This window comes from Agelaius phoeniceus, chromosome W (genome assembly GCF_051311805.1).
Source record: "Agelaius phoeniceus isolate bAgePho1 chromosome W, bAgePho1.hap1, whole genome shotgun sequence".
In the NCBI taxonomy this organism is placed as follows: domain Eukaryota; kingdom Metazoa; phylum Chordata; class Aves; order Passeriformes; family Icteridae; genus Agelaius; species Agelaius phoeniceus.
In genome coordinates, this window is record NC_135301.1 from 9,820,470 (window position 1) to 9,892,558 (window position 72,089).

The window sequence follows — 72,089 nt, forward strand, 5'->3', positions numbered from 1 at the left end:
TGGTTTGTAAGCTTAAAAACAGCACTTTACCTAACTTGTAAGTGGTGTGTGCTGTTAGTGGAGCGGTGACTCCCCAGCCACCCAGCTCTGCTTGCTTACTTTCTTTAAGATATAGAAATAAAATTCAGTTTAGGTATCGAAATTTTATATCATCACTTTAAAAATTTTAAAAGGTTTATTAAACCTTAACAAAAATACAACAAAGGACTAAATAAGGAAAAACAGGCCTGGGAGCCTCCCTCATGACTGCCTACCACGTGGCTGGCTCCTCTTCAAGATGGATACTTCGCCTTTTATATTTCTAGCCCCTCCTAGAGCCTTGTCTGTCAACTCCTTCCTTGCTGTCCAGTGGTAGAGATCGCTTTCTTGCATTCTGATTGGAGGTCAGGTGCTGCCATAGTAACAACCCACCTTCCCAAATGCCTGGATTACCAAGACCATCCCATGATAACACATACTGGGGGGGAGCACATTGCAGTAACATAATTATACATTTATAAAACTTCTTTTAACATACATAAAATGTTCACCCCTTAATTGTGAGAGCCAACCATTTACTTATCTATAACACCAGTGTTCCTCAGGTATTTCCCATTCAACAGGCACTAATAATTCTCATCCACAAAACAAAGTTATTATTACAGTTGTTCTTAGTTCTATCTGGAGAGGGGATAGATTTGGTACTTGACACTTCTTGCAACAAGAGTGTAGATTTTGTGAACTTCAATACCAATTTTTCCCACAATCTAAACATTTACCTATAACCCAGCTAATGTGTCCAGTATTGTGATGAATCAAACAAAGTATACAGTATGGCACTGATGGAAATTGTAATTCCTCCTCTTCTTTGTATAAGTGACAGGCCAAGGCGAGAATATGAGAATTCTCTGACTGAACCAGTCCTGATCCTCCTGTTTGAAGGGGAAGTATTCTTCCCCAAGGAGGTGTCAGAAGTGTGAAAAATGCCAATCACTTGTTTTTAAAATTTTAAAAGTTTAATAGTAATAAAAGGGTTATAAAAATAGTAATATAATTAGAATAATAAAAATTTGGACAATTAGGATTTAGGACAATACGAGACAATAAGAACAAAGAGTTACGGACAATCCAGGTACCTTTTTCTGGGCAAAATAAGCCCAAAAAAGGACACATGATAACACAGGATTAGCCCTTAAAAACAATAGCCTGTTGCATATTCATACACCTCATACATGATGCATAAATTCCATTCAAACAAAGGATTCTGTCTGGTCAGTGTCAACTTCTTCCTCTTAATCCTGATGGCATCTTCAGGGCTGAGTGAGGCGGGAAGAAGTTAGTTTCTTCTGATAAGAGAGCAATAAATTCTCTTTCTCTGAAAGATTTAGGTGTCCTGTGGCTGCTATCTGGTGCAAGTACCTCATTCCTTTCTTAAAAAAATATCTCACATGTATAGTTTCTATTTTAACATCATAACCTAAAACTATAACACAGTACTTAAAAAACTTAATACAGCATAATTTTCTAACATAACACATATAATATTCATTTTAATATTTGCAAAAAGCTGTTATAAATGATCAAATCATGAGCCAAACCTATACGAAAATTTAGCAAAGATTTATTAATTTGTCTGTGAGACTGAAGTTCAGTTGTCAAAACCACCACAACCAAACCACAACCAAAGAGTCAGGGTTGAGCCCGGGATCGGCGCCAGGTGAACACGGATCTGACCTCCGAGTGTCAGAGTCTCCCCAGTTCACAAATGCTGCCTCGCGCAGCGAGTTTTTATACAGTTTATTCTGCCCGAGGCAGAGATGACCAAATGTTCTTTGTGTCTCTTCACATGCATCGTCGTTGCTTTACATGTGCAGAGGTAGACAAAGGTCCAGTCCAGGTGTCTCGATGTTGTCAGTCGACTATGGAGAAGCCATGTATTCACATGTATCAGGGTGGTGCCGTTGGTTATCTCGACAGATGCAATCAGCAGGACGATAATTGTTTTCAGGTGGGCCCAGCAACCCGGGGAAGACTACGATTATCGACCTGGAAGCTTCTATTCTTACGTTAAAGCGTCGCTGTTTATCTTAAAGCGCGTCCGGGAACTAGATGTATATGAATAAGACAACTGCTCCCAGCCAGAATGGTCAAAAGACATAGTTTGGATTTTACAATATTTTATACATTAATATCATGAATTATCTCTACCATATACTACAATCCCTCCCCATTTTTATCACCAATTTAATTCATGCTCCCAAATTGCTAAATTTCTTTCATTTCTACTTCTACCTGCCACCATTAAGGGTCTTTCACAAACTGAGCAACCTTTTACACTATCCTGTATTCACCCTGATATTCCATATTATTCACATTCGGTTTTGCTCGTTTCTTGAACTTTGTCAATACTTCGGCAGCATTGCTGGCATACTTCCTTTCTCCCAATCTTATGATTTTAGACGTGTTGCCTCTGGAAGCCCCCTCCGGATCCACGGGAACTATTGCTATCTGCATTTCCTCGACCACGGAATGGATCAGTCTAATAAAACACGGAATTAGACAAGGCAGGAATAGGATTCCGGCTACTGAACAGAGCACAAAAAACATCACTTTGTTCCACCAGGCCCCATCAAACAATTTGTCCCACCATGTTGATTGTAAAATCGAGTTCCACTTTTGAGCAGGGACACGGGCCACCTTTTTAATCTCAGCCGCCAAACCTCTTATGGTTTCCCCATAATCATCGATTTCAATACAACATTCTGATTCATTGAACTTTCCACACACTCCCCCTTCTTCAGCCAGCAAATAGTCTAAAGCTATTCGATTCTGGTACACCAATGCCCGTACCTGGGTGTGCTGCCGACTAAGTAAATCCAGGGCCTCAGAGGTGTGATTTGATACAATTTCCACCACTGCCTGCGGCTGAATCAGTCTGTTCAGTAGATAAATGGGAGTCCTATACCCGTAGCTTCCATCCTGGGCCCACGTGGCCGGTCCATAATAATCAATTATTCTTGCTGCTGGCCACTCTTGTTCCCCCCAGGTTTGCTTACCACTTATCACTGGTATAATCTTTTTCAGACTTCTCCTCTCCCTTCTCAGGGTCTCGTACAGTTGAGCCCCTAATAGGTTACTTTTTGTTCGAGGGAGAGTGAAGAACACTGGCCGGATCATGCTTAAAGTGCATGATCCCTTCCACCTTGGGGGTAACTTACTGTATGCCTTCTTTCCACAAATCCAATAAATTCCATCTGGGGCTTTCCATCTGATGTTTATTCTCCTTGGGTCTCCCCAGTATTCTCTCATGCCCTCCAAGGATTGGAAAGGGTTGGCTCCTGGACTTTTTACCCAGCACAGTCCCATTTTTTTGTTCCATTCACAATTTGTCTCATTCTTCCGGCTACAGTAGCCCAAAGGAGGTTCTGGCTGCCAGACCTTGCTTTTTGTGTCTGAGTTCACCGTCAGGGTAGACACACAAGGGGTGTATCCCACCATTTCAGTGTTCTCCTTTCCTTCTCAACTGATGCAGAGGGTTCCAATCACCCTCTGGTCCAAAATCCACCCGTCAGGTCTCTGTGCCAATTTTGAGACCCTCGGATTGTCTCATTTCAAAAGCTGTTCTGGAGCCAAACCTTCCCCTTTCCAAGGCCATTTTTCTGCTGACTTCAGCCCCCCACAAATCCAACAATTAGACAATCCTAATTCAGTTGCAATCTCTTGCATCAAGTCAATGAACAGGTTCCTGTCCGGGGAAGGTAGTTCCCCATCAGCATATTGTTTCTCCAGCATTTCATACTGTTCTCCCAGTGTTTTCAATCTTTCCTGTTCAACTCTTTTCCTCCTCAATTCTGAAACCCTTCGCCTCAGTTCCTGAGTTATCTCTCTCATTCTCCCCTCAGGATCCTCATCATTTTTATTTCTCGTGAAGCAGACAACCCGGTCATATTGCAGGCACACCCTGTCATCATTTGCCTGTGCCAAATCCAATATGAGTGGGTCTCTGTTCAAGGTAAATTTGCTATCAAACTTAACATTTCTCCCCATCCAATACATTTTCCCGTTCATCATGCATAGCCTCAGCCTCGCATTGTCATAACACAATGGATTCACCTCGTGATACGCGACAAAGATCGATTCCATCTTCCCCCCAACCCACATGGTCTGGTTACATTGATTACAAATGGGGATTGACATGGTTTCTACATTTCATTTCCGTATCTGGTGTTTGTGCTCATCTGACTGCCCGTTCCTTAGCCCTGCTTCGGGATTGATACACCAAATCCCTGTTTCCAATTCACACAATTTGACCCTCGTGCCATTCTTCCAACAGTACCTGTCAGGTTCCCTGAAACATTCTTCCGGGGCTTGGTGTGCTGAGGGTCTCCCGTCCCCTTTCACCACTGGGACCACCTGAGTGCAATTTCCGCACCCATCTGCGGAGCTCTCATTTCCACCTCTCCTTGGGACCTCAGTGTGCAGACTCTGCGTCCCGCACACAACTAGGCTCAGGCCAATCAGGATTCCCACCAGGCGTACTCCTCTGCCTTTGCCTCCGCCCCCTGGGGTGCCACCAGCGTCGAGGAAGACCATCTTCGCGGCAGCAGGAGTATTCTTCAGGGAACACATTCTCTGACCTAGCCACATACCTCCTTTTAAAAGCGCCCCACCTTGAAGCCCTGATGGCATCGGAACTGCACGGTACTTTGATGGATTTCCGGCACGCCACATCCGGAATTTCCACTTTTGATCTAAGCTTCCCACACACCCCGTTTTGAAAGATGTGAAACCACTCCTGTGAGTCTAATTCAATGATTCCCAAATTTGTGGCTAAGGTTAGGATCCGGTCAGTCAGCTCAAGCTCCTCCTCCAGACACTGAGTGCACAGCCCCTTCGGCCTCTGTCCCCTTCTACAGTGAATAACAAAAACCCCTTGACAATATTCACACTTATAGTGTACAAACGGATAGCATACACAATCAGACAGTATACAACCTATCCGCTCGCCGTCGGTCATTTACAAGGACGTTGGAGTCTGAGTTTCAAGTCGCCTGGGAAAGAAGTGACCCTCCACTCGGGCACTTCCTCCTGATGTTCGACTTTCTTCACCCTAGACGCGTGTGTCCAGCCTTTCTCCGCCGTCCGAATGGCCGTGTCTGTTGTCAGGAGCACAAGAAAGGGACCTTCCCAGTGAGGAGAGAGAGGTACCCCCTTCCACACTTTCACAAGCACTCTGTCACCCGGTTGGATTTTGTGGATAGCGAATCCCAGAGGAGCACTCTGGGCCACTATCCTTTGTTTTCTGAGTTCCTGCAAATTTTTGTTGATTGCAACCAGATATGGTTGAATCTGACAATCCTCAAACCTGGGGTGTCCCACTGGCATTCCATGTCTATATGGCATTCCATATAACATTTCAAACGGCGAGAGCCCCATCTCCAAATGAGGCATTTTTTCGGATATTAAGCAATGCCAAAGGCAGGCATTTCAACCAAGACATCCGAGTTTCTAAAATCAATTTAGATAACTGCGCCTTTAAGGTCTGATTCATCCTTTCCACTTGTCCTGAACTCTGGGGATGCCACGGAGTGTGGTATTCCCACCGAATGCCTAGCACATCAGCCATCTGCTTAATAAACTTCGATGTGAAATGTGTCCCTTGATCTGAATCAATGCAATTCACCACCCCATATTGGGGTATAATTTCTTCCAGTAATTTTCTGGACACCGTCTGAGCCGATGAATTTGTCCACAATTACAAGCACAAATTTGAACCTCCCTACTTTTGGCAACTCTGTGAAATCAACTTGAATTCTTTCAAATGGTCGGTATGCAACGGGGTGGCTGCCCAGGGCAGCCTGTTTTGCTCTGATTTGTTAACTTTCTGACAAATCAGGCTCCCCTGTACCTCTTGTCTGGCCAATTCGTAAATTCCCTAGTACCTGAAAAATTTCAAAAGTTGTTCTGCTAGGGCCTGTGCCCCCCAATGTGTTCGCTGGTTCAATTTCCACAAAATCCTCCTGGTAAAACCTTTAGAAACTAGTTGTCTTCCGTCAGGTAATCTCCACTTACCTTTCAATTCTCCCCTGATCTTCTCATAACATTCGATCTCCTTTTGGGAGGACTGAGGAGGATCATCAGGGACCTCAGCCCCTTCGATCTCCGGGGTACTCACCGTCATCAACGCCGCAGTTTTGGCTTCCTAGTCCGGAACTGAATTCCTGCCTGGTGTCCCTTCACATGGACCACCGCAATTTCCTCTGGCCCCCATAGAGCTTCTAAGATTTGCCAGATTAATTCTCCGTGCATCAGTCCCTTTCCCCTCGTGTTGATCAGCCCCCTTTCCTCCCAAATTTTCCCAAACGTGTGAACCACCCCGAAGGCGTACCTAGAATCTGTAAAAATTGTTCCCTTTTTCCCTTTCAGTCCCTTCAACGCCCTCAGAACTGCGTACAGTTTGCATGCCTGTGCCGACCAACTCGCACTCAGGGGACCTGCTTCAATCACCTTTCCCGTCTTTCCATCCACAACTGCGTATCCTGATTTCCTTTTTCCCTCAACTACTCTGCTTGATCCGTCCACAAACCACTTTTCTCCCTCATCCAATTCTTCCTCTTCTAAATCCTCCCTCATCTTTGTTTCCAATTCAACCACTTCCACGCAATCATGAACCAGTTCCTCTGAAGCCTCCCTAAACAGAAATTGCACAGGGTTCTGCGTGGTCGTTGTTCTCAGTTCCAAGTCCTGTGAGTGAATCAAAATGGCCTCATACTTTAACAACCTTGCATCAGTGAGCCATTTGTCTGCCTTCTGCTGTAGTATGCCCCGCACATTGTGCGGTGGAAATACTACCAGAGGTGCACCGAAGGTTACCTTCTTGGCTTCCTCCACCAGCAATGCGACAGTGACAATCGCCTGCAAGCAGGTGGGCCAGCCCCTGCTGACCGGGTCCAAAAGCTGGGACAAGTAACCCACAGGTTTCCTGACCCCTGCCCAGTCCTGCGTCAACACCTCATGTGCTGTGTGACTGCTCACATCCACAAACAACTGAAAGGGTTTCCTCACGTCAGGGAGGCTCAGCACTGGTGCTGCTGTGAGAGCTTCCTTGACTCCCCTGAATTCCTCTTCGTCCGCCTTTGTCCATTTAATCTGGTCCATGGTGAGTTTCTCATATAGAAACTTCACCTTTTCACTGTGCCCTTCAATCCACTGCCGGCAATATCCCAACAACCCCAAAAGCTGTCTGACCTCCCTTTTTGTCCGTGGGGGTGGTAAGGCAATAATCCCTGCCACCCTTTCTGGATCCAATTTCTTTTTGCCCTTGGTTAACCAATGTCCCAAGTACCTGACCTCGGGCTCTGTGAATTGCAACTTCGACTTGTACACTTTCAACCCCTTTTCCCCCAGAAAGTTCAAAAGCTCGATTGTGCTCGCCCTTACAATCTCCTCCCTCGGACCTGCAACCAACAAATTGTCTACATATTGTAGCAGTTTTGTTCCCTCCGTTGGTACAAAATGACTTAAAACCTGCTCAACTGCCTGCCCGAATAAATTCGGAGAGTCCACAAAACCCTGAGGCAACGACGTCCACCTACGCTGCTGCTTTCTGTTCATCTCTGGATCTTCCCACTGAAATGCAAAGTAATCTCTGCTGTCCTCAGCTAGAGGACAAGTCCAGAAAGCGTCCTTCAAGTCAATCACACTGTACCACGTGTCCTCGGGAGAAATGTTACTTAACAAAGTGTAAGGATTTGAGACCGTGGGGAACAAAGTCTTAGTTCTCTGATTCACAGCCCTTAAATCTTGCACCAGTCTGAAGCTGCCCTCTGTTTTCCTCACAGCCAGAATTGGGGTGTTGTGCCGAGACATGCACGGCTCCAACGTTCCTTTATTTATCAATTCATCAATCACCAGTTTCAAACCCCTCCTCCCTTCCATGGAGATGGGATATTGTTTGACCCGTATTGGGTCTCCTGGTCTTTCAATTTCGACACAAATCGGCTCTATGTCCAGCCTCCCAGCCTCCCCCTGAACATACCACACTCTCGGGTCTGTCTTTTCTTCGTCTTGGATGGTGAGTTTGTACATCCTCACCTTGAGCCGGGATTTTTCCACTGCCAACCTAATCTCTAGAGCAACCATCATGTCCTGCCCCAGCAAATTGAAATTAGCATCCCTAACCAACAATATATTTCCTTTGCGCTTCTTATTTTCCATTTCTATTTCTACATCTTTTATGATTGGAACCTCGAAAGGTTACTCCTTTGCCCCGATTACCATCATGAAATTGTCGCTCAGAGAGCACCCCTTTGGCAGCTGTTGCACCGCCGTCCGTTCCGCCCCTGAATCTACCATAAACCACATCTCCTCCCTGTGGGGTCCCACTTTTAATTTTATCAAGGGCTCCCTCGGTGTTCTGGGCCCCAAACTGAAAAATCCCTGACACCCCTAATCTTCTTGAAACATCGCCTGGTCCTTGGCTTTGTTGGGACAATTCCTTCGGATGTGTCCCTTCTGTTTGCAGTAATAGCACTCAAAATCCCGCCTTTGATCGTTTGATCCTTTCCCCTGTGAAGAGCCCTGTTTCTTTGCTGGCGCCTTTTTCGCCACATCTTTACCTTGGTCCTGCTTTTGTGCTTCCCTTACTGCAGCCACCAATACCTTGGCTTGAATCTTTTGTTTCTCCTCATCCCGTCTCATGTAGACTTTCTGGGCTTCTCGAAGAAGCTCCTGCAATCCCTGTTCCTGCCACCCATCTATCTTTTCTAACTTCTTCTGAATGTCTTCCCAAGATTTCGCCACAAATTGTGTTTTCAACAAAACCATCCCCACCGGAGAGTCAGGGTCCATCCCCGAATACATTCTCAGACCCCTGCGGAGTCTCTCCAGCCATTCCATGGGGGTGTCATCTTTCCCTTGGCTCTCTTGGAGTACCTTGTTCATGTTCTGTCCCTTGGGTACCGCCTCCTGGATACCCTGAATTATCATATTTCTCAGATTTATCATTTTCTGCCTCCCCTCCTCCGTCTGGGCCTCCCAAGACGGTTTCTGACCTGGCCATCTCTCCTCCCTGGCTCCCCCGTTAGGGTTCCTCTTTTCCCAATCTTTGATTGCAGCTTGCCTGATCATGTCTCTTTCCTTGTTGTTAAACAGCGATCTTAGGATTGCTTGGAGATCCTCATAGGTGTATATGCTGGTCCCCAGAAACTCATCTAATCTTTCTGCCACCCCCAAAGGATCATCCATTAATTTTCCCATCTCTTTCTTGAATGCCCTAACGTCATTCATGTCTATTGGAGCATGTACAAAGCCAATCACTCCCGGAGCTGTCGGCACTTCCGGTAAGGGGAAGATACCAGGCTTCTCTTCCTCATCCCCACTGTCTCCTGTGGTTGCCCTCCTTGTTCGCTGCCTTGTTCGATGGGCCAGGGGAGAGATGTCTCTGGAGATGGTTACCTGTTTCTTTTCGGGTTTGGGAGAGGTCTGCGGCAGCGGTTGCTCACATGGGAGCGGGTTCGCCGCTGCCGCTTGTCCATGTGGAAAGGAGGGCGCCACAGCCTGCTCTGGTGGGAGCGGCGGCGCCGTGCCCTGACCCAACAGGACCACTGCCTCAAGAGGCATCGCAGGCACCGGTTGTGCCTGTACAGGTTTGGGTTGTTGCGGAGGAACAAGGTAAGGGGGTGGAAGATTTTCCAAAGGTTCCTATTCCTTTCCGCTGTTTGCTGCACGTCGGAGGGCTCGTATCGGGTATAGACTCATACAAGCGTACCTCTACATCTCGGCATACTCAATTTCCTCAAAATCCTGCGGGCGGCGATCAAACACGTGAACGTACAAGGACTCGCAAGTCCAAGCTTCAAAAGTGCTGAAAATCGGCCACACCACGTATTTTCCGATCTCCCTCCCTCCCCATTTTTCCATGCAAAAATGGCCCATTTTCTCCTTGGATCTCCCCACTCTCCTCAGACTTTCGTCCCAATTTTCTAACATCCACCCCAACAGACTATATCTTGGGATTTCTGGCAGAACTTTCCTGGGACCCTGGGGAGGTTTTTCCTGGGATTTTCTCTGAAATCTGCTCTTTCCCAACCCCATTTTTCCAAAGATTCCTGCGATTTTTCTTACCTTCTCTCCTCCGGCCAGGATGTTCGTCGCGAGTCCCTTTTCTTTGTCCGATGCCGATTTGCGAAAAGCCGCCAGTCTCACTCAGTCAAGCAGAGAACCATTCTGCTGACTTTTTGACGGACCTGCGGTTTTCTTACCTGTTTCATCCAGGTCAGAAGGCAGACGGGCTCCTAAAATTTTATAGGATCGTCTCTTCCCCCTCCGGACACCAACTGTGACCGATTTTTCCCGCTCGAACTCCCCCCAAGCCTCGGGTCCTGCGTGTGTTAAGCAAAAACGTTCCGCTTCCCCCTTGACCGAGCACGTCCCTCGCAGGATGGTGGAACTGCGATTGTGGGGTCCGCACACACCTTGTGACAGAGTCACGTCTCACACACACATTCGGTCACACCCCACTCAACCACATGATACTCACGGTTCCTTTTTCTGCGTGGATTTCTTCGTGCACGTCAATTTTTCTGAGTGAAACAAACCTCGGGCTCGGAGATCCCTCTGGATCATTCCGAGTTTTCCAAGAATTGGTCCCGTTTTATCCCTCTTTGGCTGTGGCTCCGGTTTCAGTTCTTGTGATTTTGATTGGTCTCGCGGACTCCAATCCTGCTCAGACCGCTGAAATCAGCAGGGCGCCTTCTGGGCAGGAAGGAGGTCCTGAACCCCAATATCAAATCACGACGGGTTGTCACCAGATTGTTATAAATGATCAAATCCTGAGCCAAACCTATACGAAAATTTAGCAAAGATTTATTAATTTGTCTGTGAGACTGAAGTTCAGTCGTCAAAACCACCACAGCCAAAGAGTCAGCGTCGAGCCTGGGATCGGCGCCGGGTGAACACGGATCTGACCTCCGAGTGTCAGAGTCTCCCCAGTTCACAAATGCTGCCTCGCGCAGCGAGTTTTTATACAGTTTATTCTGCCCGAGGCAGAGATGACCAAATGTTCTTTGTGTCTCTTCACATGCATCGTCGTTGCTTTACATGTGCAGAGGTAGACAAAGGTCCAGTCCAGGTGTCTCGATGTTGTCAGTCGACTATGGAGAAGCCATGTATTCACATGTATCAGGGTGGTGCCGTTGGTTATCTCGACAGATGCAATCAGCAGGACGATAATTGTTTTCAGGTGGGCCCGGCAACCCAGGGAAGCCGACGATTATCGACTTAGAAGCTTCTATTCTTACGTTAAAGCGTCGCTGTTTATCTTAATGCGCATCCGGGAACTAGATGTATATGAATAAGACAACTGCTCCCAGCCAGAATGGTCAAAAGACAAAGTTTGTGTTATATATGATAGAGATAATTCATGCTGTAGAAATAGATATATGTACGTATAAAATATTAGGAGAAAATCAAACCTATGTTTGTAACCACTCTGGCCGGGAACAGCATTCTATTCACATTATAACTAATTCCCGGATGGCGTTAAGATAATATCAAACCTGTTACCGTATGAATGGGGAAGCCCTGGGCCATGAGCTACGTTTGCAGTCGCTCTGACCAGGAACGGAATTATGTACATTGTAACTGATTCCCGGACAACGCGGAGACAATACCAGATCTGAATAGGACAGACTGGAGCTATCAGAGGGGGTTTCCTCTGGCACCAGCATTTGGAAGATATCATCTGGACCTTCCTGGAGATGATTAATGGAATGTCTCGAAAAGCTCACAAGACCATGCACCTGGACTGATTAAATCTACGGTACTCAAGGAGCTGGCATCACCTACTCCATGTGAATACATCTTCTGCCTGGGTACTCAGACACTTGTCTGGGTCTTGGACACTGTCTGTTTCTGCACATGTATGGCATGTATGGATTCAACTTTACATGCAAGGAGACACAAAGAAATATGTGGTCATCTCTGCCTCAGGCAGAATAAACTGTATATAAGCTGGCTGAGAAGAGCACTCGGTGTGAACCTTAGGGGGAACGCTGTCACTCTGTCAGCAGGAACCCAAGGTCACCCAGCGGCTGCACCGGGGGCTGACGCTGTTTTGGCTGTGGGGGGATTTCGAAATTCTCTATTTTTTTGGTTATTTGATCTAATAAATCTCTGTTAAATTTTTATAAATTCGGCTACAGATTTGATCATTTATAACAGTTTGGATTTTACAATATTTTATACATTAATAGCATGAATTATCTCTACCATATACTACAAAGCCAATCATAAAATATGCATTTTTCACAGGAGGCGTCTCAGAACTTGTCCACATGGCACTTGAAACCAGTGATGTAAGCTGGACCTTGTAGTAAACCCCATAGATTTAGGAAAAGCACCATGGAGAATATGAACAATAGGAATGCTGAAACAGCAAAAGAAAATTCCTGTCTCCCTGTCCTCCGCCCTTAACCTATCTCTGTAACCCTATAAGGCAATGTCATGTTAACCCCTTACCATTGGTCAAGCTTGGATCCTTTCCAACCCTATAAAAGAAACATACTGTACCCCATTAGGGGACAAAAGAAGAACAGAGACCCTTCACGGACCTCCCCAAATAAAGCCATCTCCGTGGAACAGCCTGCGCCTTCTCCTTCTCCTCTCTCTCCGTCTGCCGCAGCCTCAAGCCCAGGGCACCACTACCTAGCAAGCAAAGCTGAAATCCTAAGAGCTTGCAATCACTATAGAGCTGATAATCACCATGCTTGCTAGATGGTAGCCCCGCAGCGTTGGCATGAGCGAGCTAGCCTCGGGCACCCAGTCCCTACCCAGGGACTGAGCTCCTGAGCCCTATTGCTCAGCTTTATAATAACGCCAAATCAGAGAGGTTATTAAAGTGGCACCCAACGTGAGGCAGTTTTTTAGGCCTTGAGGAAGATAACACCAATGATATCTTTTGACTGGGGCCTCCTTGTTAAGAGAGGCAACGGAAAAAGCAAACCGTGGAGCATCCTCAGGGTGCAGAGGAATGCTGAAGAAACAGTCCTTAATGTCTATGATAGCAAGTGTCCAGTCTCTAGGCAGCATCGATAGGGAGGGTAGGCCAGGCTGGAGAGGGCCCATGTCCTCGATGACCTCGTTGATTCTGCGAAGGTTGTGGAGGAGCCTCCACCTGTTTGTCCCAGGCTTTGGTAGAACAAAGACTGGAGAGTTCCAAGGGCTGTCGGACTCTACTATGTGGCCTTTTGCGAGCTGTTCTTCCACGAGGGTGTTTAGGGCGCCCAGCTTGGCTTTATTGAGGGGCCACTGTTCAATCCAGATTGGTTTGTGACTTTTCCAGGTGAGACGAGGTGTTTCTGGCAGCACGCTTAGCTCAGTGGCCCCGATTAGAAATCCTGAGTGGGATAGAACGTCTCTGCCCCAAAGGGTGATGGGGGCCCTTACCACAAATGGACGAATGGTTGTCAGCTTGCCTTCAGGCCCTTCCACGAGGATGTTGTTCTTGCTTCTCATGGACACTGTAGCTCCACCAATCCCTGAAATCATGCCTGCGATGGGTTGTAGCTCCCAGTGTGTTGGCCATTCTGAGCGGGCAATGATGGTCGCATCAGCACCGGTGTCCAGCATCCCTGGCAGGTGGGTCTTCTCGCCTTTGCAGGTGAGGCCGCACTCGATGGTAGGCTTGGATGGTCCCACGACTTGTGCCCACATAGCTGTAGGGTTGAGAGGAATCTGTTCCCTGTGATCCTTTGGGAGTAAAAAGGCTTGTGCTATTGGAGTTCCCTTTGAAAGAAAAAATGGTAAGTCTATGCAGTATACCTGGACGAGAATGTCTTGTCCTGGCTGCACTGTCAGCACTTCTGGAACAACGAAGATCTCCTTTGGGCTATTAAGAGAGTCACCTATAATTAAAATGTGCAAAGGACCACCTTTTGGCCCATATTTGCCTGTGGGAACACGGTGAACATTCTCATTATTAAAGTCAATGGACAAAGCAGTTACCAGTTGACGGCGGGTTCCCATCTGGGTTGCCCCGTGGGTTGGATCCTCTTCTTGTGGTCCGGAATGTCCGGGGTTGGTGCGGGGTTGTGTCTGGGTGGCCTTGGATTTGTTGTCAGCGCCCGGGGCTCGACCGGGCTGCGCAAGGAGTTTAACGGACGCTGGAGGTAACGCTGCTGATTCTGGGGTCTTTGGTAATTGTTACGGTGGTATCGGGGGGGTGATCTCTCTGGGCAGTCCTTTATGTAATGTCCAAGATCCCCACAGTGATAGCATTTAGCTTAGTCTTTAGAAGCTATTACTGCATATGCCCCAGAAACTCCTTCAGCAATACACTTAGCAACTGCTTGGGCCACTGTATTTTCACTGGATATGTGATGAGTACAGCATTCTAGCATTTGCTCTATGGTGGGGTCTGTATCCATGGGTAGAGACCTCAAAATGACTTTGCATTTTTCATTTGAGTTACACAAGGCAAGTTTACATAAGAGTTCCTTCCTTGCCTCTGTGCTCTCTATCTTTCTCCTGAGCATCTCTAATTCTGTCCACAAACTTGATAAAACTTTCATCTGTCCCTTGTTTAATAGTAGAAAAATGCATTGTTGGCATTGACTCATCATGCACGAGAAGTAAAGAGGTTTTTGCTGTGAGAGCGACGTCCTGCAGTGCCTCTTTATTCAAGGTTTCCAATTGGTCTGCTGGTTTCTGTAAGTCACCTTCACCAGCTAGTTGGACTACTGTAAAATTCGTCTTATTAGCATCCGCAGAATATGAATCTGATAATGTTTTTAAATGTCTTTTCCAATGCCTGTCCGATAACAAATATTCTGCTGGGGACAGGAGGCAGTGTGAAATATTTTTTATATCGTGGGGAAGTAAGACATGTGCTGAGAACATGGCTTCTAAGAAATTTCTAAAAATATGTGAGCTTCGCCCATGTTCTTTGGCTATATTTCTTAATTGCACTAGTTCCTTATTCGCGTTAGCCTTCCATGTCTTTATAGTGGACTCGCCACCATTCCGTCCTTGCTTATATTCTACTGGGAAAGCATTAATTTTCTGTGCCAGCTCCCAGTCCATAGCTTTGGTCGCTTCTATTTTCATAAGAGCCCATGGATCCGTGTGGATCATATCAGATTCAGATTCACTGCAAGAGCTCTGGTCCTCTGAAGAGGACTGGGGGGAGGTTGCTATCCGTGACATACGCTTTTTTCGTTTAGAAGTGTTTTTCAAAGGTTTCAATGGCTGGGGGGGAGACATGGCATGACCTCGCCGGGGGGAGGTGTCACTGGAGCTGGGATGGCAGCACAGTATGCACAGGACCGGGTGGGGGGGGTAGCACCGTGGGGGGTGTCTGGGATTCCGTTCGGGTGGCATTGAGGGTGGGTGGGGGGTTGGGGGGAAACGTGGTTGGGGCAGGGGGGCTGGGCGGGGTGGGGGTGCGGGCATGGGGGGAGTGGGGGTGAGCAGGCAGTGGTACTGGTCTGGGGTGCCGTGGTTATGGGGTGGTGTGGTGGGACTGCACTTGTGCGAGGTCACCCTGCTGTGGCAGGCAGGGAGCAGGAGGAGGGGGCGGGGATGGACACGGGCTCGGGAGTGGCGGGGGTGTGGCTTGGGGATCCATCGGGAGGGGCCGGGCCAGTCGGAGCCGGGGCGGGGGGAGCAGGGGCGGGGGGTGCGGCGACGAGAGGGATGGTGGGGGACACCAGTGCGGGGGTGGGGGGGTACGCAGCGGAGGGGGGCAGGGCCGATGCAGGGGTGGAGGGGGCGGCAGAGGCAGGAAAAGGGACCCCCGGGACCACAAGCAAGGAGGAAGCCGAGCCGGGGGTAGGGGGGATGTATGGACTTACAGATAAGACAGGATCTGCGGAGTTGGGCAGCGCAGGTGCCGCAGGGGTGGAGGATGTGGGAGGGGGAACCGTGGTGGGCAGTGTAACCTCTGCTTTAGGAGTAACGGAGGTGAGAGGGACTTTAGGACCTAAGGGCTGATGTGAGGTATGCAAGTGACATTCCTCTGAGTCCTTATCAATCTCGTTAGTATTTGAAGAGGAAGTGTCTGTTACTGACTGCAAAATCTTTTCTCTGTTAAATTTTTCAACAGTTTTAGTTATTATATGGAATAAAGGCAAATAATTAGTTACAGAGAAATCCTGGTTTGTTTGGGAGATATATATTGTGTTCCCGATCATATCCCAAAACGAATTTTCAATGACTGCTTTCTTATCAGTATCAGGGTATTGCGAAATAATCCAAGTTACAAATTTTTTAAGGTTAGTTTTTGAGAGCTTGCCTTTAGAAAAGGAGAAGTTGTTAGCAGATAAGATTTCTAAAATAGTTAAATATATCTCTCTCTCGGTTTTACTTAGTTTTAATGTACTAAAAATTGAACCCATGTTAATGGTTAGCCCTTCCAGCAGAAAAAACACAAAAAAAAAAGGAAAAAAAACAAAAAAAAAAAGTTTTGGAGCCCCGAAGTTATGCGCGCAATATTAGCTAATACTTACAGTTCCTGGGGTCCAAGATCTGTGGATGGGGTCTGCTGACGTCAGTTCTTCTCGGAACTTTCTCTCGTTCAGATGTAAGTTTTGAGTGTCGAACTGACCCTCCTGGGGATAGGATTTTCTAAAACAAAAAGTCCCTTCACAGAAGGAGTGGCTTCCCAAACAGGCAATCACAGAAAACCCCGGGGGGGCTTCGTTGCTCAACCGACGGATATCGCCTCTGGGGGAGTCCGTAGTCGTTGGGCGCCACTTAAATAACCTCTCTGATTTGGCCTTATCATAAAGCAGAGGAATAGGGCTCAGGAGCTCAGTCCCTGAGTAGGGACTGGGTTCCCGAAGCTAGCTCGCTCATGCCAACGCCGCGGGGCTACCATCTAGCAAGCATGGTGATTATCAGCTCTATAGTGATTGCAAGCTCTTAGGATTTCAGCTTTGCTTGCTAGGTAGTGGTGCCCCGGGCTTTAGGCTGCGGCAGACGGAGAGAGAGGAGAAGGAGAAGGCGCAGGCTGTTCCACGGAGATGGCTTTATTTGGGGAGGTCTGTGAAGGGTCTCTGCTCTTCTTCTTTTGTCCCCTAATGGGGTACAGTATGTTTCTTTTATAGGGTTGGAAAGGATCCAAGCTTGACCAATGGTAAGGGGTTAACATGACATTGCCTTATAGGGTTACAGAGATAGGTTAAGGGCGGAGGACAGGGAGACAGGAATTTTCTTTTGCTGTTTCAGCATTCCTATTGTTCATATTCTCCATGGTGCTTTTCCTAAATCTATGGAGTTTACTACAGGGCCTTGTGGATATGACAGTCTGGTCAGAGAGAGAGAGAAAGCTACATAAGCTTTCCCATTAATTGGTCTGGGAAGCTTTAGGGAGCTGGAGAGAAAGACTGATAAACAATCTGCAGGTGGTGTTTATAACAAGTTGTTTTCCTCATAAGATGTTTACTCCAAGGGGGTGTCTTCTTAATTAGCCAATCATGTGAAATATGTTGCTTAAATGAGCAATCAGGTCAACCTGTAGCAGACCAGGGTATAAAAGAAGAGGTTTCAATAAACACGGGGCTTCTAGCCTCTTAGCTTTCTGATCTGAGTCTGTGTCATTTCTGACTCAATCATGACATCTCCTTATTTCCCAATTAGGTGTGATTCTTTGTACATTCCTTGGATTATTTGGGTCTTCCCCAAGCATTACCACCCAGTCCCCATTGCTTTGTGGAAATAAAGGAAACTCCACAACTTTGTGTAAGTTGTAAAGCCGGTATGTTTTTTACAGCTGGACGCTGGACTGGATGCCGGACTGGACGCCTGTGGAGATTCTTCTCCCTAAAAGACATGCATGCTTCTGGGAACTCTAGATCCTTTTTTTGTCCCTCTCTCATATACATATGCATGCAATTTCACAATAGGTTCATACATATTCATTTTTACAAATTTCACGTGACATTTGCTGCTACTTCTTCTTTATCAGAAAGAATTCCTAAGTCAAGTTGACCTGCTCTCACAGCAGTCTCTCTGTCCCCCCCTCTCTTATCTCTGTCTTTTGGCTGAAGTAGTTTCTCTGAACTTAGGCTTTTTACAAGAACAGGCAGTCAGGCTAAACAGCTATGTTTTCAAACTACAGACTTAATTCAAAGATGTACATTTCACCTAAATCAAAATGGATTTCTACTGTGGAAAATTTCCACTCTATCTCACCATTTGAAAGTCAATTTGGTATCACCTGGTTTAGATGTGATAGTCCATTCTTCAGATTCTTTCACAAGTCCTTTGATTCTGCTGGCATGAATCCACCCTCTTTCCCTGGTTCAGATTGCTCCCTCAGTAGTACCTGAAAAGAGCTTCTTAATAGCCCAGGGACAAGTGACAAAAGGAAGACAATACTACATCAGCATTCCCCAAAACTTTCTGGGTTTAGCAAAAAGTTTTTTTCCACAGCTGCCTCTTCTTCTTGTATCCAGCTGTGCTAACAGCTGCAAAGGCAAATTCTTCTTTCTGTGAGCCACAATTAGTTAAACAAGAAAGGCCAGGCCAATTTTAACACGAGATGAATCACATCTATTGCTTTTTACCCTGTGGGCAGTATTTAACTTTTTTTAGCCTCACAGACCCATTCTTCTAACAGTTTCCCTGAACAAAAGCCCCCCTTCCTAACAGCGAGAAAAAAGGGAAAGAAACAGAAGGAAAAAAAAGGAATCTTTCTTTAAAAATTAACAACTTGGTGAGGTTTGGAGAATTAGCGAGAGATTAAGGCTATCTCTGCCTTGATCTTATCGCTTGCGCTGGCCCCTCTCCCTCTCTTCAGAGCAGCACTTTCAATGCTGTCCCTCGTCCCTCCCCTGCTGCTGCCACTGCACCGCAGCGGCCCTGGCTAAGGCGGGCTTGACTTCCAGATAGCCACCTGCACGGGGACCCTGGGGGTGTGCCTTGCCTCCCTTTCGCCCTCTCTCTCTCTCTCTCTCTCCCTCGATCCACCTACTGGGGCCGAGGCTGCCGCTCCGGACTCGGGACCCCGGCATGCTGAGACCCGCCCCCGGCAGTTCCGTCACCGAGCCAGCCCGCTCCTCCGTGCCCAGCACTGCCGCCGGGCTGGCGAGCACATCGGGAAACCCTCCACCCTCCAGGACCCTGGCACAACCACTTGTACGAGAGTGGCCAAACACCTCCTAAACTTGACAACCCCCAACCTGGCATCTCCAGGTGTTCTCGTAATTTCTTTTTCTTTTGTAAGCATCTGGACAAATCATCAACATATTTTCTTTCCCCTTCTAGGAGGGCTTCTTTTGCTAGATCTTCCCAAAGCCCAGCTCAGCACTGAACAACCTCCAAACAACCATCTGTTAAGGCACCTCCCTGCTCTTCATACAGAAATTGTATTCAAACTCCTGTCCTCCTCCTCCAGCACCAAGTTATCATTATTCCAACTTCCTAGAGTCTGTGAACCACTCTTCTTCTTTTTCAGCTTCTCTTTTTTTTTTTTTTTTTTTTTTTTTTTGATTTAACACACTTTGGACTGCACGAGGTATACACACCATTAGTTTAAAAGTAAGTCCACAGCCCTTTCTTCTTCTGGTACAACCCCCATTTCCAGTTGCATCTGCAAGTCTCTCCCCAACAAGCTGATGCCTGCTCCAGGAACCAAGAAGACATCTCTGTGATAGATGAGTAATGCGATGATTGACTCTCACAATTGAAAAGCAAATATCATGTATATATGTTAAGTTTTATAGACTTATGTTTTACCCCCTTTGTGTTGTTATCAGGGGGTGGCCTGGGTTTGGGACTTTTGGGAGGGTTGGCTTGTTACTGTAATATATGTTATAAAGTAATTCATGCTTAAGGAGAAAATGTATATTATAAAAATATTAAAATCCAACGAGTCTCTGACCTCAAGCAGCCCAAGGACAGATAACTCCTTTGGAATCTCGACATTCCTGAAGGCAGCAGGAGAACAGGGACCATCAAGAGACACCCAAGGGTGATCATTGCTTGATAGATACCATCAATCAAGATAACTGAAGTCACAGGAAAGATACATCTGAATACACGACTTCCCCTGACTTGATCAGCTCTGGCTACTACTCAGGAAACAGCGATTGTCCAGCCCTGCACAGTGAAAGAAACTTTCATACATATGCAGGGTTACAAAAAGAAATCAGGGCACCTCTACCTCAGGCATAAAAAACTGTATAAAATAGCCTCACTGGAAACGGCATTGGTGATTAGAGGGAGATCCGGTGCAATAGAGGTCAGATCTAGGTTCACCCAGCACCGATCCTGGGCTCGATGCTGTCTCTGGCTGTGGGTTTTTGAGGACTGTATTTTGGTCGCAAAAATAAAATCTTTCACATTTAATGTTTTGGATTTCTGGCTGATCATTTATAACAGTACTATGGCAGCTCCTGACCTCCCATTAAGATTTAAGGCAGTAAACTCCACCACTGGACAGCGAAGAAGGAGTCAATGGAAAGAACTTAGGGTGGGGCTAGAGGGTTAAAAGGCGAAACCTCCATTGTGTGGATGAGCATGTGGTGGGAAAGATCATCTACTCCCGGCACCACAATATTTTTTCTACTCAGTCTTTTGATGTATTTTTTATAAGGTTTTAATAAACCTTTTAAATTTTTTTGGAAGTGAATATAATTTCTCACAAATGGGGGGGGAGCTCTCCCCAGGACTTACACCTCACCCTGGTGGCACTAGGAGTTCTCGAAAGGGGCGCCCCCCGCCACAAATTTGGTGGAATCTATCGGACTCTTCCAGGGCCACTGTTGGTTGCAGATTGGAATCCCGGGGGCAACAGGAGGCTGGATAAAGAAAAAGAGAAGGAGGGGGATGAGTAACATCCTCATAACTATCTTTGGCCGGATAGTTACTCTGTAATTCTAGTATAGGAAAGCGAACTTCTCGCTATTACTATACTAGACCCGTCCTGGTCTGTTTAAGTTTCAGGATAATGGGCGGTAGGAGGGAACAGCGGGACGTGTGGTGGACAGGAAAGCGGGGATCCCCTGTGGCCGGTGGGATGTGTGAGATTAAAGGGTTTATGAGAGGTTTGCAGCACCAAGCAAGCCAAGCAGCAGTAGCCGGTGGCAGCATCTGGGGAGGCACTGGGTGTGGCCCGAGCGGAGGGCTTGTGTCAGGATGGGGACCCATGGTGGGGTTCCCAGCCAGCACACACAAAGGGAGTTGGCGAGCCCATGTGGGGAAGCACCTGGCTCTAGTGCGCATCCAGCGCTGTGGTTTTCCGAGCCAGCCGAGCGACAGCAGTGCCAGGGATGGACTGAGCATCAGGGCCAAGCAGCGGTGGCAGCTTGTGGGTGCGCAGACAGCTCTGTGATTTCCGGAGCCAGCTGGGACCAGGCTGGGAGAGGGGCAACTGCCTAGGTTTGTGGTGGGGGTGGGTCACCCAGGAGTAGGTGCAACACTCAGTGTGGTGCAGCAGTTCGTGCACTCCTGAACCACAGCGGGGCAGAGCCAGCTGCAGGATTGAATTGGGGCAGGTGGAACTCCTTGGAGCAGGGGCAGAGTTTCTGAGCCAAGCCCTGTCGGGTCAGGGGCAGAGCTGCCAAGCGGAGCCATGGCGGGCCAGGGGTGGGCCCTAGCAGAGCTGAGCCAGGCAGGGCGGGGAGCAGAGTGCGACTGTCAGACAGAAGCCCCTTGGATCGTAGGTGTTTTTCAGAAGAGGTAAAGTTTTTTTCTCTTTTTTTTTCCTGTTTGTTGTCTCTTCGCTTTCCTTCTCCTTGCTCCTTTCCTGGTTTCTTTCTTCTCCTCCTTTCCCTCTCCCTTCTTAGGGAGGCGGGCCCTGCTGGGAGAGTGTGTGATTGGCTGATTGGGGGAGGCGGACTCTGTTGGGAGGGCCTGTGGTTGGAAAGAGGGGCTCTGTGGGGGGAAGACCTGTGATTGACTGGTCAGGATGGGATTATGGGTGAGTAGTGAATCCCCAAGGGAAGAAGCAGAAATTGAGGAGGTACCAATGGGCATACCCCCAGATAGTTCACTGGGAAGGAAACAAGCCCGGTGGAAATATGACCCCAGTACCAGAGATAAGGACAAGAGCAAAATGATTCAGTACTGCATGGTAGAATGGACCAGAAGGGAAAATTAAGAGTGATCATGTACAATGGTCGAGATATGGATCAGACGAAGGATAGATATGCTGGGCATTAAACATGTATGTAAGAGCTAAGAAACGGTTCAATTAGGAAGAGAGTGACTATGCTGCCTGCTGGGAAGGGGAGACCGCACTCTCGAAGGTGAATGTGTTTAAGGTAATAGAACATAAAGAATGGGACCCGTTAGACTACTTGCCACCCCCACCTCCAGTAGCTCCAACTGCACCTCCCTTGCCCTCTGATGGGCCTAGCCAAAACACCAGAAACAGGGTGGCACAATGAGAGGAAAGCAAATCAGGGGATGGGAGCCAAGCATTGGGATTATACCCCCTGACGGAAGTTCCAGTGGGATTTGTAACTGTACCTCTCAGTTCTTCTGATGTGAGAATGTTCAAGAAAGAATCAAAATAATTACTAGAGGACCCCATTGGATTAGCGGAACAGTTAGAGCAGTTTCTGGGGCCTAATGTTTATGCATGGGAAGAAATGCAATCAATAATGACCATGTTGTTCACACCAGAGGAAAGACAGATGATCTGGGCAGCTAGGATATTGCCCGTAAGGCTTTCGACGAGCAGCAAAAGAGGGAAGAAACCCCAACAGAATGGATAGAAAAACTGAGGAAAAATATGAGGCAATATTCAGGGGTTGACCCTGATACAGTGGCCAGACAGATCTTCCTAAAGATAAATTTTGTCACTCACACCTGGCCAGATATACGGAGAAAGTTAGAAAAATTAGATGGTTGGCAAGAAACGAGGTTAGAGAATCTTTTAAGGGAAGCACAGAAGGTCTATGTAAAGAGGGACGAAGAGAAGGCCAAGGTGAAAGCCAAGGTAATGGTAACTGCCATTAGGGAAGGAAACCAGCACGTGAAGAACTACCCAGGTAAGGGAGGGGGACCCCAAATGCAGGAATATAGATGGAGGGGGAATGTAGCCCCCTGAGACTGGGCACAAAAAGGAGAGTTTGGGAAATGTGGGAACCTAGGACCAGTTTGCTTTTACTGTAAAGAGAATGGGCATATCAGAAAGAATTTCCCCCAGAGGGAAAAGGACCTGAGGGTCTGTGAGACTGAGCAAAAAGGGGAAGTGGAAGACTCAGGGTGTCAGGGGGTCTACCTCCTGGGGACAGAATACCATCAGGAGCCCTTGATAACTTTAAAAATAGGTACCAGTAGGAAGAATTTGAATTCCTAGTAGATGCGGAGACTGAAGGAACTTGTGTTTGTAGAATCCCAAAGGGGTGCAAAAAGGGCCAAGATACCGTGCAAGTAGTAGGTGCAAAAGGAGAGGGGTTCAAGGTCTCAGTTATAAAGGAAGTAAAGTTTGAAGGGTCAAATAAAATAGGTATTTGGGATATTCTATTAGTTCCAGAAGCAGGGTGCAATTTATTAGGACAGGATTTACAGGTGCAGTTAGACAATGGAGTACTCCCAGAGGAAGGGAAAATTGTAGTTAAGCTTCTCCAATTAAGGGAAGAGGGTGAGGAGAAAATTCATGAGATGGTGTGGGCGAAACTGAAAAATCAAGGTAAATTGAACATGAAACCTATAGTAATAAAAATAGTTGATGAGAACCATCCAGTTCAGGTACAACAATACCCAATCTCCCTAGAAGGGAGACGAGGACTGCAACCAGTGATCCAGGACCTACTTGAAGAAGGGACCTTAGAACCATGTATGTCCCCCCATAATACACTCATATTACCAGTAAAGAAGTCAGATGGGACTTACAGGCTTGCCCAGGATTTGAGAGAAGTGAATGAAAGAACAGTGAATCGATACCCAGTAGTGCCTAACCCCTACACACTACTGAGTAATATACCCCCATCACACCAGTGGTTTAGTGTGATAGACCTAAAAGATGCTTTTTGGGCATGCCCACTGGCAGAGGGAAGTAGGGATATATTTGCCTTTGAATGGGAGAACCCCAATTCCAGGAGGAAGCAACAGCTTTGGTGGACTAGATTACCCCAAGGGTTTTCTGAATCCCCAAACCTATTTGGTCAAGCCCTTGGAGAAGTACTACAACTCTTCTCCATCAAACCTGAGATAAAACTCATCCAATATGTAGATTATTTGCTTCTCTCAGGACAGGAAGAAAAAGAAGTTGAGGAATCCACCATAGCATTGTTAAATTTTCTGGGGGATTGTCATGGTTTGACGTTGGCGCAGTGCCTCCATGAAAATATATTCTTCTCAGTGTCTGCTGTGAGATATGACCAGAAATAGAATAAAGCAGACTCTAGCTTAGGAATAAAGGAAAAAACTTTATTAATTTACAATATGTAAAAAGGAACACACATAGAACTCAGAATTAAAACTTTTTAAAACATTTCTCCTCCTCCCTCCAATTTCCCCTACAGTACTATGAGATAAAACCTTAGATTCTCAATCCAGTTACCACTCCTCAGATAATCAACTCCCAGTTCATCAAGGAGAGAGGAGTCCTTCTTGTACCACAGGCTTCCCCAGGAAACACAGTTGAAACCTCTTGTGTTTCCATGTCACACGTGGCATTGCTTAGAGAACATTTGCCATTGTGACATCTTTCTTCCTTTCATGTACAGTGCTCTTACTACTGTTTGTGGACTAAAACTGCTTATTAGGGTTCTCTTTTAAGGATGCTTTGCTAAGTACCAAAAAAGCAACAGTTTCTCACTTTCAGGACAAAGGTCTCCCCCTATTTTCACTCCCCCTGGGGCTGAGGGTCTCGAGAACAGAGATTGTCTTCCTTGAAGACAGAGGGCACCACCACACCCTCCTCATCTTTCTTTGTTCTCTTCACTCTCTTGGCTCAAGCCATTGCCTCCCCCTAAATGCAGTCTCTGTGTTACAGGAAATTGGTTCTGTCTATGGGTATGCAAGAAAAATCCAGTTAAAGGCCACTCCATCATCTCCTCCCACCTAAAATTCTTCCCTATCTTCTTCTAACATCCTTCACTTACTAAAACCTTCACTACACTCACCCATTTCTTTCTATTTCATATCTATCTTCTCATTCAAATAAAAACCCCTTAATATTTCATAACGTTTTCATTGTCTAAAAAAAAATTAAAATCTGAACCTCTGCTTGCCCAAAACTCCTACAACAACTAAGCACCTTCTCGCCGCACCCCCCCTTTCTCCTTCAACCATACTGCCAACACAAAATATCAAATTTCAAAATAACACAAACTCTCTATCTCTCCTTCTCCCGAAAAAGAAAAAAGCTGCCCAATACCTCTCAATATTCCTCCATCCTTCCATCCTACAAAAGCCTTCACTCCTCTTCTCTGTCCAAAACTCCAACCTACCTCAGCCGAAGCCATATAACTTCCCCTCCCCCACCCAGCCCGCAGTTAAACAAAAAAAGTATAACCTCTTTCACTAACCAAAACAACAAAAAATTCCCCTAAAAGTTGTCTGCTTTTTAACCCCTTATGTTCTCAAAAGCATATCCATGTCTTCAATAGCCACACCAAATACCAACATTCAAATCTAAGCACTAATTAATTTAACCACAACTTCCCAAAAAAACTCGCTTCCTTATCAAACCAAAACAGGGACCAAGGACTTTGAGTATCAAAAGGGAAACTTCAATTTGTAGAGAGGGAAGTAAAATACCCAGGAAATGTGATTTGTCAAGGGAGCCAGCGACTGAACCCTGAGAGAATTGCAGAGAGATGAGCAAAAATTTGAAGCATTAAAGCAAAAATTAGTCAGTGCACTAGAATTGAGTCTTCTCTCCTTAGACAAACCCTTCTATCTGTTTGTAGATATAGAAAAAGGTGCAGCTCATGGAGTACTAGTCCAGGACTGGGGAGGATCCAAGAAACCAGTGGCCTATTTATCAAAACTTCTAGACCCCGTCAGCCGGGGGTGGCCAACCTGCATTCAGGCGGTGGCAGCGACCACCAAACTCATAGAGGAAAGCAAACAATTAACCTTTGGGGGAAACTTGAAAATATATACCCCACACTCAGTTAGAAGTATATTCTCAGCCGAAAGGCTGAGAAATGGCTCACTGATTCCTGAGTGCTAAAGTATGAAGCCATCTTAATAGATAATTGAAGCATGGACAGACGACTCTTCAACTAATTAAAGTTGAAAAGAGGGTATATTTATTACAGCACTGGACACATGGGGAGTAACCTCCCAAAGACGTGTAAAAAGGTCACCAACTCTTGATCTCTATTTATCTAAAAAGGTTTTACATATTCAGATGGTTTCCAGGATGGTTTCTATGACACCTATTGTATAAACATTAGTTCTCACCTCATATTGTAATCAGCTGAATGTCCATTATGGCTGAGCAATTGGCCTCTTTAATTGGGTCAGTGGGCTTCTGAAGAGGAAGTAAGACACCTTCCTCATGGTAAACTCTTCGCTCGTGTCAAGTTGGCAGGGCTCCTTGGCTTGCTGGTCACAGTCCAAACCTCCTCTCATTCTTAGCCTGTGGTATTTATGGTTCTTGCACTCTTATAATACTTCATATATCACGTGTCATTCCTGACCTTGTTTCAGTTATCCCCACCTGGTATCAATTAGTTTCCTTGTTTAGCTCTAATCACAGTATATGATCTTTGCAAACTACATTTCTAACTTAACCCCTTAATATATATAGTTTTTGTGGAGGAATGACTACGTGACAGGGGCCACGTTCTGGACCAAGAATCGGGAGGATGCAGCTAATCTGGGTCCCTGCACCTGTAAACACTGTGTCCTTGAGCATAGCTGTGGTACAATAACAAGTAGTGAGAGAGACATGAGAAAAGAAAGATGTAATCCCTAAGGTATGAGGAAGAGCTGATATTGTAGTATAGCCAATAGATTGCTTAGCTTGCAGAATATGTATGAGCTTATTACTTGTTGTGCATAAAAGTCTGATGCTCTCTTCAATAAACGAAGCTTGCTAAACACTCATATTGAGCGTCCAAGTTTCCCTCACCGTGACAAGTTTTCACTATCTTAGTTGCATGCCTAGTTCAACCCCTTGACTCTATTTCCCCCTTTCTCTGCAAAGTTTGTAAATTCTTTTAGTAATATACAGATTCTTTATCTGGCCAAGTCATACGATAAGAATTGCTTAGAACTGCACTGTATGCTCTTGATAATAAAGTCAATGTTGCCAGTCATTGTAGCATCCTCCAATTCCAAACAAACATAAAAACAGACAAAATCAAACTTATGCTAACTAAAATTAAAAAAACAATAATTGGGTGAACTAAAGCATTAAATATGCCCGTTGCTTTTGGTGACCATCCAAAGAGTACATCCCACCAATGGTGAGATGTATCTTCTTCTAACCTTTCAAATACTCTCTGTACAGTCTCTGTGTCATGACGTGTTGTAATTAAGGTATTTTTTCCCATAATTTTAATTTCTTCAAGAATTTATTTTAGATCTCCATGTTTCAGTAATTGCTTGAATAAGGTTAGATTCATCCCTATGAGTACAGGTGATATTTCCTGCACAATAGTCAAATTTGCCTTTAGATATTGATGTGATAAAACAGGGGCCTGGGAGGAAAAATCATACCCTTCAATTTTGACAAAGATACAAATGTACAGATTAGATTGTGTTTCATTTATAGTGAGCTCGTCCACTATTATGGTGGAACATGCTGTCCTGAGGCACATACAGCCTTTGCCTATATACACAAGCAGAGTTTTTTGGTTAACTGAATGAATTTCAAAGGGACAAATGCTCTGTTCTGTATCCAGACAAGTATCTTGGTCATTATTTATATTTCCTTCACATATAAATCCTAATTGTCTTCTCATGGCACATGACTCTATATTAATAGTCTGCCATTTCCCTTTGACTTTCTGTGCCCATGTTCTGTGCTCAGAAGGATACAATACAGTTCCTTCATGATTCAACCCTAAAGCAACTATCGGGTATATCAAGTCCACTGATGCATTATGTATAGTCAAAACAAAAGCAGTCACCACACTTGTGACAGAATCATGGGTGAAATTGACTAAGACCCACCAAGACTGAAATTCTCTTTCTAAGTCAGAAGCATTATCCCAAACAACTTTGTGAATCTCAGCAGGGAATGTGCCTTCCCCACTGTCCTAGACTGCCAAGCAATATGTATTCTATTTACCATCTGTTAGAGGTATGGCAGTTGTCTTCTGTTAAGTGGGCAGTTTTCTTTATCTCTTCCACAAACCAGTCCTCCCTCTGGGGACACATCTGCTGTTAATGGGCTTTTGAATGTCACTGCATGACTGATAAGAATTACAGCATCCATTATGAGATGCTCTGTCCAGAGGGAGGAGCCAAGCATTCCCAACTGGATATAATCTGGGATCTTGGGACACCAGAACAGCATTTCCACTGGATTCCCAGAGGAACAGCTGCCTCTTCCACTGGATCTTCAGAGGAAGACTACACCCTTTTCTACAGGATCACTGCTCCAACAGAACCACACCTGCTACTCCAAGAGGACTGCAGCCACAATTCCAATTGGACTACTACCAACACCCTGACCCAGAGGGTGTCAGGTTGTATTCTGACTCTATCAGTGTTGTTTTGATTTACTGCATTGTTTATTTTATTTATTTTTATTCTCTTCCCTAATAAAAGAACTGTTATTCCTGCTCCCATATCTTTGCCTGAGAGCCCCCCTTGATTTCAAATTTATAACAATTCGGAGGGAGGGGGTTTACAGTTTCCAGTTCAGGGCAGGCTCCTGCCTTCCTCAGCAAACACCTGTCTTTTCAAACCGAGACACATGAGTAACCAACTCAACCCTGCCCAGGTTTTATATGGAGAACCAGGTGAGGAATTAATACATAATTGCCTAGAAGTTATAAACTATCAAACTAAGGTAAGAGAGGACCTAACGGATCAACCACTCCAAGGAGGGAAACGATTGTACATTGATGGATCTTCACGAGTAATCCAGGGGCACTGGGTATCAGGGTGCACTATAGTGGATGAAGGGTTAGTAGCCATAGAAAAGAGAAAGTTACCTTCCAACTGGTCAGCCCAAACATGTGAGTTGTATGCCCTAAAGCGAGCTCTGGAAATATTAGCACAGAAAAGGGGAACAATATATACAGACTCAAAATATGCTTCTGGAGTGGTGCATACCTCTGGAAAGATTTGGGAATAGAGGGTGCTATTAGATTCAAAGGGAAATGGACTGATTGATGAAAAACTTGTTTTAGAAGTCTTAGAAACCTTACAATCACCAGAGGAAGTAGTGGTGGTATATGTTAAAGGGCATCAAAAAGGGGCAACTCAAGAAGCGTGAGGGAACAATTTTGCCAATTTAGAAGCTAAAAATGCATCTGAATCAGGGACAGAAAAACTAATGATGGTGGTAACCCCCAGGAGAGAAATGCAAGAAGTCCCGGTTTTTAGTGGGACAGAAGAGGAAGAACTCCTTAAAACAGAAGCCAAGAAAGATAAGAAGGGAAGGGAGATTAGCAGATGGGAGACAAATGTTGAATAAACCCCTTGCCAGGAAAGTGCTGGAAGGCATACATGGGACAACACATTGAGGTACACAAGCACGAAGGGATCAATTTCTAAGGGACTGGGGCTGCATAGGAATTTTTGGGACAGTTAAGCAGGTGGCTGAAGGGTGTGTGATGTCAACAAGTAAATAAGAAGGTCATGAGGAAAACACCCAGGGGAGGGCTAGAACTAGCCTTACGGCCCTTTCGAAACATCCAGGTAGACTTTACCGAGCTTCCCCAGGTACAATGGTGGAAGTTTTTGCTAGTGATAGTAGATCACTTGAATCACTGTGTAGCGGCAGTACCCACTGTTTAAGCCAATGCCAATGTTGTGAGTAAAACACACCTAGAATCAATCATTCCCCGATATGGGATGGTGAACAAGGTTGATTCAGACCAGGGAACTCATTTCACATTGAAAATATTGCTGAAAGTTGTTCAAGCCCTGGGAGTAAAATGGGAATTACACACTCCATGGCATCCACAGAGTTCCGGTCAGATTGAGAGAAAAAATCAAACTCTTAGAAGAGCTCTAGTTAAGCTAATGATTGAAACCCGAATGTCATGGATAAAATGTCTCCCTTTAGCCTCATTAAGAATTAGAACCCAAGCCCGGTCAGATCTGGGGGTGTCACCCTATGAAATGATGTTTCAGTTACCCTTCTTGACCTCACCCCAGAAGGTTGCCACCTATGAGGAAGGGGAAGCCAATGCCAAGAAATATGCTATGTCTATAGCACAAACCTTAGAAGGGCTAAGACATAAAGGGGAAATTCCTCAAACTACCACCCTGGATTTCAGAATCCATAATATTAACCCCAGGGATTGGGTGATGATCAAGTCATGGAGAGATCAGCCTCTAACTCCTCAGTGGGAAGGTCCCTTTCAGGTACTGCTCACCACTGAATCGGCTGTGTGAACTGCAGAGCGGGGATGGACTCATGCCAACAGAGTCAAAGGCCCAGTAGAAGAACCCAAAGAATGGACTGTAACATCCAGGCCAGGGGAAACGAGATTGACTCTCAAGCAGAGACTGAGAAACAACCACAGAAACAACAAGGCAACCAAAAAGTAGAGTCAAGTTTCCACCAGCCAGCTCAAGAACTGTTTTCCTGTTTTAATGGGCAAGAATTACAAGCATCTGTTGAGGGGAAGTACACAAGGGACTGTAAAATGTAATGGGATGGCTTCCTTAAGAAAATAAGACAAAGGAAGGAGGGCAAGACAGGGTTGGTCCCTTTGTTCACTACCAAGAAGACTCCATATCCCTCCCGCAGGCAGCAGTTCCGTAGGCATGGTAAGGTAGGGGCAAAAAGGCCATGCCATGTTGAGAGTTTTTGCAGGACAATGGACATGTGCAACATATGCACAATCCAGCCTTCATAGAAACTGAGTAAGGTCACCATGCCCTTGAAGGACATGAAAGGAAAAGTACACGCTCAAAAGCAGACAGTTCAGGATACAAAGGCAGACAAGAAAACCACAGCGAGACGCATGAAGAAAGAAGTCTAACTAAAATTAACTAAAATATTAAAATGCGTGCATAAAAAGGATTTAACCAATCATGTATTAGCTTGAGGCGTGAACAATAGAGAATAGTATAAATATGGCTTGCTTTTTGTAATAAATCGGCTTCACTTGATCATATCGATCATGGCTTGATGTCCCATTAATGATCCTCCGTATATTTTGGTGCCTGAGCAAGGGACCCGAAGATGGCTATTTCACTGCTGTGAGAGGTACAGCGACAGCCTTCGGGAGGCAGAGAAGCCAGTCGAAAGTATCCTCGCTGCCCCGGCGAGAAGAAAAGGTGAATAAAGGAGCTCCAATTTGAAGAAGTGATCTCACCCTGATCAGGTGAGCGGCCGGGCAGGAATGGGGTCGGACCATGAAAGAGATGGGGTCCAGAAACTTCTCCAACATATCCTCTCTAAGAGAGGGCAGAAATATGATGCTTCCACTCTGAAGGAACTTATTTACTGGGCATGGGAATGAAACCTCATACCAGGAGCACAGGTTGCTTTTGAGGTATCGACATGGGAAGCCGTGGGCGGCATGTTGTGGGACTGTATTTCTTTGGGAGGACGTGAGGCTAAAGAGGCATCTAAATATGCTACCCTGTGGAAAAACATCGTAAAGGTATTACGGGCGATGAAGGCAGAAAAGAAAGCCGCTGCAGCAGCTTGCGTTGCTTTTTCCCCAAGCCCTGACCCTGAGCCACAGGCATTTCCTGCTAGCAAGTTATTTTCAACTACGTTAGACGTTCCTTCACACTGCTCAGGACCCTCTAGCCCAGTTCCACTAACTAAAGAGGAACTCAAAACCTCAGGACCCTCAGATGAGAAACAGAGTCAGGAAGCATCCTCCCTCAGAGGTTCCAGCTGCCAGCCCGAGAATAAAAGTACTCAGGAAAAGGGGGCAGCTGATGGTGAAGTTTTAGAAATAATGCACTCATCATGTGAAGACAAGACTGAAGAAGAAAAGACAGATTGAGGATCTGCCTCAGTAGAAGAGGAATTAAAAGCTTTGGTAGAAAATTAGCAGAAGTTAGTAATTCAACAAAGCGATCGAGTTACTCCCCAAAAGGACTGTTCTTTTGAAAGGAGGGAGCCGCCAGCTACTTTGAGCTCTGAAAAGGGCTCTCAAGGAGTGGAGGGGGTGGCGAATACCCCCCTCGACCATGGAAGATAGGGAGTTAGAGCTTGATCCTGAAATAGAAACAGCACAAAAAAGAAAGTGGAGGGGTGTCACAGACATCTTTCATGAAAAATCCTTTCTTAGGATTTTTCCTTGTGAGAAGCTGCAGTTTTCAGCAACCAAAGTAAACAATGGTTATCTGCTGCTGTGGAATGCAACAGGTGATTGGTCTCCTGTGGGTGTTTGGATTTCTTGACCACTCATGGCAGAGCTGGCTCTTGCTCTGTCTGAGACACAGATCTTTGTTATTCATTCCTTTTCTATTCTTAGCTTAGCTAGCTGCTGAAGAAACCTTTCCTTTCTATTGCTTTTTAGTATAGTCTAATGTAACATATATCATAAAATAATAAATCAAGCCTTCTGATCATGGAGTCAACGTTCTCGTCTCTTCTTCACCCTGAAAACCCTTGTGACACCAGTCACAGAGGGGAGTTATAACTAAAGCAATAATAGAGGGGTCCTTCTCCCCTAGTACTATAGAAGCCTTCCCTTTGGTAACCCAAGCCACAGGGCGAGGATGGGAGCCATTTGATTGGAAGATATTAGAAAAATTGAAAAGTGCCGTTACACAATACGTCTTGAAATCTCAATTAGCACAATTGCTATTGCAATTAATTTTTACAGCAGATACCTTTGTTCCAGCTAATGTTCAAACTCTGGTTAGATTAATTATGCTCCCTCATCAGCAGATTCAGTTTTATAAGAATTGGGAAGGTGCATGCAAAAAAGAGGAAGCAAGACCTTGGGCTCAGGAGGACCCATTGTTTGGAATTACAGCACAACAGCTATTAGGAGAAGGTCCCTGGTCCACAGCAACTGCCCAAGCCCAAAGTATTAATGAAGATCTGTATTTAAGCCAACAACTTGCATACAACTCAATCCTCGCATTGCCTGATGGGCTGCATACTCAGGCTTTTATGCAGAAACGTCAAGGGGGAAATGAGGACTTTGATAAATTTGTAGACCGCTTTCATAGAGCTATTTATGATCACCCCAATTTGGATCTGGATACAAAGCAGAAGCTGTTTAAGATGCTTGCCTTTGACAATGCTAATGATAAGACTTGACAGATTTTAGACACGTTGCAAAAAGAGCTGCATGGGTGGCTCAACCCCCTCTGGAGGACTTTACTCACTCCAATCTGCAACTCCTGGAAGCACTGGAATAAACGTGGAAACCACAGTAGACCTTACCATCACTGACTCTGCAGTACGTCTTGTAGAGACTAATGTAAAGGGACCTCTGGGGAGTGGGCTTAGCGCTTTCCTGTTCGGAAGATCATCTGCTAGCAAAAGGGGATTGGATGTAACTCCCGGGGTTATTGATGCAGACTATCAAGGGGTTATCAAAATTATAGTTAGGACATTTTTCCCTCCTGTATCTATCCCTAAAGGATCACAAATTGCTCAACTTGTTCCTTTTAAGTCTTGTCTTCCCTGTACAGGATTGAAGGAGTGGGGAACAGACGGTTTTGGTTCCACTGGTAAAGCAGAAGTTTATTGGGCAATGGACATTACGAGAGGTAAACCGGATAAGCAGGTAACCCTGACACATCCCAATGGTAATTCTATTACCAAGAGACTCACAATTGATACCAGAGCAGATGTAACAATCATTTCAAGCACTAAGCACTATATGGCCCAAAAATTGTCCAGTAGTCAATCCTGTTTTGGGAATTGCAGAGATTGGTGAAACCCAAGCAACTCGATTAAGCAGGGAGGTAATTACCTTTACTTTCCCAGATGGAGTGAACATAACAACAAGACCCATGCAGACTCCCAGAAATTTGCTAGGTTTAATTGGCAGGGATTTGTTAAGTCAACCAAAGGCCACAATTGTCACACAGCCTTTTTAATAGTGGCTACTGGGGGGCAGCCAATCCTCAAAATTAGCTGGACTACCAATACCCCTATATGGATTGATCAGTTGCCGCTGCCAAAGGAAAAGCTGCTCAAGGTTCAAGAGTTGGTTCAAGAACAACTAGAGGCTGGTCATATAAGACCATCAACTAGCCCATGGAACACGCCTATTTTTACAATTCCAAAAAAGAGTGGGGAATGTAGATTGTTGCACGATCTTAGAGCAGTCAGCGCAGTAATGCAGAGTATGGGACCATTACAACCTGGACTCCCATCCCCTGTTGTTACCCGAGTCCTGGGATTTATTGACTATTGACCTCAAAGACTGTTTTTTCACTATTCCCCTACACCCTGAGGTTACCAGTCATTTTGCTTTCTCAGTCCCCTCCATCAACAAAGCAGAACCCTACAAGAGATATGAGTGGGTATTTTTGCCTCAAGGGATGCGTAACTTGCCCACTATGTGCCAGGTTTATGTAGCCTGGGCATTAGAGCCAGTCCGGCAGCAATTTCCTAACTGTATCATATATCATTACATGGATGATATCTTAGTGGCAGGACAGCAATTGGACTTTGAAAATGTTTTAGCAAGCATGACAACTATTCTAGAACAGAGAGGGTTGAAAATTGCCCCTAAAAAGGTACAGCGTTCAGCTCCATGGAAGTATCTTGGGTGGCACATTGATCAAGCTGTAGTGAAACCTCAGAAGATTACCATACCTACCAAGATAAAAACTGTACATGATGTTCAAAAATTAGTAGGAGATATACAATGGATTAGAACTATTTGTGAAATAACTAATGAAGAACTTGAACCATTAATACAGCTACTAGGTACCTCATCCCGGGCAGACGAGCGCCGATCACTGGATAGGATGCAACAACAGGCCTTGGAACACATAGCCTCAAAGGTTGCCACAGTGCATGGGCATCACATGATCGAAGGTGTCCCAGTTCAACTGATGATCATCAACCATAGCAAGGAGGGTGACCAATACGCTAAGCATCCTTTTGCATTAATTTGTCAACGGACAGAGACTTGGGCTAATCCTTTAACCATTCTGGAGTGGGTATTTTTACCTGTGTGACAGCCTAGAACCATTACCACTCGCCTAGAACTATTTGCTCAATTAATCATGAAAGGCAGAGGGAGGATACTAGAAATTTGGGGACAGGAACCGCACACGATTGCAGTACCTTTAGCCAATTGGTATCTAGAATGGGGAATTAGGCATTCTGTACCTTTACAAATAGCCCTTACTGATTATGACAGAAGAGTTCACAACACCTATCCGTGACATCATGTGTTGTCCTTGTTAGAGCAGCAGCGGCTGGAGTGATCTGAGTGTCCAGTACTAGGACTGACAATTTTTACTGATGCAGGCAAAGGGTCTAAAAGGGCTGCTTGTATGTGGCAGCAAAAGGGTTCATGGAACCAGCATACAATTCCTGGGGAGGTGGGAGATATATTGCAAACCTTGGAGTTGAAGGCAGTTATTTAGGCCTTTGAGAATTGGAACCATCAGGCTATTAACATTGTTTTTGATTCACTTTACATGGTTGGCTGTGCACAATGCCTCAAAAGGGCGGTAGTTAAGGAAATTAATAACAAACATTTTTATTCACTTTTAAGCCAACTACTGAGAAATTTGAAACAATGTCAACAGGAGTATTTCATTACTCATGTTCGCAGTCATCAAAATCTCCCTGGTTTGTCTGAAGGTAACGCTCAAGCTGATCGGTTGGTAGCTGCTGTCTGGCCAATGCCAACCCCCAATAAATTTCAACAAGCAAAAAACTCTCAACAATGCCGGACCTCAATAATTCCTCAACTGTCTTTTAATACAAAAGAGACTGAAGGGCAAGACCGAGTTGGCCTCTGTACTCACCACTAAGATACACCTACTATGGGTAGCAACCTCATAGACATGGTAGATGGTGGTAAAAAGTCATACCAGACCTCTGTAATGTCCTTTTGTTCATTCTGGATAAGGGTGTCTAAGGAAAACGGAGGATTTTTTTCCGTCCGGTTCCCTCTGTCCTTGCCCACATAAACAGATGCTAGTATGACTCATTGAGTTAAATTGTTCCAGCCAAATAGCTTGTGGAAAAGGAGGGATTGTAATAGATGAGTAATGCCATGGTTGACACAATTAAAAGGCAAATATCATGTATATATGTGAAGAGAAGTTTTATAGACTTGTTGTAACATTTTACTCCCCTTGCGTTGTTGTCAGGCGGTGACCTGGGTTCGGGACATTTGGGAGGGTCAGCTTGTTACTATGGCAGCACCTGACCTCCAATCAAGAATTAAGGAAGTAAACTCCACCACTGGACAGCGAAGAAGGAGTTGATGGACAGAACTTTGGAGGGGCTAAAGGGTCAAAAGGCAAAACCTCTGTTGTGTGGATGAGCATATGGTGGGAAAGATGGTCTGCTCCCAGCACTGCAATATTTTCTCTACTCCGTCTTCTGTTGTATTTTTCATAACATTTTAAGAAACTTTTAAAAATTTTTTGGAAGTGAGTATCATTTCTCACAGCTCCTATCCCTATGCCGGTCTCTCCCCTAATTACTACATCTTCAATGACAGGGATTTTAAACCTTTCTCCTTCTGCCCCTGCCACTTCCACCGTGTCACCACCCATATCACATCTCCCTGGAATCCCCACCACACAAGTTGTCTCTGCCCCAGAATCAACCACAAATTCCAATACTTCCTCTTGGGGGCCTGCTTCCCAAGTTATCAAAGGCTCCAGATGGCATTCTTCCCCCAGAAAACAGAGCCCATGATCTTCCCACTCCTTCACCGTGCACATCCCCTGAAGCACCTCCAGGCTTCCCTCTAAGTGTGGTTGCCCTCCCTCGCTACAGCAAAAACAGGCATCCCTAGTCCTTTCCCAGGACCCTGAGCACAATGAGGCTCTGCCTCCCTCCTGAACCCCTCTCATAGATATAGCGGGAGCTGGAATCGCCGAGGGAACAGAGGCAAGGGTGGGCAGTGAGGCTGGAACCAATAAAGGGACAGAGTTAGGAGCGGAAGTCCGCAGGAAAGCCGGAACCAACAAAGAAGCAGAGGTAGGAGTAGGAGGCTCCAGAGCCACGGTGGGGACAGGACTGATCAGGGTCAGTACAGGTGGGGAGGGCTGAAGCTCCTGCCACAGGCAGAGAAGCTGATACAGATAGGGAGACTGGAGCTCCTGGCATGAGCAGAGAAACTGGAGACAGGGAGAGGCAACATTTCCAGGAGGTCCCAGCCCCTTTCTCTGGTTCCCCATCTCATTTCCCCAGGGCCCTGCCTGCACGTCCCTTGCGTCTGTCTCCCTGCTCCAATCCATTCCCCTGACAGCTCGAACACCTCCCACTCTTCACAGCACAGAAAAATCCTTCCATTCCAATAGTATTATACAATCCATCTTCCTCCAGAAAATAAAGTTAGATTTTAAATCAACAATCTATATGACATATGCTTTCATTCATTCACACTCACTTTTATTTCTTTAATATGTCACTCATTCTTACTCACAAGACAACAAGGTACATTTTACTTTCAAGTCACTTGTTAATATCCGCCCAGGGGTATTGTAAAATCTCAAATGTTGTTGGCCAAACCCAGGTGCTCTTGGATCCCACACTTCCGAGCCTCTAGTGTTTTCTACTCTCAACCTGGCAGCTTTCAGGCCCAGGTACTCTCGAGTCCTACACTTCCCATCTTGTGTGTTTTTGACCCTCAACCTGGCAAAATTTTAGGGGCCCCCCACTTTTTATCCCGTTTTCCCAGTGGATTGTGACAGGAAAACCCTCGGCTCCCTTCCTCCAAGGGGTCCAACCCCTGGGACCCCGTCCCAGTTACCCCAGATGGTCTCTCTCACTCCTTTTATCTTTTGCTTCTTCTCCTTGCTGGCTGTCTTTCTCACGAAAGAACAGAAACACAGCCTGGGAGACTCCTCACTCACACACTTCGCAGGTCTGGTATAACCATCTCGCATCTCATTCATACACACTCATCCCTCATATTTGCCCCCCAAAAGAAAACTTTAACAATCCTCTTTTTTTCTACGGGTCTTAGTGCACAAGAATTTATGGGGCTACTGCGGTTTTAGGGAGCCTTTTCCCTCTTCCTTTGCTTTATTAGTGTCCTTCTTGTCCACAGGATGTTCTACCTGCAACCTCTGATCCATGCCAGAAGATGCAGAGCGAGGCCACCGAACTTGGGTGGGGCGTGGCCCCCGCTGTGCGTCCCCGGGCATCTCAGAGGCTAGGTGTTAAACCCAAACAAGCTCCCCAGTTGTAAAAAATGAGGTTCACTTTCCTGGTAAAATTTAAAAAGTTTAATAAAAAGACAGTAAGAGACAGAACTAAAGCAAAGGGTTAAAAAAAGCCGGGGTGCTTGGCATTCAGCCAAGAGCACACTGTTGTCTTACCTTTTCCTTTACATCAGCCTGTTGCATATTCATAGACCCTTATGCATAGTAAACTTTTCCCCCAAACTAGTTTGCATGTTCCAAGAACTGTTTAGCATATCATCTTCTTGGGTCCACCTTTTTAGAGCATGCATATTCCTTGGTTGTGGTTTTAGTCCATTCTCATCACCTCCAGTTTTTGGGCCTTGGTCCACACTGTCTTCAGACGGTGAGTGCTGATAGTTGGCATATCTGTAGCAGGTGTCCTCATCCTATGTTCATTGGATGTTATCCCATCCAAGCAGGTATTTTAACACAAGTATACTTATATCAGCTATTTCACTAAGCTTAATTAACAACAGAAATAAAAACTTTATAACAAAGTTACTTTAACATCACACATATAAATCCAATATTATAATATGTATCTATAACATGGTTAAATTCTTTCTGGAGTACCATGTCATCAAAGACTTGCTTTTCCAGGCCCAGGATAGTGTTTCAGGCAGTTCCATGGGGCACAGGATGTTTCTAGCCATCTGGTGGTTGCTTCCACCATCGTAAACACACAGGGTTTGGGGGAGCATGATATAGTCAATCTGTCAGGCCTCCCCATTCTTATATTTCAGCTGATAGGAAAGATGGGTGCTAATGTCTTTACAAACAACTCTATTAGGTGAGAGTCTTTAGGAGAAATGAATGTTAATGTCTTTGAAATGGATCTTAATGTCTCTACCAACCTCAAGCTGCACGAGTCTGTTACAGAAGCCAGACAGTTTGACTCCTGAAATTTGGGGTAATAGACAGATGGGTCCACACAGTCTATTGCAGAGCCCAGAGAGTCTGAACTTCTGGTGGACCCAAAGAACCCAGACAGCCTGAACTTTTGAACTTTGGGGGGAAATGATGATACATGTTTAAGGGGGAATATGTGGTAGGTGGTTCAGGAAGGCTGTACCTTCCTAGAACCTCAGCCAATAGGGACAGAAGAGGGCAACATGGGGCCAGAAGTTTAGGATAAAAGAAGGCTGCACCCTCCAAAACCTTGAGAGTGGAAACCCTGTGGGCATGTGCCCCAATGGACTCTCCCTTTATTTGAATAAAGTTGCAGGACTCCTCTGTCTCCTTTATGGACAATGGCTTTTCATAGCATGATTTTCTGCACACAGCCATTGTCCTCCATACCAGCAAGGCTTTAACTGCTTGGCCTGCTTTATTGCAGCGCATGTTTCACATTCATGGATGTCTCGGTTGAAGACAATTCAAAGGAGAACACTCTGGAATGAGTTGCTTCCCTATTGATGCCCAAAACTAGGCAAAAAACCCCCACAACTCTATAGTCAGATGGCTATAAAGCAGGTATTTGTTTATTCAGCACTGGCAGTGATGGGGATCCCTCCATCACAATCTCACTCTTCTCTAGCCTATGGTTACATTTTAAAAGTTCTTCTGTGCAACATCACGATTACAACATATCATTATCATACTCACATTTGCAGAAAGCTGTGTCATGGTTATATAACAGTTTGTTGCTTCTGCCCATGCACAAATTCCTTCTGTGGTGGTCTTCAGTCTTCTGGTGGTCTTTTGATAAAGACTTTTGTAGTCTTCCTCACATTAGAACTTTTTACTTCTGTCTTCAAAGCATGCCCTGTATTCTTGTTTTCCAGTCTATTTTTAGCTAACTTGGCAGTTTGCAAGTTCTGTTAAAACTTGCTTTTTTTTGCTTGCCCATTATCTTGCTTGGTCTGCTATCTTGCTTGCTTTGCCTGCATATTTACACTATCTTGTTACAATATTAGTTCTGGTTAACCTTTTGTTACATATCACCTAGGTTTCACTTTATAGGTTCAGCCAATCCCTTTCCATGAATAAGGAATGAATACAAATAGATTCAAGTGAAAAAGCAACAGTTTACTAACAAGTGGAACAGCAGCAGGCAAAAATAACAGTAAATAACTGCTAGATACAAAATTGCTAAATCTCATGAACCCCACTGAAAGGAATGAGAAGGAGGAGCCTCTACAAACAAACTGTGGGCCTGCTGGTAGATAAAGCCAGATACTGAGAGGTGAAAGAAACAATGGGTGTGTGAGAAACGACCGCTCATTTTAAAATTTCAAAGGTTTATTAAACTTCAACGAGCACAACAAAGGACTGAATAAGGAAAAAAAGGACAGCACTGGGAACGTGGCCGAGTGCCAGAGGCTCATCCACAAAATGGCGGCTTCACCTTTTATACCCTGGATGTTGCATCAGCCAACCCTGGCCCCTCCCAAAGTCTGCCAGTCAACTCTTCTTTGCTGTACATTTGTGGAGACCTTCTTGCAACTTGATTGGAGGTGAGTTGTTGTCATGCCAAGCCTCCGTAGCAACAAGCTTTCCCCGTTACCAACTGCCCCATGCAAGGGGCACATGTACACGCCCTCCCTCCACATGTCCCTGACAACCCTGACAACCAAGGCTGTCCTGTGGCAAATATACAGAGGGGGAAAAGGGGACTATGGGGAGAACAGAGGGTGTCCAAACAACAAACTGCAATAACATAACCATACATCAACAAAACTTCTCTAAACATACACACAATATTCATCCCTTAATTGCGAGAGCCAATCATCATATTACCCATCTATAACATGTGGAACCATAAATTCCATAGGAAATCCAGAATACAGACTGTTACCCACTGAAGGTTGTGCTAAATCCCTGGACTTAGGGAAAAAGAACAGAGACACAAGGAAAAAGAAGGGGGGCAGAGGGGATAAGCATTGTGAGAAATGACTGCTCACTTTTAAAATTTCAAAGGTTTGTTAAAGCTTAACAAAAATACAACAAAAGGACTAAATAAGGAAAAAATACAGTGCTGGGAGCCCCTGTGACTATCAGCCACGTGCTTGTCTTCAAAATGGATGCTCTGCCTTTTATATCTCTAGCCCCTCCTAAAGTCTTGTCAGTCAACTCCTTCCTTGCCCTCTAGTGATGGAGATCACTTTCTTACACCTTGTTTGGAGGTCAGGGGTGGTAGTGTTCACAGGGGTTCTTGGATGAGGCAAGAGATGAGAATGTTGACTCCATGTTCAGAAGGCTTGATTTATTATTTTATGATATATATATATTACATTATAACTATACTAAAAAGAAAAATAGAAGGAAAGGTTTCCTCAGCAGGCTAGCTAAGAATAGAATAGAAAAGAATGATAACAAAAGGCAGCTCTCTCAGACTCTGTCCGAGATAGCTCGGCCTTGATTGGCCATTAATTATAAACATCCAAGATGGGTCAATCACAGATGGACCTGTTGCATTCCACAGCAGCAGATAACCATTGTTTACATTTTATTTCTGAGGCCTCAGCTTCTCAGAAGGGAAAAAATCCCAAAGAAAAGGATTTTCACAAAAGATGTCTGCGACATGTCACCTTTTTTTATTTAGTTAAATTAAAAAGTGTTTGCAATTTTCTCTGCTGGGCTCATGCAGAGGAAAGAACAAACACTTGACAGGTTATCTGTTGCCAATCAAAACTTCAGTCAAGTGCTGATGTGGAATGTAGAACATAAAATTCTATCATATCACTAAAACAATTTTATAATATAAGAAAATGCAAAAACAATGCAAAGAAATTCAAGTCCAAACAGCTGAGTTTCAGGAAAAGTCCATGGACTGAAGATGTTCTTCTTTGCCATCTCTGAAAGTTCCTTTTGGTTCTGAAACAGGCTTGCTACAGAAAAATCCATTAATAGTTAACAAAAATCCATTGACAGTCCTCAAACAATTTCAAACAATTTTGAGAAAATTTCTGGAATGTCTTGGCCACAGCCCTTTATTGAACAACTTGGGCTGAAGCTAATTTTTGGCCCTTCAATGCTTTTGAGCTGCTGCCAGCTCTTTCAACTCTTTTTATTTAATTTTTTTTTTTTTTTCCGGAAAGAGCAGCAGCAGCAGACAGCCTGAGAGGCCCTGGGGGCCCCTGGCCCTCTTGGAAGGATCAGGAACCCCAGACCTGGCCCACAAAACTGTGGCCCAGGACCTGAAGGGGGAAGCGAAGCCCACAAACCCAACAGGAGGCCGGACGGCAGCCCTGGCCCAAGCAACGAAGCCAAATGGCCCAGGCCCAGCCCACCAGGTGGGCCCTGCATTGTCACAGACCGGCACCACACTGCCAATGTGTGGAGAGCTTTGTGGATAATTGGCTAGCTGAGAAAGGCCACTTCGATGTGATACCGTTGGATAAGGATAGGGGAAACAAGCTGGGGATTAAGCAACCAGTGTCCAATCACTGACAAAGGTCATGGTGACCTTCGCTGAAACAGGAAGATGGGGGAGAAAATCGCTTGCCAGAAAATGAAGATAGCCTAGGTAGAGTAGCTATAAGAATGTAAACATAGAAACAAAATAATCATTAGAGCATAGAAGTAGGTGTGGTTGATCTAAGTGTGCTTTAACCAATAATGAGCCCAGCTTTTGCAATATGTATAAGCTTCATTAACACCAATATAAATATGTGTGAGCTATCAATAAACTTTGGGATTTGCTGTTCACGCATATTGTGTGAGGCAATTCTTCCGCCGATCACGACAAATGGTGACCCGAGACGTTTTTCGCCGGTAGCCATGGTCGATCGGTGTAAGGAGTTCGGGTCCTACCGCAGCCAAGGACGGCGAAAGCACCGCTGAAAAAGGGAAAGTGCCGCGCCCCGGGTGAACTCATCGGAGATCCCAGCTGATACGTGCTGCTGACGCCTTGAAGGGCTGCAAGAAGCACGCTGTTATCTTTAACATGGATAAAGAAAGGCAAGCAGCATAGCAGCATATGATTTATTTACTGGCTTTTTACAAAAGCGTTAGGTTAAGGGTATAGATTTGCAGAAAGAGCTTCCTGGGTTGTTAGCTTATGGGTGTGCACAGGGACTTTTTTGAAATCCTCACACAGTGCATGAGTTGTCAGAGTGGCGTATATTTGGGGATAAGTTGTGGCAGGCAGTCATAGATGATGATAAAACTGCAAGAAAGTTGGGAAAGTTATGGCGAGTCATGCATGATGAATTGTTGAAATATCAGGCAGAGGAGAGAGCTGCTCAGCAGGCTAGTGCAGCCCATGAAAAAAACAGGAATTATGGGGACTGGTTTGGTTCCCCGTTACCCCCTGTTACGTCCACAGTCAATCTGCCGCTGGCATCGCCTTCTGCTTTAAACAGCAGTTCCCCACTGACATTGGCGCCTGCTTTAAGCAACACAGCCCCACTGACATCGGCACCTGCTTTAAGTAGCGCTTCCCCGCCGACTTCGGTTCCTGCGTTATACAGCAGTCCCCTGCCGGTACCAGCACCTACTTTAAGCGGCGGCTCCCTGCCGACATTAGCTCCTGCTCTAAACAGCAGCTCCCCACCGGTATCAGCTCCTGCTTCAGGCAGCAGCTTCCCCCCCGCGTGTACTCCAGCAATGCCGTCCGCACCGCCTGCCCCGGTGTCGAGCCCTACACCTCCTCCGCCTAGTAATGCGCCCATCCCTGGGTCAGTGAGTGACCTAGCAGGGGCCATTGCACAGCAGCGAAGGGAGGCATGGGCGGCGGTAGCAAAAGAATTCATGGACACGGGGGATGACGAAGCGATATCAGCTGCTATGGAAATTGCCTGTCCAGTGGTTTATTCTCCCCTGGCGGGGGGAGGGTTTCAAGCTACAATAACTGCTTTGGATTGGAAATTGTTATCACAGTTACGATCCACGTTTAGTCAATTTGGAGTAACTAGTGAACCCACAAAACAAATGCTGGATTACATCTGGGGCACTCAGGTTTTGCTGCCGGCAGATTGCAGGGCGTTAGTACGGCTCATTTTTACTCAGCATCAACAGCTTCTGTTCAATGCCCATTGGCATGCGATCTGTCAGCAATGTGTCGCAATAGTACGGCAACCAGGCGACCCGTTATATGGGGTAACCCTGGAGGAATTAATGGGGTTCGGGCCTTTTCTTCGAACAGAAGCACAGGCATTAATTGGTCCTGAAAAGTGCAGGGAAGCTATGCGGTTGGCACGTTTAGCTATCGACAGAATTAAGGATCCGGGAGGAATTCCTTCTTACATGGGAATAAAGCAAGATAGAGATGAGTCATTTGGAGCTTTTATAGATAGGGTAGCCAACGCTATTGAACGGGCAGGAGTCCCTGAATTCATGAAAGGGACCTTGCTAAAGCAGTGCGCCCTCCAAAACAGCAATCTGCCTACCAAGAATGTGTTAAATACCCTGGGAGCTAATTGGTCTATAGAGGAAGCTTTAGAACGGTTAGCAAATGTTCCAGTAGGATCACAAGCAATGCTAGTAAATGCTATTAAAGAGCTAGGAGTCGGGTTACAGAAACAGGCAGAGTCTTCGCAGAATCAGATGCTTGCAGCCCTCGCCCCGCTCCAGGCAGCAGCAATAAATGCTCCACGAGCTCCATCTACTGGCCGATTCAAATGCTACCGGTGTGGAGGTATGGGGCACACGAGACGGGCTTGTCCCGCAGTCAGTGTTTGGTGTAATAATTGCCGCCTGGATACCCACAACACCGGAGCCTGCAGACGCCGCTCGGGAAATGGCAGAGCCAGCGCGTCCACCAGCCGCCGTGCCCAGACACAAGTAGCAGCTGTCACCGCTTCAGCTCAACCTGCCTCCAGCCCGCCACCGCCGGGAGCCTCGGATTGGACCTGGCAGCCGCAGTCACAGTAACCCTGATGACCACCCACCCAGAAAAGGTTCCAACTGGAGTAAAGGGGCCACTCATTATTGATGGATTACCTATGGGAGCTTTGCTTTTAGGTCGTTCCTCAGCTACCATGATGGGATTATTTGTTTTATCTGGAATAATAGACGCTGACTATACAGGGGAGATTTCTATTATGGTGCATACTCTTTTTCCACTTATGCGAATTGAAAAAGGACAAAGGATAGCTCAATTGATTCCTTTGCAACAGTTGGCTAGAACTGTACCCCCTCGTCAAGCACAGTCGAGAGGAGAGCATGGATTTGGATCCACTGGGGGCCTTACTCTTTTAACAATGAACTTGAATGAACGACCAAAGCGCGCTGTAATTTTGGATTATCGGGGTGAAAAGCAAACCTTGGTAGGATTATTAGATACTGGCACGGACTCCAGCATTGTGAGTCCAGATTTTTGGCCCCACAACTGGCCATTGCAGTCAACCACAATTCCAGTAACCGGAGTTGGAGGCCTGACACTTGCAAGAAGCACACCCATGCTATCTGTGACTATTGAGGACAAAACTGTGCGGAGTGTTTTGTCAGTTGTACCTTTGCCTCCTACTGTGCAGTGCCTTATTGGTCGGGACATTTTGGCTCAGATGGGTGTAGTACTGACAAATGAACACCCTTTGGGCTAAGGGCCATTGCATGGACTTTCCCAATCCCATTAACCTGGACCACGGACGTTCCGGTATGGGTTAAGCAGTGGCCATTAAAAAGGGAGAGTCTTGAACAGGTTCACATACTGGTATATGAACAATATGAACAAGGACATTTACAGTTGTCAACAAGCCCATGGAATCCCCCCATCTTTGTTATTAAAAAGAAGTCGGGAAAGTATCGCTTAATACATGATTTGCGGGCTGTAAATGAACAAATGGAGCCTATAGGAGCCTTACAACCAGGATTACCTAATCCGGCTATGTTGCCAAGGGACTGGCCGCTTTTGATTATTGATCTGAAGGACTGCTTCTTTACTATTGCTCTTCATCCTCGAGACACTCGGAGGTTTGCATTCACTCTGCCAGCTCTAAACAGGAGAGAGCCGGACAAGAGATTTGAATGGGTTTCTCTTCCCCAGGGGATGCGGAACAGCACCACCTTGTGTCAACTCTATGTCAACGCCGCTTTACAACCCTTACGGCATGCATGGCCTGAAACAATCATTTACCATTACATGGATGATATTTTATTTGCGCAACCAGAACCTTTTACAGGTCAACAAATTCAGGCAATATATGATGCTTTGAAGCTTTATGGACTGACTGTAGCTTCTGAGAAAATTCAATTATCTGCACCTTGGAAATATCTGGGGTGGACACTTACTGATCAAATTGTTACCCCTCAGAAATTGCAATTAAACATTAAATTACATACATTGCATGATGTTCAGAAATTACTGGGTGACCTACAGTGGCTACGCCCCATTGTTGGTATCCCTAATGAACTGTTAGATGAACTTCGACCTTTGTTAAAGGGAACTGATCCGGCACGGCCTGTTCGTATAACCCCTGAACAGGTTGAGACACTGCGGCAGATATTGGACTGTGTCACACAAGACAGTGTTCGGAGACGTGATTTTAATCTTCCTATACAGCTGACAGTTTGGTGTGGACCAAAATTTTTACTGGGTGCACTTAGCATAACAGAAAAACGGGGGAGATATGGGCCTTGGAATGGATATCTCCTCCACTTCAACAACATAAAACTCTTCTTCAAAAAATTGAAATTTTAGCTGATTTGCTCAAAAAGTGTCGTGAACGGGCGGTACAGATTACGGGAAAGGAACCTGATCAGATACAGATTCCAATGAAGAAAGATACATTAACCTGGTACCTGACAAACAGTATGGAATTACAAGAGGCCCTATTGGGAGCCGGTAGTGTGACTGCCACTGATGATATTCCCAATATACCGTTGAATTGGATAGGACAGTGGGGTTGGATTCAATGCCCAAAAATATCACTAAAGCCCTTATCGGATGCTATAAATGCTTACACAGATGCAGGAAGAAAATCCAAAACTGATGCAGTGACCTGGCAAGAAGAGGGACAATGGCATCATCATATACTCCAAGCTACTGAGTTGGACACTTTGCAAACGATGGAGCTATTGGCTGTTGTATGGGCCATGATGCATTTCTCTGGACCTCTCAACATTGTAACAGATTCTTTGTATGTTGCAGGAGTGTGTGAGCAAATAGAGGATGCCTCTATAAAAGAGGTTCAAAACAGGAGGTTACATGAGCTGTTTATGCAGCTGCAGAGAGCAATTAAGCTAAGAAAGCATTCTTTTTGTGTTATCCATATCAGAAGTCACAAATGGGATATTGGTCTGGGAGAGGGTAACATGCGAGCAGATAAATTAGTCTCAATCACACAAGCAACTCCAATTCCCAAACAAACTATAGCCAGAGAGGCACACTCTATGTTCCACCAGAATGCAAAAGGCCTTCATGGAGAATTTCAAATACCTATGGAGGAGGCACGGGCAATAGTCAAAGCCTGTCCTATATGTAGTCATCATAATGGGGGCTGTGGCTTAGGTCTGGGAGTTAACCCAAGAGGGCTGAGCACAAATGAGACCTGGAAAATGGATGTCACACATGTTGCAGAGTTTGGGAGGTTGAAGTACGTACATGTTACCATAGACACAGTCATTTTATATGGGCCACAGCACAGACTGGTGAGAAAGCAGGGCAGGTAGAGAGACATCTCAGTAGTTGTTTTGCAGTAATGGGAGTGCCACAGCGCATCAAAACAGATAATGGGCCTGCTTACTGTAGCAAAAGAATAAAGCAATTCATGCAGATGTGGGGGATAGAACACATAACAGGCATCCCTAATTCTCCTACAGGGCAAGCAATTGTAGAGAGAGCAAATGGTACCTTGAAAAGATATTTGAGTAAATACATGGATACCAGAGAGCCACAAGAAAGATTGTTAAAGTGTTTGTTTGTTTTGAACCACTTGTGTGTTTTTGGGGAAAATAAGGTTCCTGCGGTGATTCGTCACTACGTACAAGAAACAGATGGTGTAAAGAAAGATGTATGGGTGAGATACAGAGATCCTAAAACAGGACAATGGCAAGGTCCTGCTAAGGTGTTATATTGGGGCCGCGGATATCTTTGTGTTTCTACCCCTACAGGATCTCTGTGGGTACCTGCTAAATGGACCCGAGCAGCTGTGTTTGATGGAACACCTCGATCAGCTGAGCGAAGAGGATCGTCAGCGAGTGGAGACGAAGCTGTTGATCATCCTTCGACCGATACTTCTTAAACTGAAAGGACAGTGTGATGCTGCCATCGATCGAGCAGTTGATCAGTGCAAATCTCTTGATAGCATATTAAGCTTGCATTCAATGTTTTCTGATTTTGAATCTGAAGGGCCTAGGGATTTAGCTTGTATTAAGTGTCAAGATAGACGTTGTGCTGCATGGATACTGCTTTTTTGTGGAGGTTGTCAGGAAACTAAGTGGGTACATCAATCTCGATTAGCTGAATTGTGGTGTGGAAAGTGTAGTTTCTATTGGCAGTTTAACTCTTGGCAGAGAGATCTTAAATTGTTTACAGGACTACCTGGTTTCCAAGGGTTACAGTTGTATGAGTCCCCAGAACAGAAAATCCTTGCATGGTTTAGGTGGGAAATACAACATTTAGTCAAACGTGTTTTGGGGCTATCTCAGTCGTGTATCTTGCAGACTAAGTGTGGTAGAAATATTCCTCTGTCACAGTCGAGTGTGATAGGTCCTATTTCGGAAGGTCAGGATCCCAACCAAGTGTGGGAGGATTGTTTGAAGAACCTAAAGAAGCTAAATCTGAGAAAGAAGAGATATTCTTAAAAGTTTGTGACAGACATGATGGCCGGGTGGTTCAAAAAGGTGCCTGGAAGGATCAGGGTGAGATGGAAACTTTATGCTATTGCTTTATTAATTTTTGCTTCTTTTGTGGACAGTGTAGACCATCAGGCATGGGCCCCACCTCAGCCCAAGACTAACATATGGGTCACCCTGGCAAACTTAACTAAACAGGAGGCTATTTGCCTGTCATTATCTTCTCCTGGCAATCCATTCACAACCTGTTTGGTTGGATTACCAGCAGATCCCTGGCCGTGCCCTTCACATGTACCAACTTGTAAGGTCAGCAATGCTAGGACGAGTGTGGATAATTGGGACCAGTGGATTTCCCACTTTCCTATAGCACCACAGGAACCCCAAGAGTTGGAGTTGTTAGGGTCAGTGATGGCAGATGCATGTATTCATTTTAACCATAGAAGCCTGCTGTCAGTCAAGAACCATTCTAATGTTGTAACTTCCAGCATGGCTGTCTACCGTAATGCATCGGCCTGGTGCAATTATACAACAAAAAGAGTGTCAGTCTCATCCAATGACCCTATTCAATTGCCAGCAGGATATTTCCTGATATGTGGAGACCGTGCTTGGGCCGGTATCCCATCAATGCTGCACGGGGGACCATGTACACTTGGACAGCTGTCTCTACTTACACCTAACATGTCCATGATACTAAACATGAGCCGCCGCCATCGTAGAGGCAAACGAATGGCTCATGCATTTGCAGCAGACTGCCGGGATGATGTGAAGTTTTGGTCCCCAGTGGCCATAGTTGCAGCATCTTTCTTAGCTCCAGGGGTATCAGCAGCACATGCTCATGCTATTTTAAATAGGTTAGGGTGTTGGCTTGCTAAACAAACAAATGCAACTTCTTTAGCGATTTCTAGTCTTTTGCTTGATGTTGATTCTATTCGCCATGCGACACTTCAAAATAGAGCGGCAATTGATTTTCTCTTACTTGCACAAGGCCATGGTTGTGAAGAATTTGAAGGCATGTGTTGCATGAATCTTTCTGATCATGCACAGTCTGTCCACTCACAGCTCTGAGTTGCGGAGGTTAACTGGGAACTTACAGGTAGAATCAGGCCTTGGTATTGATGGATGGCTCAAATCTTTAGGCTTAGGATCATGGTTACGCTCTATTGTTAAGGTTAGCATTGTAGTAGCTATTGTAGCTTTGTTGTTAGTATTAATTTTGCCATGTTTTTGTATATGCTTACAGAATATGGTGCGAAAGACGATAGCTACCGCATTTAATCAAACCATGCTTGTTCAACAGAAAAACGGGGGAAATGTGGAGAGCTTTGTGGATAATTGGCTAGCTGAGAAAGGCCACTTCGATGTGATACCGTTGGATAAGGATAGGGGAAACAAGCTGGGGATTAAGCAACCAGTGTCCAATCACTGACAAAGGTCATGGTGACCTTCGCTGAAACAGGAAGATGGGGGAGAAAATCGCTTGCCAGAAAATGAAGATAGCCTAGGTAGAGTAGCTATAAGAATGTAAACATAGAAACAAAATAATCATTAGAGCATAGAAGTAGGTGTGGTTGATATAAGTGTGCTTCAACCAATAATGAGCCCAGCTTTTGCAATATGTATAAGCTTCATTAACACCAATATAAATATGTGTGAGCTATCAATAAACTTTGGGATTTGCTGTTCACGCATATTGCGTGAGGCAATTCTTCCGCCGTTCACGACACCAATGGAATGGCAGAACAAGTGACCAAACGCTTCCTCCCCCCAAAACCACCGAGGCATGCCGGCAGTGGGGGAATAGAAGCTGTCCCAAGAATCTTCATCTCGGGTCTGGGGATGTTTTTTTTCCCATAGCAAACAAGCGATGATCGCTTCCCGCTGTGCCCTCTGCCTCTGCAATGCAAATGCAAAAGGTGTTCCTCCCATCTGCCTCCCGGTACCACCCCCACCCCCTCTGGGCTGAAGACCAAAGGCAGAACTTTCGGGACCCACCTCCCCCTCGCCGCTGGGGTGTGCGAGGGGCGGCAGGGATGGCAACCTCCAAGGGGGAACCTCCGACCAAACACCCCCCAACCCGCCAAGAATGCTGAGCTTCAAAGCAGGCTGCCGGGCTGCACCCGCACTCAGCTGCCGAGCCATGCCTCCTCCATGGAAGGAGAGGCCGGCCACTGGAGCCGCCACCTGTCCCAGTCCCTCTGCAAGCCTCTCAAGTCCCTGGGCCTTACCCGGGTCGGCAGAGAGTGGGGGGGGTAGCCCCACCACGGCCGACTGCAGGGAGACACTGTCTGTGCCCCGAGGGTGCTGAGGGCACTCAGGCTGGTTGCCTTCGTTGCAGCAGAGACAACCGAGACGTCGGTGGAAGAGGAAAGGGGCCGACTCCCAGCAGGGGGTATTCCAAGGTTTTATTAAGGAGTCCCGAGGGAGCTCCTATACCTCAGGGGGTTCCTGCCGAGAGCACTGGGGGATGTTCGAAGCTTACATTTAAAGGGGGGAGGAAACTAACATAGATAAAATCCTACTGACCAATAGGTATCTCTGGGGGATGGGTGCTGGGGGGACAGACATACAAAACAGCGTATGGGGCAGGACTTGGGGGGTTGACCCTTGGCCCCTGGCTAATCACTCGACAACTTGGACCGAAACTTCTAGGTAGGGGGATGGGATGTCGAGGTGACTGACAGAGAGCCAGGGTGGGGGTTTTGGAGATCTTATCCCAGGAAAGGGATAACACAAGTAGAGGGAAAAGGAGGGGGGGGGTACAGTCTGGGATAAACCATTTGGGAAAAACATGGGGATACAAAACCAACTACTTCAAAGTATTACAAAATATAAGAACGCACTACAACATCTCCCTCTTTTCGTTTAAATAAAAAAGGAAGAGGCACCTAAACATTAAATTTCAGCTCGGAGTGCTATCAATCATCAGCAAACCAAGGCTGTTTTGTAAATTCTGCAGAGGTTTCTGTCTCTTCCTCAGAAGAGGTGGGAACAGTCACCTGATTGACCTCTAAAGGGGAAATAGCTTTCGAGATCAGTTTGGTCACAATGCTCTTGATGATCCCAAAACTGATCAAAATAACAAAAAGAACAAGCAAAACTAAAAATACAGATTTCAAAATGGATTTGACCCAGCCCGAGAGTCCCCATCCCTGAAAGAGTCCATCCATCCAGTCTGCTGTTTCTTGCTTGATGTCTTGGACCATTTGTTGCATCTTCCCGATGATTTTGTGGACATTTTCAGCTTTGGATGACAGATTCAGGCAACAGAGACCTTCAAACTCCTCACAACGATGGTTATGTAGCAAGAGGAGAAAATCAATTGCAGCCCGATTTTGTAGGGTGGCTTTCCTTGTTGTTTCATCGTCTGCCAGGAGGTCTGAAAGTGCAGCTGATGTAATATTGGCCTGTTTAGCAACCCAACACTCTAGATGTGATAATTCCCCTAGAGCTTTAGCTGCAGACACCCATGGCAAAAACACGGTGATCGCAACTCCTTTTGGTTTGGACCAATGTACAATTTCAGAATCGCAATTTGGGTCCAGATTCCTTAAATCTCTCTTTTTGCGGGCCGAATTGCGGGTGCTGGTTTTGGTTTGCCAATCCATGATTTGGGTTTTGTTGGGTGTAAACAGGCTCAGCTTTCCAATGGTGCATGGACCTCCGATTAGACGAGAGGGGATGCCTGCCCATGCCCTGTCCCCGCAAATGAGGAAAAACCCCTTAGGAAGGGCACGGGGCTTATTATCAGGGGTAGAAGGTATTCCTACTTGGGAAATTTTCTTACACCAAATTTTTGCTGTATAATTCACTTTAAACTGTTTGACTTCATGGTACAAATCTACTTGATCTTTTGGTGAAAACGCAAACTGAACACAATAGAATGCCTTGGCAGAACCAAGGAGTTCAAATTCTTGGGGTTCTTTTTCTGCTACTGCTTGTCTATCAATTAATTTTGACCAAGGGGATAACGGATTATATACTGGGGGAAGGGGAGCAGCTAATGTTGGCGGAAACTCATCATATTTAGATGGGATCCCCACAAGGCAAGTGGACATCGGGTCAGACACAGAAGAGGCTGACAGGCAAATGTGGTCTTGGTTGAGGACTCTGGCAAGGGTGGTCCACACATTTGCTTGGGGTTGTGGAACAATCCACATCTGACCTGGATGGACGGCTGTCAACAGAAGCAACGGAAGGATGGGGCTCATTCTGATGACACCAGGGCTGAGTTCAGATCAAAGGAAAACACTAAAACTGAAAATAAAAAATGTTAGGGATGAGGTCCAGGTAACAACGATTTAACTTTAAAGAGTCTGACGGCGCTTCCTCCTCCAGCAGGCACTGGCTACCTGTGTTGCAGCTTTGTCCTTTGACACCTTAGGAATGTACGGTCTCACCCACCTGGAGGGGATCCATCTCAAGCCTGAGGGAGTGGATACGCACGCATACCCCCTACCCCAGACTACGAGCTCATGGGGCCCCTCTATTTTCCAAGTTTCAGGGTCCTTTATGAGGACTGGCGGACGCACTTTTAATTTGTGCTGACTGTTCTCGTTAAAATGTCTTACAATAGGTGGGTTAAGGTTTTCAAAGGTACAGTTCAAAAAGTTCAGTGTGAACAGCGCTTTGGACAGCTGGATTTGAGGGGTCTCTGTTTTCATCACTTCACGTTGTCGGTGGAGAACCTTTTTTAGGTTCTGATGGGCTCTCTCCACCACAGCTTGGCCTGTCGGGGAATAGGGGATGCCTGTTTTGTGTTCTATTCCCCATTGCTGCAGGAAGCTCTGAAGGTCTTTGGACTTGTACGCTGGGCCATTGTCTGTTTTGATGACCTTAGGGATTCCTAATGTGGAAAAGGCTTGCATGAAATGCTTCTTTACCTCACTGGCTTTCTCCCCAGTGTGGGCAGAAGCATAGATGGCACCAGAAAAGGTATCCACGGAGACGTGGACATATTTAAATCTGCCAAATGATGGGATGTGGGTTACATCTGTCTGCCACACTTCGCAGCTCTGCAAGCCCCTAGGGTTTGCACCTGCACTTAAGGTAGGTAGTGACTGATTTTGACAAGAAGGGCACGTGGCTACGATGGCCTGGGCTTGTTTGTGCTTTAGATGGAATTGTCGAACCAAGGCAGGTGCATTCTGATGAAAAAATTGATGACTGATCTTTGCTTGTTGGAATACCTCTGGGAGCGGGGCCATCTTGGCTGTAGCCGCAAGGGCATCAGCTTTCCGGTTACCTTCTGCAATGAACCCCGGCAGGTCTGTGTGTGACCTAACATGCATTACATAAAATGGGTGTTCTCGGCCAGAAATAATTCTTACTAACTTAGAAAGTAATTCATATAAAGGAATGTTGGAAACTTCTTGCAACACAGCATTCTCTGCCCTAGACACTACACCTGCAACATAAGCTGAATCAGTAACTACATTTAAAGGCTCAGGAAACTTCTCAAAAGCTCTGACTACAGCGGCCAACTCAGCAATTTGGGGTGATCCTTCCACCTTGGCAATATCTGCCTCCCACTGTTGAGTTTGGGGATCTTTCCAAGTTACCACTGACTTGTGAGACGCACCAGACGCATCAGTAAAAACTGTCAGTGCTTTTAGAGGTGTCCTGCTCTGAATGCTTGTCAGTGATAATGAAAACTGAACATCTGAATTGAAAATTTTGTGGGCCGGTCTGTGAATCGAGATTTGGCCTGTGTAGCTATCTAGGGCTAATTGCAAGGCTTCATTCTCTTGATAAAATTGCTCTAGCATTGCTTGAGACAAATGGCCTGATTTCAGGTTTAAGGAAATGTAAATGCAGTCAAAGTCACACCCTGCCAATTCTCTGATCCGTATCCTTGCTTTCCGGATCAATTCTGCCATCAGCTCTTGTGGCATTGTCATCCTTTTTGACCTGTTGTGACTGAGAAAGACCCACTCTATAATTAAGAGGGGATCTTTCTTGACCTGGTCCTTTTTCTTTGCCTGGACAGTTTCCCACTGAAAAATCATACCATGGAGATGTGGCAGTTTGCCTAAGATGATAAATTTGAAGGGGAGACCCTGCTGGCACCTGTGGGCCTGCCTAGTAGACATGATTTCCTGAACTTTCTCCAGTGCGGTTTTCGCTTCCTGGGTGAGGGTCCTAGGAGCACTAAGGTCATCTCCCCCTTTTAACAAATTGAAAAGGGGGGCTAGGTCTTCGGTGGAAATGCCTAGCCAAGGTCTCACCCAATTTAAGGATCCACAGAGTTGATGGAGATCTGCTAAGGTTTTGATATCATGTTTGATAGTCAATTTTTGCGGCACAATGGTCCGCTTTCCAATCTCAAGGCCCAGGTACTTCCAAGGTGGCATCTTTTGAATCTTTTCTTCTTGGAGCTCGAACCCTGCAGCAACCAATGCATTGATTGTCAGGTCAAGTGTGTGAGTAAGCATGTCATCACTTGGGGCACACACCAGGATGTCATCCATGTAGTGCAGGATGATGGAATCTCCTGCAGCTTCACGGACTGGAGACAACAAGGAAGAAACATACCTCTGGCAAATCACAGGACTGACTTTTAGTCCCTGAGGGAGGGTCGTCCAATGGTATCTCTTCATTGGGGCCTCCAGGTTAATGGTGGGAACCGAGAAGGCAAAACGCGGAGCATCGTCAGGATGTAGGGGAATGTGAAAAAAACAATCTTTGATGTCAATTACAGCTAAAGACCAATTTTGTGGAAGCATGCTTGGTGAGGGCATCCCTGGTTGTAGGGAGCCCATGTCCTCAATAACGTTGTTGATTTGACGGAGGTCATGGAGTAGTCTCCACTTGTCTTTGTTTGGTTTTTTAATGACAAAGACAGGCGAATTCCACGGCGACGTGGTCTCCACAATGTGACCTTTTTCTAACTGCTCTTGTACAAGCTCTTCAAGCGCCTTTAATTTGGTTTTATTGAGCGGCCACTGAACTACCCGTATTGGAGTATCAGTTTTCCAAATCAATTTTTGGGCATGGCGCACCTCAGCGACCGCTCCCCGAAAAACCTGCGGGTTTTCTGGGATGTCAATTGTGGTTCCCCATTGAACCATTAAATCTCTGCCCCAGAGGGGCTCTGTGTAGTCTAAAACAAACGGGCGAATGGAAGCTATTTTGCCATTGGGTCCCTCAATTTGAACAACGTTTTTTGACTGTCTTGCCAATTGAATTCCCCCTACACCTTGCACGTGTCCTGCTACGTTTTGCAATTCCCAGTGTGATGGCCACTCTTTAGATGGGATAATCGTGACATCTGCTCCAGTATCTAAAAGTCCTTGTATGGACTTGTACTCGCCACCACGGTGTAAGCCACATGATAGCTTGGGTTTTTCTTTTCCCAATACCTGAGTCCAGCAGACATTGGGATGGAGTTTACCTCTGAGGGTGTCTGCTTGCTCCTGGTCCCATGGAGGCTCAGGCACTGGGATGGCTTGGGCTATGATTTGGCCTTTGGGCAAGTACACGGGTGGATGAGTACAGTGAAGCCATATGACAAATTGTTTCGGGTCTGATGATATGAGACCCGGAGGAATAATAATTTCTTGGGGTGTGTGTTTTGTGTCCCCAAGGACGACATACTTACTGTGACGCTTCTGGCAAAGCTGTGTCCAAGTACCTGGTTGTTCAGGGTTAACAGACATGAAATGCCAGTTAGTGTCTCTGAGATGGAGAGGTTCGGTCAACGCCAGCCTGTAAGGGTTATGGGAAGAGTCAGTGGTTAAAATTGGTCTGGGATTATTCCAATGAAATGAATGTTCTGTTTTGTTCAAATCCAGTGCCTCGCTTGGCACCGATACATCTTTTACACTAGATTTCTTTTCCCTCCCCCGTACTTGAATTGAGCCCACCCTATTTTTGTCATAGCGCTGGGGAAAGGAGCGCTCTTTACTCAGTTTTTTGAGAGGTGGTCCTTTGGGGAATTCTGGTTTTTAAGCATATTGTATTTAAAATCTAAAAACTGCTTTTTCAGAGGGCAGTCCGGCATCCAATGCCCCAACTTCCCACAAAGATGGCAAGGTCTATTAGAGCTGGAGATTCTCTCTTGTGGCATCGTGACATGCTGGAGCTGGCTGGTAAATGGTGGCTCAGGGCCTTCCACTGCAGCAATCCTCCTCTGTGGTTTTGGTCTCTCGTCGTGGTCAGCGAGGGTGATGGTAACTTTCTTCTCACACACTTCAAGCATGGCCTGCAGCGTAGGCGTTGGGTCAAGAGGCAGGCTGAGGATAGCAGCTTTGCACTTCTCATTGGCATTTTCTTTAGCAATTTCGGTGAGGATTTCCATCCTGGCTCCTTCATTCTGAACTTGCAATTCAACAGCTTTTCTCAACCTTTCCACAAAACTCAAAAAGGACTCAGATGGAGATTGTGTTATTTTCAAATAATTTTCAATTGGAATACTAGGACGGAGCCCAAAGAAAGCTTTCTCAGCTGCTCTAGCACATTCTCTGAAAGCCCTTGTGGGAATGCCCTCTGCCTGGATCACGGCGTCTTCCCAACCCCCCTGTCCACAGAGGTGATCGAGGGATAACATATTACCATAAACATCACGAGCAGTAGCTTCATCAGCCCACAGAGCTGGTAAAATTGTTCTCAATCCTTTTTGCCATGCAACTTCCCACAAGAGATATTCAGAAGAGGATAACAGGCAGGAAAAAAGGTGTTTTATATCAGCAGGGGTTAGAATGTGAGCGAATAATGTAGCTTTAAGGAGCCCTCTAAAATATTCACTTGATCTCCCAAAATCTTTTTGGGCTTTGGCTAGTTCTTTAACAGAATCAACAGAAAGGGGGCTATAATTTGGCTGAAATGCCCCGTTTAAATCAGGGATATATGAGACAGGGGCAGCAGAAAAGGACTGTCCTGTTTCCGGGTTCGGTCTCCCAGCAACAGCGTCTCTTGTTACACTGTCCTGAGCGCCGGAGGGCGGGCCGTGGGGGGGGCGGAGGGAGCCCGCGGCGGGCGGGCAGAGCTCTGAGGGGGCGGGGGCGGCCGGAGCCAGAGCGGGAGGGGCGGCCGGGGCCGGGGGAGGGGCCGGAGGAGGAGACGGGGGAAGGGCGGGAGGGCGGGTTTCGGGGGCGGGGTGCTCCGAGCAGAATGGGTTGTTGGGAGAGCGAAAGGCATTCTGGGAAAGAGAGGAAACCACCATTGCCACGTGGTGTCCGCCATTATGGTCCGGGGAAGTTACCGGACGCGGCTGGGGGGTACCAAGGCGGGCACTAAGGTTGTGAGACACGGTATTATAACTTGTGGAAGCAGGGGGGAGGGTGGGATTTCGGGAATTCAGGGCAGAAGTGTCCGGGTTGGAGACAGGGAGCCTCGGGGGGGGAGCAGGGGTTTGTGCAGCGGCTGGGGGTGGGGGGAGGTGAGTGGGGGAGGGAGAACCGAACTCGGAGGGGGGTAGATCGGGTTTTTGGGAAACAGAGATATTGAAACTGTTGCCGGATGGCTGTTCTTGCATCTTTAAATTAAATTTTACAACATTTCTTATCTGCAGGGCTAAGAAAGCAAATTTTGACGGAGATATATCTCCTGCTTTCCCTGCCTTCAATAATTCACTACCAATTTTGTCCCAAAAAGCCAAATCACTGAGATTTTCAGTGGACACGTCGGGGAAGTGAAGGAAAAGCCATCTGACGAACTGTTTAACATCTGTTTTTGAAAATCGGATTTTTTCACTCTTAAGAATGTTTAAGAGATGATAATAGACACCCTTGTGAGATACAGAAAGCCTAGCACCCATTTTGGCTCTGATTTTAAATTTGTATCTCAAATTTCAGCAACCCAGGTGGGGGGGGGGAGGAGAAAAGCCTACAGCTGGCAGTCTGCCCACAATAGAGAGAAAAAAAAACTTCAGCCCTCCGCGGCGGGCCTGAGAACAAAGGGCAGGGAAACACCCCCTCCCAAAGAGGGGAAAAACAAGAGAAGGGTAAAACTTACCAATCCAACTGCAGGAGAGGGGAACGAAAAAGCCTGGGATGTTGATTTCCACCTAAAGCTGACTTCTTAGGGTACATAAGAAGCTCCCAGCTTCGTCCACAGGAGAGCAACTCACTAAAACGGAGTTTTTTCTTTCCTGAGGTAGCTTGCCGGCCAAAGGCTTATCGAACAGACTGAAAGTATGTCCGAGCCCCTTTCCGTGGGCTCCTGGAATGGTCCCAGAGCCCCACGGCTGGGCGCCAAGCTGTCCCAGTCCCTCTGCAAGCCTCTCAAGTCCCTGGGCCTTACCCGGGTCGGCAGAGAGTGGGGGGGGTAGCCCCACCACGGCCGACTGCAGGGAGACACTGTCTGTGCCCCGAGGGTGCTGAGGGCACTCAGGCTGGTTGCCTTCGTTGCAGCAGAGACAACCGAGACGTCGGTGGAAGAGGAAAGGGGCCGACTCCCAGCAGGGGGTATTCCAAGGTTTTATTAAGGAGTCCCGAGGGAGCTCCTATACCTCAGGGGGTTCCTGCCGAGAGCACTGGGGGATGTTCGAAGCTTACATTTAAAGGGGGGAGGAAACTAACATAGATAAAATCCTACTGACCAATAGGTATCTCTGGGGGATGGGTGCTGGGGGGACAGACATACAAAACAGCGTATGGGGCAGGACTTGGGGGGTTGACCCTTGGCCCCTGGCTAATCACTCGACAACTTGGACCGAAACTTCTAGGTAGGGGGATGGGATGTCGAGGTGACTGACAGAGAGCCAGGGTGGGGGTTTTGGAGATCTTATCCCAGGAAAGGGATAACACAAGTAGAGGGAAAAGGGGGGGGGGGTACAGTCTGGGATAAACCATTTGGGAAAAACATGGGGATACAAAACCAACTACTTCAAAGTATTACAAAATATAAGAACGCACTACAACAGCCACCGCAGGGGCAAACAGCTCGGGACGGTCCGAGCTCGAACATGCCGCCGGTTCCAGGGCAGCCTCTGACTCAGACACGGAGGACAGAGTCCCTGAAGGCGGCAGAACTGCTGGGGCGGCCGGTGGGGGAGGCGAGGTCAGAGGGAGTGCAGTCGCAGAAGGCGGTGGTGCCCGCACGGAAGGCGGCGGGGGGGAGGAGGCGGGGGGGGTGGCGCTGGGTCACTGTTCTGAGCTGCAACCTCCGGCATTGGCGCTGCGGGCTAAGGCGGGGCCGTCACAGCCGAAGTCCCCACCGGCTCTGCTGGAGCGGGGGCTGCGGGGACCTGCACGGGGTTGGCCCTTGGCGCATCCACAGGCAGTGCAGCCTCAGACACACGATGGCGGCGACCGCCATTGTCGCTGAGTCTGTTGCCTAGCAACACAGGTGCAGCCACGGGAAGCGGCGGGAGCGGAGCCGGATCACTGTTGTCACCAAGCGTGTTGCCTAGCAACACTGGCGCAGCCGCAGGAAGTGGTGTTTCTGAGAATGCAGGCGCAGAAGCCGGTGGAGCCGCGGGCGGGGCTGCCCAGAGAGGCGGCAACGGGAAGAGTTGGGGCAGCCCCACAAGCTAGGGAGGTGGCCCCGCGGGCCCAGGAGGCGGGACCTCGGGCACCGATGCTACCCCCACCTCTGAGCAGGGCAGGGTCCAAGAGGCTGGCTGGGGCGGGGCCTGCAGGGCTGCCAGGGGCAGCGCAGCCCACTCAGAATGCCCCGGAGAGTGACGAGGGCGGGGGAAAGACGGCTCCGTCTGAGCATGGTCCGAAAAAGCAGGAAAAAAACCTTCTTCGGCTGCGGGCAAAATCTCCTCCCCTGCTGCGATTCAGGGGGGCCGGGAAGCATCCGATCGTCTCCCCCCAAAGGATCTTCTCCCGTGGGAATTGGGGGGAATGGGGCTTGCCCCCTGCAATCAGCAATCCACTGAAAGGAAGCTGCTCTCCGTTTCAAGACCGGGAAGAGCATCCTAAATGCTGGATAAATTCGGGGGTACCCCAATCCACGGTCCAAAACGACTTGGAAAATGGATTCCATGCATTCCCATACGAACATATCAAGGGCATAGAGCACATTCGTAAAAAACCCAAAGAACTTTGCCGGTTGAAAAAAACTCATAGAAATGTCTCTTTGCCAGAGGAATTCTGTCCTCTTCACCCCATTTTTTCCAGAGGGCAATAAGTTTCTCCTCTGAAGGGGAGAACGGAACCTCTGCCTCAGTGGCCAGCCCCCACCACTTTTGCAACCATAATCTGCGAATGCCAGCATCGTTAGGAAGGGAAAAGCTAACAGTACCTTGTGACAGTGTCCAGCACGCTCTGGCCAGCTGCTTGGTGCTGCTAGGCTTTCCGAACATCTTCCCTGGAGGCTTTTCAAGAGGTTCTCTTTGTGGTCAGCCTTGGCTGTGAACTCTGTCCAAATCAGGATCTTCAGTTCTTCAGCTCCTGGCTAGAATCCACTTCTGTGGTCACTTGTGAGGTGACCATCAATGCCACACACTCGGGGTTTACCCAGTGCAGCAGCTCCTCTGGGGTCTCACCAAGTGACATCTTCCACAGTCGAGGGTCACCAACTGTGACAGTGTTCACAGGGGTTCTTGGATGAGGCAAGAGATGAGAATGTTGACTCCATGTTTCAGAAGGCTTGATTTATTATTTTATGATATATATATATTACATTATAACTATACTAAAAAGAAAAATAGAAGGAAAGGTTTCCTCAGCAGGCTAGCTAAGAATAGAATAGAAAAGAATGATAACAAAAGGCAGCTCTCTCAGACTCTGTCCGAGATAGCTCGGCCTTGATTGGCCATTAATTATAAACATCCAAGATGGGTCAATCACAGATGGACCTGTTGCATTCCACAGCAGCAGATAACCATTGTTTACATTTTATTTCTGAGGCCTCAGCTTCTCAGAAGGGAAAAAATCCCAAAGAAAAGGATTTTCACAAAAGATGTCTGCGACAGTCAGGTATTACTATAGTAACAAGCCAACCCTCCCCAAATGCCCCGACTACCAAGGCCATTCCATGATAACAATGGAAGGGAGACGACATATTACAGTAACATAACTATACATCTACAAAACTTCTCTTAACATACATATAATGCTCACCCCTTAATTGTGAGAGCCAGCTATCTCATTGCTCATCTATAACAAACCCCCCTTTTTCTTTTTTATAAGTCATTTGGCTGGAACAATTAACTAATTTTTGATTCTGAGAGTTTATTCTTCTCAAAATAAAAATTTTTGAATGAGTCATACTAGCATCTGTTGATGTGGGTAAGGACAGTGGGAACAGAAAAAGATCTCAGGTTTTCCTTAGGCACACTTATTGATGAATTTGTTGGACAGACAAAAAGGAATCATAGAGGTTCAGTATGGCTTTTTACCCCCATCTACCATGCCTATGGGGTTGCTATCCATAGCAGGTGTATCTTGGTGGCGAATAGAGAGGCCAACTCGGTCTTGTCCTCTAGTCCTTGTTGTCAACTGCACCTGTATTGGGTGTTGAAGGGAAAAGACAGCTGAGGAATGACAGAGGTCTGGTATGGTCTTTTTGCCCACACCTTACCATGCCTACGGGATTGTTGCCCGCAGCAGGGCTATGGAATCTTCTCGGTGGCAAACACAGGGGCCAACCCGGTCTTGCCCTCTATTTCTTGTCTTAAGCAAACTGTCCCAGCACTTCTTAAGGTTCTCTGTGTGCCTTCCCTCAACAGATGTTTGCAATCTCCATCTATTAAAACAAAACAGGACAATGCATCAATAACAGGTACGGTTCAAACTCTCCACCCAAAGTATTACTTAAAACAGTCTTCGAGCTGGCTGGTGGGAGCTTGACTCTATTTCTTTTTCTTCAGACTTCTTAGAGCTTCTTTGGTTATCTGTCTGTCTCTGCTTGAGAGTTGCACAGCTGATTCAGTGGCTAGCAGTACCTGAAAGGGATCTCCCCACTGAGAGGTTGGAAGCTGGTCTTTCTACGATTTGATCAATACTTAATCTCTAGGGTTAACATGATGAATTCATGCTTTAAACCCTTCTCCTTTTGCACCCACTACTTGCACAGTATTTTGACCCTTCCCATATCTCCTTTCAATTCTATAAACACAAGTTGTTTGTTTCTCAATTCCCATGCTCACCAAAAATTTTAATTCTTCTTGGGGACCTATTTTATTATGGGCTGCTGATGATATTCTGTCCCCAGGAGATAGAGCCCTTGACATCTTTAGTCTTCTACCTCCCCTCTTTGCTCGTTCTTAAAAACCTTCAGATCCCCTTCCCTCTGGGGGCAATTTTTCTTTAAATGTCCATTTTTCTTACAATAAAAACAAATTTGGCCTTCTCTAATGGCAGTTAACATTACTCTGGCCCTTTCTTTTGCTTTCTCATCATCCCTCTTGACCTATACTTTCTGTACTTCTTTTAAGAGATTCTGCAATCCTCTTTCTTGCCAGTTGTCTAATTTCTCTAGTTTTCTATGTATATCTAGCCACACATAGCTGACAAAATATATTTTTAGCAAGATCTGTCCAGCTGCTGTTTCAGGGTTGATACCTGAATATTGCCTCATATTTTTCCTCAGCCTTTCTAGCCACTCTGTTGGGGTTTCTTCCCTTTTTTTGTTATTCATTGAATGCTTTAGGAGTATTTTGGCTTTGTGGGGCCACTTCTTTAATACCCCTTATAATTAATGTTCTATACTCCATGTTTTGCCTTCCCCCGGGGTCATTGGGATCCCAATTAGCGTGTACTGTGGGCATTTTCAGATCCCCAGGAGGTCCTTGCATGTGCTCCCTTTCCCATATTCATATTCCAACCATCCGGATCATCTGTCTTTCCTCTGGTGTAAATGACATGGCCATTATTGATTGCATTTCTTCCCATGTATAAATATTGGGGCCTTGAAATTGGTCTAATTGTTCTGCTAACCTGATGGGGGCCTCTAGTAATCCTTTTAACTCTTTCTTGAACATCCACACATCAGAGGAATTGAGTAGTACAGTTACAAATCCAATGCCCTTTTGTGTCCCACCCAGTGATACTTCCCTCAGAGGATACAATCCTATTGCTTGGTTCCTATCCCCTGATTTGCTTTCCTATTGCTGTGCCATTTTATTACTAATATTTTGACTAGACCCATCAGAGGGCAAGGGAGCTGCAGTCGGTGCCAGTGGAGGATGTGGCAAATAGTCTAATGGGTCCCATTTTTTCCTCTTTGTTACTTTAAACTCGCCCACCCCTGAAGGTGGACTTTCTGTTTCCCAACAGGCAGCGTAGTCACTTTCTTCTTGATTAAATGGTTTTTAGCCTTTACATACATGTTTAAAGCCTTACATATCCACGTTTTGTCCGACCCATACCTTGGCCAAAGTACATTATCAGGCCTAATTTCTTCTTTAGTCCACTCTATCATACAGTACTTTATCATCTTGAACTTATTTTAATCTCTGGTGTTAGAGTCATATCTCCACTGGGATAATTTTCTTTCCAGTGAGCTATCTGGGGGTATACCTGCTGACATCTCCTCAATTTCTCCTTCTCCCCTTGGGGATTCCCTACTTGCCCATAGTTCTGTCCTGACTGGCCAATCACAGGCCCTCCTGACAGACCCTGCATCTCCAAATGATTAGAAAAAAAAAGAAAGTAGAAAAAGAGAGAGAAAGGAAAAGAAAAAGAGGGAAAAAAAACCCCTTACTTTCTCCCTGGAAGGCTGGAACAAATAAAAACCCCGCCTGCAGCCCAGGAACTCCCGTGTGATTGGGTTGGCCCTTCTACTCTTTCACTGCCAGGGTCTCGCACCCCAGTGCCTTTTGACGTGCTAGGGCAACTGCTGAAAGCTCCCCCCACGTGGGTTCCCACGGCCCCAGAGCTTTTATGCTAGCGGATACTGCAGAAAAGTCTCCACAGTCTGACACTCCTGGGTCAGCCCTGCTGGGCATCACTGGCCCTGGCATCCCTGAGTCACTATAGGCAGCCTGGCACTGGGGCTTTTGCCAAGAGGCACTGATCACTGTGCCCGTGCTTCCAAGCTGCCGCCCCCCTCCCAGCCGAATTCACAGTGCCAGAGATTAGAGTGCTGGGCTTTAGAGTCCTGGTCTGGAAAGCCTGCTACTGGGTCAGCCCCCCAATCCTTAGCAGAGCCGCTTCTGCTGCCACCACTCCTGCTGGGCCAGCAGGCGCTGAGACCTGCTGTGTCAGGTCCCTGCTAGCCATCACCCAAGCAGGTTCCTGCCAGGGGGCCTCCGAGACCTCACATGTAAAAAATTCATATTATATGATTGGGTCTTTGCAAATATTAAATTGAATACTCTATGTGTTATGTTGGAAAGTTATTTTGTTGTACTGTATTAATCCTTTTTAAGTAGTGTGTTAAATATAGTTTTACGCTATAACATAATATTAAAATAGAAACTATGCAATGTAAGATACTTTTTCTAACTACCTCAAGAAATAGATAAGATAATCAAGAAATTCTTCGCAGAGATAACAGCAACAAGATACAGTAGCAGTGGGCCACGCCAGGGAATTACGAGCATTGACTCCATGATTGCAGAAGGCTGACCAATCGCTTTATTGTTACTATACTATACTATTAAGAAAAACCCATCGCCCTTGCCAGACAGTCTGATACAGCTTTGACCTAATTTGTCAATCAATCAAAACACCATCACCAGAGTCCAATTAAGAAACCACCCTTTGGTAAACAATCTCCGTAACACATTCTACATGTGCACAACAACAGGTGCAGCAAGTAGAGATAAGAATTTTTTTTCTCTGCGCTTTCTCACAGCTTCCCAGGAAAATCCTGGGAGAGAATTATGTATCTCTGTTCAGAGGATATATGATTACCACAACAAGACGCCAAAATCACCAAGACAAGAATTATTGTCACCTTATCTGTAAAAACCAGACTCCTTCAACCTCCTTCCAGACTCTGAGGAGCCAGCAAGATGAAGGGGGGGGAAGTTGACAATAAACAGAAAAATCCCTAGTTTGAAAGGAATGTTTGCATCATGTATGAGATATATGAATATGCAACAGGCTATTGCTTTTAAGGGTTAATCCTTTGTTAGCGGGTGTTGTTGTCGAGGCGGTTGCAACACAAAGCAGAGACCACAAGCAGGCTCAGATGGCAACTCTTTATCGAACATGGCTGACTTTTTATACACTTGCTAATTGTTTATACTTCTACCCTAACTATTGGCCACAATAAAATAACATAACACTATTGGTGAAAAGTTACAGTGACTTCAACTAACTTTCTAAAAATGCTTCATCCAGCTGCAAAGTTCTTTTCTTATCTTTCTTCAGTTCCTCAGTTCTCTTGGTCTCCTTGGTTACAGCCTTGGACAGAGCTCCTTATCATCTTCTTCTTGCTTCGCAGCTTCTTCTTGCCCATTTAGCTAACAGAAAAATGGCCAGTAAAGAGATGATGCGAGAGATAAAATGAGTGAGAGAATACCCTCCCCTGGGGAAACTGGGACTGTGTCCCAGGGAGGGGTTGGACCCCTTGGAGGAAGGGAGCAGGGGAGTTTCCTAGCACAATCCACTAGGAAATGGGAAAAAAGGGAAGGGCCCCTAAAAATTCTGCTGGACTGAGGGATAAGAATGCCCAAGAGCACCCAGGATTGAACCTGCTGGGTTGAGGGATTAATATGGAATTAATTTTTATTACTATTAAACTTTTAAAATTTTAAAACAAGTGATTGGCGTTTTTCACGCCACACAACCAAGCCCGCCCCTGACCCTCGGCACCCCCACACATGAGCTGCCCCCAGCACCGCTGCTGCCGCTCTCGCCAGGCCGGGGAGCACTGGGAGCCACCACACTGGGTCCCCACCAGCCACCACCCACGTGGCCTCTTGCCACAGCCTACGAGACCCTGCCGCTTGCACAAGCATGGCCAAACACCCCCCAGATCCAATGACTCTCAACCAGGCACCCCCAGATGTTCTCGAGCCCTCCCAAATCATGTGGCTCTCAACCAGGCACCCCCAGATGTTCTCGAGCCCTCCCAAATCATGTGGCTCTCAACCTAGCACCCCCAGGTGTTCTTGAGGCCCCCTCCAAATCTGGTGACCCTCAATTTGGCACCCCCAGGTGTTCTCGAGCCCCCTCAAATCCAGTAACTCTCTCAAGTCTCCCACACACTCCAAGCACACTCTTGGACTCTCACTCGCATGCAAATACTTTCAATTTTTGTCTGCTTTTTTCTTCCCCCTCTTCTTTTTTGTTATTTAGTCTTCTGCTGTCCCTGGGGTGTCAACCTGCAATTACCTATGGTCATAGGAGAATGCGATTGAGCTACGGAACTTCTGGCAGGGTGCGCTTCCCTTTTGAAATCTCCTAGGGCCACGGAGATGAGGTTTTTCTCCAGGTTTATGAGTCCCCGTTGTGAGAAACTGTGGCAGGTTTCAGTGCTGATTAATCACCAATGCACTCATTTCCTGCTTTGAGATGGGATTAGGAGAAAGGCAAAGCAGGCTCAAAACTTTAAAAGGGTATGTAATATATGGTAGGGATAATTCATGCTATTGATGTATGGTATATGTGGTAGACTAGGGACAGGTGTTCGGAAGATTTCGGGCTGTAACGGAAAATTACAGGAATCCTTCTACCCCCCTCCCCATAGATAAGGATCACCCTTGGAATGTAGCCAGACGTGTAGCCCCCCCTAACCTATGCATGTCAGTAACTTTCCACTCCATACTAACCTTAGAAAGTATAGCCAAACCCGTCTGACGTAGAGAGACCCCTTAGTCCATAAATACCCTTGAGACCCCTCAATAAAGGCCTTTAACCGTCCACCACATTGGTGTCAGCGTCCGTTATTGGCCACAAGGGATCCCACGGAGGAGATCGCAGTGCTGGACCCCGATACCAGGTCGCCGTGGCCTTCACAAGAAGGCAACATAGTGGTGCCGAAACCCGGGAGCGATGAGTCCGGGCGACAGGGGTACTCCTGGCCAGGGGACAGCACTCAACGCCGGAACGGCTATAGCGAAGAAGGGGGATGCCCCAGGACCCGCGATTCGTATGGAAGCGATAGCGAAGGTCGTAAGTTTGATACATATGCAATGGGGAATCAAATGTGAGCTCAGGAATTTTAATCTCGCATTGACGAGACTCTTAGAGCTTGGGGTCATTTCTCGACCCATAGATATATTGCACTCTGAAGTGTGGCAGAAATGTACTGTCGCGCTAGCAGAGGACGCAAAAGCCACAGGCAGCAGCAAAAGCCTGAAAGCGTGGGGGAAGGCAGAAGCTGCCCTACGCAAAGCATTAGAAGAACGGGAGACGTGGAACGCTGCGCGTTCCTGTCTGTTAATCACGCCACAGCTGGGGGAGGGGGCGATAACGCGAACCCCCCCCAGTGGCGACCCGATTGAAAACGGGGAAATGCGGGGGCCGGGCGCATCCCATCCCTACTCGAGCCCAAAGCCCCCGGAGCCCCCGGAGCCCCCGGGGGACCCCCTGACCCCTTCGGGGGACTCGCCGGGGCCCTCACCACCTCGGGAGCCCCCCGGGGTGCCCGCGGACCCCTCGCCCAACCCTTCCCCGCCGATAGCCGACTTAGCGCAAGAAGCGAAGGGACTCGCACGGTCCTTTTGGGAGGGGTTGGCAGCAGAAGCCTGAAATATCAAGAGGGCTGGCGCGCGGGCGAGTGGCGGAGGGGATCCGCCTCCCTACCCGTTTGAATATGGCGCAGGTGGCCGGGAAGAGGGGTGGAGCCCGCCGGCTCGCGGCGGGAAGAACCCAGAACCGCGGCCAACCGCGAACACGCATGCGCGGGAAACCAGCGCTGAGCCCATGCCCGGCCGAGAGCCGCGGATCCCAGCAGACGCGCATGCGTGGGGGTGCGACAGAGGGCGGGCACTCACTCGGGAGCCGCGCCCACTGATGCCACCATATATGGGAGAGATCCCTCCCTGCGGGAGGCAGGGAGAGCCCAGGGGGCAGCACCGGCAGCGGCATCAGCACCGCCCCCGAGGGGAGGAGCGGGGCCGTAGCCGGACAAAACGGCAGCAGAGACAGGAAGTATATTGGCAGTCGACTTCCAACTCTGAAGGGAGCCACAGCTCCCCAGATCGCTCTGCGGAGCCCACCGAGTCCAGCAGCGACTCGGAAGCAGAGGAAACAGAATCAATGCGGTTTCGGACGAAACCAAATAAAACTTTTAACACAACCGGGAACCAGCCCCAATACGAACTCACCGACTGGGGTAAAATCAAAATCGAATGCGCGGAATGGGCACCCGCAGCATCGGTGCATGCCTTCCCGGTGAGAATCACAGGACCCCAGGGGAACCAGCAAAGAACGTATACTCCCGTTAATTCCAAAGACGTTCAGACAATAGTAAAAGCTATCTCAGAAAAAGGAATTAACTCAGGGGTGGTTTCCACTCTCGTGGATGGTCTTTTTAGCAATGATGATTTACTCCCTTTCGATATAGTGCAAATAAGCCGTATGCTTTTTGATGGGGCGGGTTTGATAATATTTAAACAGGAATGGACGGACCAATGTGCAACCATGCTCGCTCAGACGGCGGGGGAAGGGCAGCCACTCCACGGGTCGAGTTTATCTAGGTTGTTGGGGAAGCACGACGAAGTAGCCACACCCCAGCAACAAGCTGCGCAGCTTTGGATCGAGGAAGTCAGGGCGACTTCCCGGGCAGCCAGAGAAGCTATACGCGCCGCATCCAGGGTGGTGGACAGACCGACACCATGGTCGACCATCAAACAGGGGGAGAGTGAAGGCTTTACACAATTTGTCGACCGCCTTCAGGCTGCGGTGGACTCTTCTAATTTACCCGCTGTCGCAAAAGGCCCGGTGGTAACTGACTGCCTTCGGCAGCAATGTAACACCGTAACCAAAGATATATTGCGTTCCCTACCGGCCGGGGCCAGCCTGGCTGACATGATTAAGCATGTTGTGAGGGAAGAGCAGCTGACCCCACTTCAGGCAACCGTACACACCCTAACCAGTGTGATGGCCTGCTTCAAATGTGGTCAGTCAGGTCATGTCGCGGCTAACTGCCCCCAGCCGGCACAGCTTCCCCAGGCAACACCCTCGCCCCAGCAGCGTCCCAGAGGGGTCTGCTGGAACTGTGGGAAGAAAGGTCACCTCGCTAGGGACTGTAGATCCCGGCCCCGGGGAAACGGGAGAGGGGGGGGCGTGCGGGCCATATTCAGCCCCCTCCCGCTATGGATGCGAGACGGCCCATCTATGTCAACCCACAGTGGGGCAGGGGATCCTCATACCCTATGCTCCCACAGGAGGCAGTCAGTATTGCACCCCCGCCAGCGATACAATGGCAGAGCTATGCAGTACCACAACCGTACCCTCACACCCCCCATCATCACAAGCCACGCAAGCGCTACAGGACCAGCAGGGGACGCCCCAAACCAGGACCCCTGGGTGGCCCTGGCCATGAAAATAGGGAAGGAACCCCTGAGGGTGAGGGGGACATGCCGCCTCTATGGCAGTCAGGACCCCCACATTGTAGGACTTCAGTTTTGGGTAGACACGGGATCAGACTGCACGATTCTCCCCCAGCTGCATTGGCCCAGACATTGGCGGTTTAAGGAAGTCCCCCCAGTGAACGGGCTGGGGGGACAAACCCAGGCGTGGAAAAGCACCCAGCTGGTGGCTATAACACTTCACACAAACAAGGGACCAGAACAGACAGTAGCGGTTTACCCCTACATTTTGCAAGACTCTCCACCACTAATAGGAAGGGACGTCCTTGCTATGCTAGGAGTCAAGATTACAAATTTATAATAAGGGCCACTGCTGTACACCCTCAGCTGCCGATCAAATTGACTTGGAAATCATCAGATCCTGTTTGGAGGGAGCAGTGGCCTTTGTCAGAGCCTCGAGTGGCAGCTTTGCTGGAACTGGTCAACCGTGAACTGCAAAAGGGTCACATAGAACCCTCCACCAGTCCATGGAACACCCCTGTGTTTGTAATCCCCAAAAGGTCCGGAGAGGGTTATCGTCTCGTCCACGACCTGAGAGAAGTGAACAAGACGATTCGACCCATGGGTCCAGTCCAGACACTGCTACTCATGAATTCTGCTATCCCTGAAGGACAGCCGTGCGCAGTGCTGGACATCAAAGACTGTTTCTTCTCGATACCCCTGCATCCAGACGACAGAGAACGCTTTGCCTTTTCCGTCGCGTTTCCAAACGGTAATCGGCCAAACCTCCGTTTCCAGTGGAGGGTGCTTCCACAGGGCCTAGTGGACAGTCCTGTTATCTGCCAGATCACCGTGGACAGAGCACTGATGCCAGTCCGACATTCCTACCCTGCCGCAACGATCATCCAATACATGGACGACATCCTAGTCGCTGCACCATCGATGAGCCAGGTGGACCACCTGGTGTCTGCGATCACAGAAACCCTCCGGGCCAACGGCTTCGAGATCGCAAGCGCAAAGGTCAAGAGAGGGCACTGGGTGACCTTCCTGGGAGTGGGAATCACAAGCTCCTACGTGACTCCTCCCAAGGTAAGGATCAACCGGGACATCAAGACACTTCACGATGTGCAATGCCTGGTGGGATCGCTGCAGTGGGTCCGCAACGTCGTCCTGATCCCCCCCGAGGTCATGGACCCTTTATATGACCTCCTGAAGGGACAACACCCCTGGGAACCCAAGGAGCTGACACCACAAGCGGCGAGCTCCCTCGATTTCATCGATCAGCAAATGTCCACTGGCACGCTAGCCAGGTGGAACCCGGCTATGCCCCTGGACTTATACGTACACTTCACGCCAAAGGGCGGAGTGGGGGCACTGGCACAAGGGCCTTCTGAAAAGGCCCGGCCGATCCAATGGGTGGTCCTCGGGAGACCTGCTCGTGCATTCTCCCCAGGAGTCGAATGCGTCGCTAACCTCATCAGGAAAGGCAGGAAACTCGCCCTGAGACACCTAGGAACTGAGCCGACAAGAATACATCTTCCCTTTCGCAAGCAACCGTCTGCAGAGTCACCCGCGATTTCAGAGCACCTAGCCCTTGCTCTCACCGGCTTTGGAGGAGAAATCTCCTACTCAGCAAAACCGCCCTGGACTCGGCTGCTGACCATCGTCGACATAGACATACCGCCAAAGGTCAAGGACC